Source organism: Neopelma chrysocephalum, unplaced genomic scaffold (genome assembly GCF_003984885.1).
Source record: "Neopelma chrysocephalum unplaced genomic scaffold, ASM398488v2 Primary Assembly neopelma1_96860, whole genome shotgun sequence".
Taxonomy (NCBI): domain Eukaryota; kingdom Metazoa; phylum Chordata; class Aves; order Passeriformes; family Pipridae; genus Neopelma; species Neopelma chrysocephalum.
In genome coordinates, this window is record NW_020925503.1 from 600,004 (window position 1) to 671,372 (window position 71,369).

Sequence of the window (71,369 nt, forward strand, 5' to 3'; positions counted from 1 at the left end):
CAGTTGTCTGAGAACAAATATCATGTCTGTGGTGCTCCTGTTGGCTCTGAAGCCACACTGACTTTCAGGTAGAATTTCTTCTGCTATAGCGGGTATTAGTCTGTTCAGGAGTATTCTTGCTAAGATTTTGCCAGCAATGGAGAGCAGAGTAATACCACGGTAATTTGAGCAGTCTGATTTAGTACCTTTCTTCTTATACAAGGTGATGATGACTGCATCTCGAAGGTCTGAAGGTAGTTCGCCTAGTTCCCAACAGCGCACCACAAGCTCATGAAATTTAGCATGGAGTGCAAGGCCCCCATGTTTCCAGATTTCAGGTGGAATTCCATCAACCCCAGCTGCCTTGCCAATTTTCACCTGCTGTATGGCCTTGAGGGTTTCTCCGAAAGTGGGGGCAGTATCCAATTCGTGTTTCACCGGTCGTTGTGTGATGGACTGAATTGCTGAGTCTTGGACTACACGGTTGGTACTGAAAAGAGTCTGAAAGTGTTCAGACCATCTATTCAGAATGGAGGTTTTATCTGTCAGAAGCGTTTGACCATCTGCACTAAGTAGTGGGCTATGGATTTGGTATGTAGGCCCGTATGCTGTTTTCAGGGCCTCATAGAATCCTTTGTGATCCCCTGTATCTGCACAAAGTTGAGTTTTTGCAGCTAAATCGGTCCACCACTTGTTCTGGATGTCACGGAGTTTCTGTTGGAGTTTGCTGCATGCAAGACGAAAGGCTGCTTTTCTTGCGGGACAGGATGGCAGTGCAAGATGTGCTTGGTGGGCAGTTCTCTTCTTCCTCAACAATTCCTGGATTTCTTGATTGTTTTCATCAAACCAATCTTTGTTCTTCTTGAGGGAGAACCCTAAGGATTCTTCAGAGGATTGCAGGATGCAGCTTTTAATATGATGCCAAATTGCTTCAGGAGAGGAATCTGCAGAATCTGTGTAATGGTTATCAAGCCTAGTTTGAAGGTTTGCCTGGAATCTTTCTCTTACTGTGGTTGATTGGAGATCGTTAACTTGGAGTCTTCTCCTTGGGATATTGCCCTTTTTGGGTTTGAATTTGAGATTGAAGTTGAGTTTACAGCGCACAAGCCGATGGTCTGTTTGGCATTCTGCGCTGGGCATCACGTGGGTATGGAGGACATCGTGGACATCTCTCCGACGCACCAAGACATAATCAATGAGATGCCAATGCTTAGATCTGGGGTGCATCCAGGTTGTCTTCAGACTATCTTTCTGCTGAAAGATAGTGTTGGTGATGGTAAACTTGTTGGTGATGGTAAACTAACCTGAAAACTAATAAAAGAGGAATTGGAAACCTACATTAATCAGCGGGATCCTAGAGCCACCCTGTTATTGTGGCTGGCATGTGTAAATCCATAACAGGAACAGAGAGGATTTCCTGAAATGTTTCCTGGGTTGCTTTGCTGTCTTCAACAGAAAGGTCTCATGCTTTGGACCACACTTATTTGAATGCCAAGAGCTACATTAGGGCTACTAGCAATGTTACATACTTGAGATGCTCCTCTGGGGCCTGGTCAACTCACTGCCCTGGAGAAGCAGATCAAAGCTATTGTCAGAGGAATATTATCAGAACCCTGCCCATAACCTGTGCCCTGAGACAGCTTGGAGGTTTCTCTTCTTCCTGCCCAGACTCAAGCCTGGTATAGCCAACTTCCTCCCAGAGAGGGTGTGCTTTCCTAGAACAGAAGTGCTGGAGAGATGGAGTTTTGCTTCATCCCAGGAAGCAGTGTGTCCGTACCTAGCAGTCCAGAGGCCAAATACACAAGCCTGTCAGGGGAGAGGGGAGTGGAGCCGGGAGCTGTATGTTTTCTGAGCATAGCCCAGGCATGGCTAGTGCTGCTCCCAGGGATAACCCCATGGCACTTGGGCCAGCCTCTCCTGTTCAGTGCTCCAGCCATACTGACACACTGTAGGGGTGTGAGCTTTGACAGGATCTGCCAAACCTGATGGTCCCAGTCCTGACCAAGGCTCCCTCCCTCTGAGGGTGCAGACCTGTCTGCAAGGAAAACTCTAATCTATGTCCAGAGGCGTGGCTGGCTGTACCACAGGGTTGATGCCATCTGCCTTGGCTGCCAGCCCTGGGGTTAATTAGAGCCTGTGACCCAGCTGGGATGGTCTCCTCCCCATTATGCCACCTTTCCTCATGCTCACCTCTCTCATCTGGCTTCTATGCTTCTTTTGCAACACTACACAATCTACAGCAGTACTGGGGACTGTGGGAACAAGTTGAGCCAGCAGCACCTGCATTCAGTTAATTAGGATCAAAAAAGAGTGTTTTGGCCTTGACTGGTGTTTTTGATAAAGAGAGTGCTGTGTTCTCAAAGTGAGCACCGCTTAACGGTCTGCATGATAGCATGTATTTTTCTCTCATGGCTGAACACAGCCACCACATGATGCGAGGTGAACGTGTGGGATCAGGGCACTGGTTTAGGACGATCCTGGGAATTCCGGTTAACTAAAGACAAACACCAGGTGCTGTTTACAAAGGAACCCTAATAAAAGGGGAAGACCGGAAAGATCAGTGGACAAATCCAGAAATCAAACTCTGTGTGGTGGCAGCCTCATTTCTTTTGGCGCCCATATTTGCCATAGGTACCTGCTCCTCCCCAGACGAAGGGGGTTGAATTCCCCTTTGTGTCTTGCAGGTGACCCAGCTGCTGTCTCCTACCTGGTACAAGCCCTGTGGAAACTGAACTGAAAGCAGGAGATGGCTGTTCACTGTCAGAAGTTCTCCCAGAGCCCTGCAGGGAAGGATGGGGCAGGGAAGCTGTGTAGAGGGATGGGTGGAATTTCAGCTGCCACACAGGAGAGCTCCAGCAGCATAGCCCATTGTTGTGGTTTAAGCCCAGTTGGCAACTTAGCACCACACAGCCGCTTGCTCATTCCCCCACACACACCTTACCCCTGTGGAATGGGGAGGAGAATCAAAACGAAAACTTGTATGTTGAGATAAGAACAGTTTAATAACTGAAACAAAGTAAAATATAATAATAGTAACTTTAAAAAGAAATATAAAACCCAAGAAAAACAAGTGATGCACAATACAATTGCTCACCACCCACTGACCTATGCCAAACCCTGTCCCCAAACCATGATCAGTGACTCCTCTGGAAGCCTGGCTCGAAGTGAGGTCTGTGATGGAAGCTGTTCTGCGTACACCGCCATGGGGCTCAGCATATAAGTCTGCTCATGTGCTGGCAGGCAAAGTGGGTTGGTTTCTGCTGACTGGACTTAAAGCCCTTGACCAGGAGAGTGTGGCTTTGCGGGACCAAGTGGCAGCTCTGGAAGAGTAGATCAGCAATCTGAAATGTGCATGGAGCTTGGAGCAGGCTGTGTTGGCTGCTCACGAACAGCGTGGTCAGGAGCTGCAACGAGTCCTGGAGCGCTTGGTGTCCTGCCTCTCTGGCGTGTGGCCGATGGAACAGGGTGCAGGTACTCTTTCTGCTTCTTCGGGTTTTGCCCCTGTCCTGAATTTCTTTGGGAGTCCTGGGAAGCGGGATGGATATGGTTTGACAGAGTCTTTGGTCTCCGAAGTTGAATGTGAACCCAGGCCAGCAGACACTGGCTTGATGTGGGCCCTGCCCTGGCTGCGGTGTGTTTTGCCCGGTGGGGAGGTGCAGTTTGTTGGGTCGTATTCCCCAGGGACATTGAAACAGTTCTTAGACTCTTGGTGGCAGGGGCCTGGGGACTGCGTGCTGGCCGAGTTTTGGCGGGCGGGGGATGGGGCCATTGCGTTTAAAAAGTTTTGACGCTGGCGGTGGCCTGTGGGGAGGCATAGCCCCCCCCTTGCCTCCCTCCCTCCTTCCCCCGCAGCTGCTTGGAGCTGTGTCTCCTGGCGGAGGCCGAGACAGAGGAACTGTCTCCGCCGAGCTGCGGCTGAGGCCCTGTGCCACGGGGAGTGGCCCCGCCCCCGCTCGCCAGGTTTGTGTTGTTCTGGCATTAAGAGGTGCCCTTTTTGTGGGTTTCTGGTGCGTATCGCCCCCCCTCCAGGACTTTGTTTCGAGTGCCGCTATTGTGCGGATCATTATCTGCGCATCGTGCATTCCAGAGGGAAGGGGGGCCGACAGCAGCCTCCGGTGGCTCCAGGGACTGCAAGGAGATAAAGACATCCTGGCTGTTTCGACTGGCTCTATTTGGACTGTTCAAAAATTGTATTGTTCTGGGGGGAGGTTCGTTTCGTTCCTGGAAGCATTGTTGAGTCCCCTGCAGGGACTGACCGGGATGAGAGCTGTTTGGCAGTGGGCCAAAAACGTCAAGGAGCTTTGTATGTTTGCAGACCTGTTCATTTCGTCTGCACGATTGTACTTGATTGTATTTGAAGGGATTACATAACCCTTGGAGGATATTAAGAGGGGGTCAGTAGGTTTGCTGCTTGGCAGATGCCTGCATTGACACCCCCCCCCGCCCCTGTCAAGGGGGTGGTGGCCCATGTACCTCGAGCTGTGGATATGGAGTTGGGAATACTTCTGCTGCATTCTCTGCTAACGTCAGCTTCTCGAGTTGCTGTGTTTCATGTGTTTTCTACACCCCCCAATGCCTTCTCCCGAAGGGGAGTCCATGGACCTGTGTTTTTTGATTTCGTGCTCATGCTTTGATGGGCATCCTGCTCGGCTGGAGTGGTTTGTGCCTCATTGGTCTGGGTGGGCGGTCACCCCATCCCCGGGCTATCAAATTCAGATATATCCTTGTAGAATTACCATGTGTGTACTTGAGCGTAATATTTCCTCTATGTTCTTTCTTTTTCCACATAGTAGGTACAGAGCACACGCAGTATGTTCGCACCTGAGAACTTGCCCAGTCCAGTTGCTGCTATGCTGCACTCTGTCTCCAGGCTGCGCAGGCTGTTTGAGCCTGATGGCCTGTGCTGCTTATACATAACTGCGGACCCAGCTGCATCGAGGGGGCCTTGACAACGGCGGGACTCCATATGATAACTATGGCACCTTGTCGGTGATGCCCTGTTGGCTGAATGGTTTAATATCACAACAGACAGACTGGGACATTTACCTCTGGCGTTATGTGTTTGTCCCTTTCGTGTATGCTGTGCATGTGCCTTTACACACTGTCACCTTATGTATTCTTGGTTCTGGTGGGGAAAGCCTTCCTTAGCAAAGGGGGTGGAATGTAGGAGTAAATACCCTTTTCTGGAAAATTTTGCTACTAAGGAGTCTGGTATTTCGCTTAGGAAAGGCTTTGCTGCCACTTTCTCAAAACAGTGCTATTCTCTCCTCCCTCGCATTTCAGAAGCTTGCTCTCTGATATGTGAGGAGAGAGCAGAAGCCACAGGCCTTTGAATCCAGCAAGGAGAGAGGGGGGAGCAGAGATAATAAAACTTGAAGAAGAAACAGGAGGTGTGTCTTTCTCAGGCCCAGTGCTGCTTTGCAGCCTGGTGCAGGGTCTCCTTTGAAAGTTTTTAGTGTTCTCATATTCAGAATAAACCTTTTTGGATTCTTTCCACTGCCTTGGCATTTTTGGGGGTACCTGCATGTATCTTACCACACATTTATGTTTCAGCCATCGTCCTCCATATCACAGAGGCTTTACCCACTTGGCCTGCTTAATTTCAGCACATTTTACATTCATGGATAACCTGTGCAATAGTGTCCATGGTTAAGTCCAACCCTCGATCACGAGCCCATTTGTATGTTCCATCTCTTCCTTGATGTCCTGAGGTGTCATGGGCCCACCGAGCTAGAAATAATTCACCCTTATGCTTCCTGTCCAGATCCACCTGAGCCACTTCAGTCCTAGCAGCCTGATCCATCTGCTGGTTGTTCTGATGTTCTTCAGTGGCCTGACTCTTGGGAACATGAGTATCTACATGATGTACCTTCACAACCAGGTTTTCCACCTGGGCAGCAATATCTTGCCACAATGCAACAGCCCAGATGGGTTTCCCTCTGCACTGCCAGTTAATTCTGCTTCCATTGCTGCAACCACCCCCACAGGGCATTTCCCACCATCCATGAGTCAGTGTAGAGATAAAGTACTGGCCATTTCTCTCATTCAGCAATGTCTAAGGCCAACTGGATGGCTTTCACCTCTGCAAACTGACTCAATTCACCTTCTCCTTCAGCAGTTTCTGTGACTTGTCATAGGAGTGTCCATACACCTTCCATCTCTGATGCTTTCCCACAAGACGCCAGGATCCATCAGTAAACAAGGCATATTGCTTCTCACTTTCTGGTAATTTATTATGCAGTGGGGCCTCTTCAGCAAGTATTACCTCCTCCTCTGGTGACATTCCAAAATTTTTCCCTTCTAGCCAGTCCATGATCACTTCCAAGATTCCTGGATGACTGGGATTCCCTATTCAAGTTTGTTGTGTGATCAGTGTGACCCACTTACTCCATGTAGCATCTGATGCATGATGTGTGGAGGAGACCCTCCCTTTGAACATCCAACCCAACACGAGTAACCAGGGTGCCAGGAGGAGCTGTGCTTCAGTACCACTCACCTCCAAAGCAGCTAGAGCACCTTCATAAGCTGCCAGTATCTCCTTTTCAGTTGGAGTATAGCAGGCTTCAGATCCTCTGTATCCCTGACTCCAAAACCATAGGGGTTGACCTCGAGTCTACCCTGGTGCTTTCTGCCAGAGGCTCCAGCCAGGGCCATTCTCTCTGGCTGAGGTGTAGAGCACATTTTTTACATCTTGCCCTGTCCAGACCAGCCCGAGGGCTACTGCATGAACTATCTCCTGTTTGATTTGTTCAAAGGCTTGCCATTGCTCAGGGCCCTATTGGAAATCATTCTTCTTCTGGGTCACTTGATGGAGAAGGCTGACAATCAGGCTGTAATTTGGAATGTGCATTCTCCAAAATCCCACAACACCTAAAAAAAGCTTGTGTCTCTTTCTTGTCAGTTGGTGGAGACATTGCTGTTATCTTGTTAATCACATCCACTGGGATCTGCCATTTTACTCCTAAAAACTGGATCTCCTGTGCAAGTCCCTTTGCTTTGTTTTATGGAAAAACCAGCTTTCAGAAGGATTTGGATTATTTTCTTCCCTTTCTCAAAAACTTCTTCTGCTCTCTTGCCCCACACAATGATATCATCAATATATTGCAGGTGTTCTCGAGCTCCCCCCTGTTCCAGTGCAGTCTGGATCAGTCCATGGCAGATGGTAGGGCTGTGTTTCCACCCCTGGGGCAGTCGATTCCAGGTGTACTGGACAGCCCTCCAGGTGAAAGCAAACTGTGGCCTGCACTCTGCTGCCAAAGGGATCAAGAAAAATGCATTAGTGATATCCATTGTGGCACCACTCTACTGCCTTTGACTCCAGCTCATATTGAAGTTCCAGCATGTCCGGCACAGCAGCACTCAGAAGCAGCATGACTTTATTCAGGCCACAATAGTCTAACTGTCAAGTCTCCATTAGTGGTTAGACTTTTGCACGGCCCATATGGGGCTGTTAAAGGGTGAGTGGGTCCTGATGATCACTCCTTGGCTCTCCAGTCAACAAATCAGCTTATGGATAGAAATTACGGAGTCTCGGTTGGTGTGATATTGCCTCCGGTGCACCATTGTGGTAGCAATTGGCACCTGCTGTTCTTCAACCTTCAGCAGCCCCACAACAGAAGGATCATCTGAGAGACCAGGCAAGGTAGACAACTGTTAAATTTCCTCCATCTCCAAGGCAGCTGTACTTAAAGCCCAACGATACCCTTTTGGGGTCCTTGAAATACCCTCTCCTGAGACAGTTTATGCCAAGGATGCACGGAGCCTCTGGGCCAATTCCAATGGGGTGCTTTTGCCACTCATTCCCAATCAGGCTGATTTCAGCCTCCAATACAGTCAGCTGTTGGGATCCCCCTGTCACTACAGAAATACAGATGGGTTCTGTCCCTGCATAGCTTGATGGCATTCGGGTACACTGTGCACCAGTGTCTACTAAAGCCTTGTACTCCTATGGGGCTGAGGTGCCAGGCCATCGGATCCACACAGTCCAGTAAACCGTTATCTCTCTCTACCTGGCTGGGGGCAGGGCCCCTCTAATACTGATCACAAGATTCCCACTAACTTCCTGTAGAAATGGACTAGAACTTCTCTCCATAGAGTCAGTAGTATGATCAGCCCTTCTATTCTGCCTGGAAAACTGTCCACTGGAGACTGGAGCGGGAACTTTCCTGGAAGAACTCCCATTTATGGTTGTTTTTCCCTGCAATTCCTGCACCCATGCCTCTAGGGTCAAGGTAGGTTTTCCATCCCACTTCCTCATGTCCTCTCTGTGGTAAAACCACAGGGTACCCTGTACTGTGTACCTTCTGTATCCTCTCTCTTGAGCAAGAGGACTCCTGCTGTCAATTGCTGAGATACTGGCCTATACAGGTGGGGAGTAGGACAGATCCTCTCTGGATTGCTGGAACTCCCGGGACAGTTTATCTGATAGTTTCTCCACAGCTGAGACAAGAAAAGAAGAAATACTGTCTTCATATTCCTGGAGTGGACAAACTGCTTCATCCATTGTTGATAGTGCATCATCTTTACAAATTAATGTTGCCAAGGGATTGGCATGTGCTGTTGGTGTGCTCTGTATAAATTTCCACCACATGGGTCATAGACATTGGACTTCATCTGGATCCGTGGGGAACTGCTCATTTTCTGGGTCATAATATCTCATTTCTCACATGGCTAATTCCCTCAGGCATTGGATACCTTTCTCTACTGCAGTCCATTCACCTGGCTGACATGGAATATCGTCTTTATAGGGATACCTTTCCCTCACACTTGCCAGGAGCCACCTCCAGAGGCTCAGGGCTTGTGCCTTTTTCCCCCATCACTTTGTCAATGCTGAGTTCCTTAGCAAGTGATCCCAGCTGCCTGGCTTCCTTACCCTCTAATTCCAAACTGCTAGCCCCATTGTCCCAGCATCAGAGCAGCCAGGCAGTAATACGCTCACCTGGATGACAGCTAAAATCTAGTTTTTCTGGATTCTGCACTTGCTCAGTGGTAAGTGCTGCAGGATGTTCTATCCCTATAAGACCTAAAATCCAGTCAGAGAAATGCAAACAACGCAAGCTATCATACAAGTTATCTGTGGTGAGTTACTGGCGGTGCCAGGGTACTGGTTTTGGTGTTGAATTATGCTAAAACCAACCTGGTTCACCAAACTTCAAACACACATCCTGCTTTTTGAAGTAGGATTTGACAGAGAAGCTGCTTGCTGGCCGGTAAATTTTTGACTAGCAGTCAATCACTTTATAAAAGCCCAGTCCAAATTTCATATATCAGATTCTTCCACATACTTCCTTGAAGTGTGTGGAGCTTCTCCTGTGAAGCAGGGACGCCTGTTCATGGTTACTCCCCAGAGGTTAAGTGAAAGAGAGAGATCTGCCCATGTTCATCGTGTGGTGAGTTATATCAATCTCTACTTAATGATTGTTTCTTTTTGCTAGCTTTGATACAATTGCTTTAATGTAATTGCTTTGATACAGTGCACTATACTATTTTATGCTATCATATACTCTACTAGTAGGTTTTAGCTTTTACACTGTGTAGCAAATAACTCTGATTAAGATCTTTCATCTGTTCACTTGTCTGTTCATTTGTCTGCTCATTTGTCATAATAAATAATGAATTTTATATAAATATATCTGATTTGCTATCATTAAAACTTGCCGGACAAAGTAATTCAATCACACCTCTATAATTCCCTAAATTTAAACCACTGACAAAATCTGAGGCTAAGATTGGATCCAGCTGCACCCAGGTTCCTTTGTGAGAAGGAGTTTAGAAAGCAAGGGAGTCCTTTCCTTTCTGCACCTCGTGACTCAACGGCAGGGCTTCTTTAATAAACTTTGTCTTAAGCCATGACAGTAAGGTGCAAACACGTTGGAGGTGCCCACTGCCCTAGGTACTTGCCCATACTATCCCACACACCCCGCCACTCCGAACTATCCAGCCTTGGGGCAGATCTCTGAGTGATGTTCTTAATTAACTGTCTGACCTTAAACAAGACTTGAACCATATGCAGCAACATGCTGGCTCCTAGCAAAAGGACCAGGTTGGTTTCAAGGGTATTCAAAGCATATTCAAAATCTAAAATTCTCAAATGCTACTGTAATCAGCCTGGAAGAGAAGGAAGGAAAGAAGGAGGGAAGAAAGATGTAGGAAGGTATCTTCCCCATAGGTTGGCTCTCTGAGGAGAAAAGGCCAAAGGTGTGATTATTAATCGTTCCCAGTAGATGACTCCCAAAGCACAGAGGTGCCTGCAATGCTGAATACATACACCAGATTGGTGTCCCAACCATCAACTCTACCATATCATAAGCCAATACTACAAAGTACTCCACAATGTTAGTCTTAGCCCAGGCCCCAAGGACAATAAAAATCACCCCAGGGAACACATACTGCAAGTAAGGCATTACCAGTGTTACAGAACACAAGCCTGAGACAAAACGCAATTGTGAGAGCAAATAAATCCACATTGTAACCAGCAACTATTAAACCAGTACAATGAATGTTTATAACAATCTTGTTTTAACATGCTCTGGTCAGATCTGTTGTTATCTCAACCCTTCAAGCCTCACATTGGGCACCAAAAAGGACTGTCATGGTTTAAGCCCAGATGGCAACTAGACACCACACAGCCTGTGAAGTAAGAAAATCCACAGGTACCCCCAAAATGCCAGGCAGTGGAAGGACTGTAGGAAAATTTATTTCCAAAGTTGAGAATGCTAGACTTAAAGAACATTAACCTTAAAGGCATTTCAAACACTGGGCCTGGGGAAAGATATGCCCCCTGTTCTTCTCAGGGCTTTTATCATCCCCGGCCCCTGCTCTGTGGGGGCCTTCACACATGTCTTCACACTCTGTAGGGGTGGCTGGATCAGTGGAAAAAGATCAATTGGCAGCACAGAGGGAAACCCATCTGGGATGCTGAATTGTGGCAAGACATCGCTGCCCGAGTAGAGAAGTTGGCTGCAAAAGTCAATCATGTAGATGCACACATACCCAAGAGTCGGGCTACTGAAGAACATCCCAACAACAGACAAGTGTATCGAGCTGTCAAGATTAAAGTGTCAGGTGGATCTGGACTGGCAACACAAGGGAGAGTTATTTCTGGCTTGATGGGCCCATGACGCCTCAGGTCATCAGGGAAGAGATACAACATACAGATGGGCTTGTTATTGAGGGGTGGACTTAACCATGGACACTGTCTTCCAGGTTAACTGTAACTGTGAAACACGTGCTGCAATCAAGCAGGCCAAGCGGGTAAAGACCCTGCGGTATGGGGGGCGATGGTCAAAATATAAATATGAGGAGGCCCAGAAGATTGATTACATCACACTCCTGCAAACCCGCCAAGGTAATCGCTATGTGCTTACAATGGTAGAAACAACCACTGGATTGCTGGAGATGTACCCTGTGCCTCACGCCACTGCCCAGAACACCATATTGGGCCTTGAAAACAAGTTCTGTGGCAGCATGGCACCCCAGAAAGAATTGAGTCAGACAACAGGACTCATTTCAAAAATAGCCTCACAGACACCTGGGCCAGAGTGTATACCAGTGGGTATATCATATTTCCTATCATGCACCAGCCTCTGGGAGAAACAAATACAATGGACTGTTAAAAACCAGATTGAAAGCAATGGGTTGTGGGACCTTCAAACATTGGAATTTACATTTAGTGAGGGTCACCTGGGTAGTTAACACTAGAGATTCTACCAATCCAGCTGGCCCTGCCCAATCAAAACTTCCACGTACTGTAGAAGGGGATAAAGTCCCTGTGGTGCATATGAGGAATGTGTTAGGGAAGACAGTTTGGATTAGTCCTGCCTCAAGCAAAGGCAAACTTATCCCTGGGATTGTTTTTGCTCGGGGGCCTGGGTGCACTTGGCGGGTAATGCAGAGGGACAAGGAACCACGATGTGTACTTCCAGGGGATTTGATTTTTAGGTGAGAACAGTCTGTCATGTTGAATTGTATGATATTGGTTGCTGAATGACACTGCCACTGTATGTCATAACTACCATGGACAATGAGTATGGACTGCTCCAGATACACCAGTCGTGAGCTCCTGATGCAGTTTGCAACCAGCCAACAGCACACCAGCCCTCCTGCCCTGGGAGACATCTAGGACAGATAGAATCCATAGTCATGGATTAAATGAACTCAACAGACATCTTTGACAGATGGCCATTGACTATGGAAATGATACCTGTGCTTGTGTATATATATATATATATGTATATAGTTAGAAGGTGTAGGACCTGGGCATGATGTAAATGGTATAGAATAAGGGGTGGATAGCATCCTAGTTCTGGCCAGGACAGGGTTAATTTTTGCAGTATCTATACCACCTCACATCATTGCCAGGGGCAGGGGAAAGGGGCTCTCTTGCTTCCAAGGAACAGGGGTCCCTCCCGGTTGAGAAAATGTGGAGGATGGAATTGTTTCTTTTCTTATACCATTTTTTAAAAATATTGTTGCTGTTACCGTTCATTTTCTTATCTCACTGCTGTTTCCAGTAAATTGTTCTTATCTCAACCCTTAATCTTCACCTTTTGTTCCTCCAATTCTCAACTCCATCCCACTGCAGTGGGAAGGGGGAGGGGAAGGGGGAGCGAGAGAGACCAGCCTGTGGTTTGGGAGAGTCTCGGTGGGGACACTGAACTGGGGAGTATCATTCCTAAACCACAACAAATGCCTTGCTTAGAGAGATTAAATTCAGTAGAGACAGACTCCTCTGGGCTGGGAGAGCCCCATAGCTGCTCTTCTTCAGTCCCACCTTACTGCCTGGGCTTTAAGAAAAGGAGGGCGGAACAGAGGAGGCAGGGATTAAGTATTAGCTGTCTCCTTGGAAGAGAGCACCAGGTCATTAAATTATTCATAAGCATCTAGGAGAAAACAAGGGAGTGCCTGCCAGCAGTAGATGGTTGAGAACAACCATCAGACACATTTGATTCCTCCTGATATGAGCAGGGCTTGGGCTGTGGGTACAGTACCACTTGGCTCCAGCAATGTTTCTGGCCCCAAGTAAATGCCACCTAGGTGGGGATGTGAGTGCCCTAACAGACTGAGAAGTGGTCGTGGAGGGGTGGCTGGTGGTGGAAGAGCTGCGAGATGGTTGTTTCAGGTGGTTCAAGGGGAACTAGAGCTTCAAACCCCTGATGGGGCAGGGTCTGTGCTGGAATGAGTGGCTCGGAACATGGGTCCTGCAGTGGGGCCTGGTGGGGCAGTCCAGTCCTGCCTAAAAAATCAATCAGGGAAAAGAAAAACCTGCCAAAAAAGAAACAAATCCAGAAAAGGAGTCCTGCAGATACCTTTGGGTGGAGAGGAAAGGCTGGGTCTCTCCCCCACACCCTTTTACTCGGGGGGAAATTAAGCCTCTGGAGCATGTCCCCCCAAAGCCTCGCCGAGGCCGCCAAGAGACCGCCTCCGACGGGGCCAAACCCGCCTCGCTGCCCGCTCCCACTCGCGCGGTTCCGTCAGCTGAGCCCAGGCCTGCTCAGCGCACTCCAGCTGCTCTCCAAGCACCCGCCTCCCGCCCCTCCTGCTTGGCTGCAACCCTACTCGCGCATTTCCCTTTGCTCGGGCACTAGCCAATCGCGAGGCGAGGATATCTCAGATGGCTTTCGTGGTGGGACTTTCCTCCTGGATTTTCGCGTTGGTGGATTTTTGCCATTGGCTGCTCGACCCGTCTTGCCCTGTAGAACAGCCACGGCAAGGAAAAAGCTGCGATTGGCTGACGGGTGTTGCGCTTGGCTCGTGATGATTAAGAAGGGAAAAGAGAGGGGCGGGACAGAGGAGGGAGAGCGTGCGTTCTTTTTTTTCCTCGTCCCCTAGCTTCCGCCTCTCCGATTGGCTGAGATGCTGGCCGGACGAAATTTCCGATTGGTCAGCGCACGCTGTTGTTAGGCAGGTGAGGCAGCGCGAGGTGGAGTCTCCTTTTTCGATGAGTCGGTTCTGAGGTTCAGTCAGTGTGAAGTGCCTTGACGTACCACCGCCGCGAGTCTGTCTGAGACCTGTTGTCGACCACCCTGAGGAGCTGTCGCCGGCCGCCTCGCCTCTTTTCCTCTAAGCGCTATGGCCTCAGGATCCGAGTAAGTGTGGGCCGTCCGCCGGCAGGCCGCGGCATAGGCCTGGCTGGCGTTGGGCCCGGCTCGGCCTAGGTCTCCTTACCTCGCCTCCGCGCGGCGCTGCCCAGGCTGGACCCGACGTCGGGCCCGATCCTTCCCCGATCCTGCTGTGTCATTCAGGTTCTGAGGAGGCAGGGGTGGGGCCGGGAGGGGGATGGGCCGCTCTTCGCGTTCGCCCAGCCAGGCTCTTGTCCGCAGTGGGGCCCTGGGCGCCGTCGTCGTCCCCCCCGCTTGCCGGGCCTCCGCGGGAAGTATCGAGTAATGGGGGGCGAGGCCTGGCCCGGGCCGTCTCGCCTGGGCTAGGCCTCAGCCAGGGAGGGCTTTGTCTTCCAGGCCCTAGAGCGCCGGGGCAAGCGGCGGAGCGGCTGGTGAGGGGAGGAGAGGCATGTCCCGGTCTCCTCCCCGCAGGTCCGCAGCGGCCGGGTCGGGGCTGGAAGAGAGTTGGTATTAGAAGAGGAAGATATGTTGTACTGGGCTGGCCCCTGTGGCAGCTGAGGCAATCAGCTATATTTTTGTCTCCAGTGTCTTGCCTCACTCTGTTTTCAGTTCCAGGCTGAGGGTCATATTTTGTGCTCCTCAAAAATCAGTCGAGTAATACTGGCCTCTCAGCTCCCAGGCCACGTGTGCAAGTCACTTCATAGTCCCTTGAGAGGAGTAAAAATAATTTCCAAATCCAGGAATACTTCAAGTGACTTGTTAGCTTTGCCAGAGGCTCTTTCAGTCCCTTTAGTGTCTGTGGTTTATCTTCTCCTTTTCTTTTGCAACTTCTGCAATTTAGACTCACTTGGTCTTACTGAGTTCCAGCAAGGTGTGCCAAGAATTTAGTGTCTGCAGTAGAGCTTGTGGTGGAAGTGATGGTCTCAAAGACGTATTTTGAGTCTGAGTGAGGTGAACAGTGGTTTTTAAAAAGAAATTTATACTTTTGCAAAGTTGTTCTCACTACATAGGAATTCACAAAAGTTACTCTGCAACTGGAAAACAGTTACTTCTTAGTTACAGTTTTTGGGTCAATGCTGTTGGCAGCCATCTTGTTGAATTGAGCTTTAGCCGAGTATAGCATTGCAAGATCTAATAGAGTGTTTCTGAAGAGATTCTTGGTTTTGTGTGTATACCTGTCTAAAATAGTATTTGAGAACTTGGCATCTTGAGCATGGGTATGAACTCACTGCTTGGTTGTCATGTGTTGTTCCAGTAAGTGGCTGCAATCATCAGATATTTCACTCATTTACTTTGAGGGATTTTTTTTTTAATACTTACCCAGAGAAAGTAGTTCAGACTGTAATAGGGATGTTCAGGGTGGTAAAAAAACACTGACAGGTTTTATCTAGGAAGTGAGTTCATGAGGGTATTGATAAAAAGGTACACCAGCATACAGAAGGCATGACTGTTTTCACTTCTGTTACTAAAGCTGGAATAATTTTGAGTTGGTGACTTTTCATTGTATATTTAACATAGACTTGCAGGAATAAGTCAGTTCCCTACTTTATGTGGAGCTTTGAAGGTTGATAGTAATTTTCAGGAGAATCAGTAATCAGTAATTACTTTCTGATCTCGCTCTTCATACTGTCTACCACAATGCATAGCCTCTGGGCATTATCACATGCTGAACAAGGAGGGCTCTGACACAGAAAAGTGATGAAGTGATGTAATTGTAGAATCACAGAATGGTTTGGGTTGGAAGGGACCTTAATGATCATCTCGTTCCAACCTCCCTGCCATGGGCAGGGACACCTTCCACTAGACCAGGTTGCTCCAAGACCCATCCAGCCTGGTCTTTAACACTTCCAGGGCAGGAGGTTGGAATGAGATGATCTTTGAGGTCCCTTCCAACCCAAACCATTCTATGAACCCCCAGGAGAGATGCAATGATAGCAAATGGTGATAATAATATTCTAAATTGCTATTGGAAGATGGGTAGTGCTTGTCTGTTCAAGTCCTTACTCTTGTCTGTAGGAGAAATACCATCACTCTCCTGTGTAGCTGTCGTCATTTCTTAACACCTTTGTTTCTTTGTCTGCAGAACTGTTAGGTTAGATAATGAATTATCTATCACATATCTTATGGTATAGTAGGCTAGAGCTGTAGTGACTCCTATGAAGGTATCATGGAAAGGCGCTTATATCCTAAAAAAAAAGGAAACTCCATTTTTCATGAGCAGTTGAATATTTCTACTGGCTTGGTAGGTTTCACTAATAGGCTGTGACAGGCTAAACTCTTTCAACTCTTCCTGTCAGGGGAGCTGCAGCATTGTCCTTTAATTCCCCTATTTATCTGGAATTTGACACTAAATGGACTTGAACTTTTGTTTCCATCATAGTGGTTACATGTGATTTCAGACAAGTCTGACAAATTCTTTTAGGCAAAACATCTTAGAGTCAGCAGCATCTCACTGACCACTTCTTTTATAGATTGCTTCATAGCTATTTCCATTTGATTAGTAAAGTTATATTTAGTGACAGAAAGCATTCTGCTTTGAACTCCTGAAACTGGTGCCTAGGAATAATATTATCTTTTCTCTTACTGTTGTGGTTTAAGCCCAGCTGGAGATGAAGTACCACGCAGCCACTTGCTCAACCCCACCCCTCTCTCCCCACCACCCCCTCCAACCCGGTGGAACGGGGAGGAGAATCAAAGTAAAACCTGTATGTTTAAATAAGAACAGTTTAATAATTGAAAATAAAGTAAAATACAGTAATTATGGTAAATGCTAATAATAATGGTAATAAAAAGGGAAAAACAAGTGATGCACAATGCAATTGCTCACCACCCGCTGACTAATGCCAGATCCCCCTTCCCGAACCTAGATTGCCCCCCCTTCTTGGTAACTCCCCCCAGTTTATATACTGGGCATGACTTCATATGGTGTGGAATATCCCTTTGGTCAGTTCGGGTCACCTGTCCTGCCTATGCTCCCTCCCAGTTTCTTTTGCGTACCTCTTCACTGGCAGAGCATGAGACAAGAAAAAAAGTCCTTAACTTAGGATAAACATGACTTAGCAAAAAACCAAAATATCAGTGTGTTATCAACACCATTCTCATACTGAATCCAAAACACAGCACTGTAACAGCTACTGAGAAGAAATTAACGTTATCCTACCTGAAACCAGGACATTTACAAACAAGTATAGTTTCTAAATGACAAGACAACAAAGAAACCTGTAGAAAATGGAGAATAAAATGGGTGGTGGGGGTGAAAGGGGGGAGTAATATCACTCGGACTCATTAACTTCTGTTTTCTTTGCTAGTTCTAAAGCAGATGATTTATCGACTGCTATTCTGAAGCAGAAGAACAGGCCCAATCGGTTAATTGTTGACGAAGCCATCAATGAAGACAACAGTGTTGTGTCACTGTCCCAGGTGCGTCACCTATAAAAGCAAAGCATTTAATCTGGTAATTTGCAATCTGTTGCTGTCTCTTAACTTGAAATGTAACTTTGCAACATGAATCTAAGTATTTGTGTCAGAAGCTGCAGCAGTTACAAGTGAGAGGGGTGGGCTAAATAAATAATCATATATAATAATTATTAATGAATGATAAAGTACATTTTGACTCTAACTTTTAGGATTCAGTTGAGCTCATGCCCTTAGTCTGGCTTTAGGATTAGCTCTTGACTACTGTAGTGGAAACCCCTGTCTTTGTAGATCTAGTATATTGCTTCCAAGATGAAATTCTCCAAAGTCAAGTAACTTTCCTTCAAATATTTGAATTCATAGAATCATTAAGGTTGAAAAAGACCTCCAAGATCATCAAGTCCAACCTTTGACCAAACCACCACCATGTCAACTAAACCATAGCACTAAGTGCCAGGTCCAGGGATGGTGACTCTACCACTTCCCTGGGCAGTCTGTTCCAATGCTTAACAAACCTTTCTGTGAAGAAATTCTTCCTGATGTCCAACCTGAGCCTCCCCTGGTGCATCTTGAGGCCATTTCCTCTTGTCCTGTCACTAGTTGCCTGGGAGAAGAGACCAACTCCCACCCCACTACAACCTCCTTTCAGGTAGTTGTAGAGAGCAATAAAGTCTCCCCTGAGCCTTCTCTTCTCCAGGCTAAACAACCTCAGCTCCCTCAGCCACTCCAAATATGACTTGCTCTCTAGACCTTTCACTTGCTTCGTTGCCTTTCTCTGGACACACTTCAGCACCTCAATGTCCTTCTTGTGAGGGGCCCAAAACTGGACGTAATACTTGAGGTGTGGCCTAACCAGTGCTGAGTACGGGGGAAGAATCACTTCCCTGGTCCTGCTGGCAACACTATTCCTGATACAGGCCAGGATGCCATTGGCCTTCTTGACCACCTGGGCACACTGCTGGCTCATGTTTAGCTGCTGTTGACAGCACCCCCAGGTCCTTTTCCACTGGGCAGCTTTCCAGCCACTCTTCCCCAAACCTGTGGCGATGCATGGGGTTGTTGTGAACCAAGGGCAGAACCTGGCACTTGGCCTTATTGAACCTCATATAATTGGCCTCGGCCCATCAATTCAGCCTGTCCAGATCCCTCTGCAGAGCCTTCCTACCCTGGACCTGATCCCCTGGTTGTCCTGCATGTGCTGTGTGACCACACTCAAGATGATCTGTTCCATAACCTTCCCTGGCATCGAAGTCAGGCTGACAGGCCTGTAGTTCCCCAGATTCTGCTTCTGACACTTCTTGCAGATGAGCATCCCATTGGCTAACCTCCAGTTCTTTGGGACCTCCTCGGTTAACCAGGATTTCTGATAAATGATGGAGCATGGCTTGGTGAGCTCTTCAGCTGGCTGCATTAGTACCCTTGGGTGGAGCCCATCTGGCCCCATAGACCTGTGAGGGTCTAAGTGGCTCAGCAGGTCACTAACTACTTCCTCCAATTGTTTTGTCAAAAGTTTGTTCTAATGCTGTTATTGTTTACAGGCAAAAATGGATGAATTGCAGCTGTTCAGAGGAGACACTGTCCTGCTAAAAGGGAAGAAGAGGAGAGAAGCAGTCTGCATTGTTCTGTCAGATGATACCTGCTCGGATGAGAAGATTCGCATGAATAGGGTTGTTCGCAATAACTTGAGAGTGCGCCTGGGTGATGTGATCAGGTGAGGACTAGTTTGCTAACTGTTGTGTATCCCTGGGTTGCCTAAATAATTTGTGCACTGGCTTTGAATTGATTTGGTCTGTAGCAGACAGGGTCTGCAGGAAGTATTCTTGCATCTTCCAGAGGAGATCGCAGAAATGTTTTCAAATGTGTGTCTTACATCAGGGATCTCAGTTTATTTTTGCATGTGTTTCTGGCTGTATGCATATTCAGATTAATACTAAAAAATTATGCTAAATATTCTCAAAGTCTCTTCAGGACCTTCATAAGCCTGAATCCTGTCATTAAATTAAATAGCTCAATTTACCCCACTGTTGTCATAGTATTCTTCCCAAATTTACATTGTCAGATGAATTCACAATTTTTTTCCCATCTAAATTTTTAGTGTCCGCAAAGTTAACTGTGAAAAGTAGTAAGCAACATTGTAATTGATCTTATAGTATGGTTAGCTCAAGCACTGAGCTGCCCTATAACAAACAGAAGTTAAAACTTGAAGCAGTCAAATAGCAAGATTAAAAATCCCTGAAGGTTGTTTATATTCCAATTTTTGTTATAAAATAATTTTAAAATTAGGAATGCTTTAAGTGTTGCAGGAATTTTGTACAGCACTTGCAGAAGGTAGTGGGAAAGCATTGAAGTATACATTTTGGCTTACAGAAGGCAGGTTCCATTCTATGATGGGAGTGGAGAGAAAAAATGTGTCAGCATTTCTTAAACATAAAAATGCTAATTTGCAGGCTTAAATATGTGTGAGCTGACAGCTCTTTCTCCTGAGCATTTTTCTAATCTGGAATATTGTGCATGTTCTGGGAAAATTGGAACCTGGTTTCTGATAGTAGACTTCCTGGGGTGATATCTGGAATAGTCTTTAAATACAAAATTTGTTTCATATGAACTGTAGAGGAGAGGAACAAGTCTGTTCCACCCATCTCTCTACCACTAGAAAATGCAAGTTTTAAACATGACTGTAGTTGGAACAGAACAGTGCTTTGAGCTACTCTGTGGATTTAAAATAAAGGTGAATCCTTACTTTAACCCTATATAAGGTTACTGTTGGAGTAATTTCTAGTGTGATGGTTCAGCCTGTGCTATCCCCTTCTCTGCTGGGACTGGGTGGTAGTGGTTCTCAGCCTTCCAGATGTGTTACTGATTGTCTTGGCTTCATTGCAAGGGTCAGAGAATTTTCACAACTCTTGCCTTCAAAGTTTTTCTTGCTGATCTTTAAGTACTTATTGTGTTAATTTCTGTGGCCTGGTTTCTGCCAAAATCCAGATTCGTGCACTAATTGCTTCCTGCTTGTAGTCTGTCAGCTGTTTTCCTTCTGTGGGGCAGTCTGTCTTTACCTTTCTGCTATATCCTCACTGTAAAGCCTGTGGTTAAAGAATCTCTTAATAGTCTCTAACAAACTAGCACATGAAAAGTTGCATGCTCAGCTGCAGTTCCATGTAGGCTTTTTTTAGCTGGCAAAGCCAAGTTTGAGCTTTTTGCCTCTCTGCCACAGCTTGATACTCTGAGGTGTCACTACAGTAGGCTGTTGGCCTACACTATAAAATAATAGCTGAGATATTTATTTAAAAGGGGGAAGGGGCCTTCAGACTTTAACCTAAATGTCAGTCTCCACAAAGGGGGATTGACAGACACCTGGCTATCCCTGGTTGGTACTGAGAACCTTTGCTCAGAATCAGGTTTATCAGCAACAGGAGCTCTATTCTCTGTACTAAATTATGAGGAAGAGAGAAAGGAACAAAGATTTATCTCCAGCTCCCTTTCCCTTACAGTTAGTTCAGCAGTAGCTCATAGAATCATAGAATGGTTTGGATTGGAAGGGACCTCAAAGATCATCTAATTTTAACCTCCCTGCCATAGGCAGGGACACCTTCCACTAGATCAGGCTGCTCAGAGTCCCATCAATTTCTCTGGGCAACCTGTGCCAGTGTCTCACCACCCTCATAGTAAAGAATTTCTTCCTATTATCCAATCTAAATCAGTATTCTTTCAGTTTGAAGCCATTCCTCTTTGTCCTGTCACTGCATGCCCTTGTAAAAAGTCCTTCCAGCCTTTCCTGTAGGTTCCCTTCAGGTACTGGAAGGTGCTATAAGGTCTACCTGGAGCCCTCTCTTCTCCAGGCTGAACAACCCCAACTCTCTCGGCCTGTTTTCATAGGAGAGGTGTTTCAGCCCTCTGAGCATCTTTGTGGCCTCCTCTGGGCTTGCTCCAACAGGTCCATGACCTCCTTATGTTGGGGCCCCCAGAGCTGACTGCAGCACTCCAGGTGGGGTCTCACAAGAGCAGAGTAGAGGGGCAGAATCCCCTTCCTTGACCCACTGGCCACATTGCTTTGGATGCAGCCCAGGACATGGTTGGCTTTCTGGACTGCAAGAGCACATTGCCGGCTCATGTCAAGCTTCTCGTCCACCAACGCCCCCAAGTCCTTCTCAGGGCTGCTCTCAATCCATTCTCTGCCCAGCCTGTACTTGTGCTTGGGATTGCCCTGACCCAGGTGCAGGAGCATGTGTTGAAACAAGTTAGCTCATGACTCTCACAGGTCTTTAGGCTGCATTAGTAACTTATGAATGTATCTTGGGAATGGCAAAGGGGGGCTACAGAAGAGCAGGGGGTAGTATGAAACCCCCTCAGCAGTTTTGGATAGGGCTGAGAGGATTGAATGAAAGCATGTGTTGTGAAGACTAGCTCTCTGATGGACATGATTTTTGCCTTGTCATCATTCTTTCGCATGTGGGAAGTCCCACTAGGGCTTTGGATGGTCCATTTTTGCATTTGTACTGGCCTGGGAAGGGACATCACTGCCTTTTTCAGACTTGAGTATAAGTCCAGTATGATGTGGTTAACTGGAGTTTTCTTCTGTTGCAGCATCCAGCCTTGCCCAGATGTGAAATACGGCAAACGTATCCATGTGCTGCCAATTGATGACACAGTAGAAGGGATCACAGGGAATCTCTTTGAGGTCTATCTCAAGCCGTACTTCCTTGAAGCTTACAGACCCATCAGGAAAGGTAATAGCACCTGTTATTGAAGTCCTGATGGCAGCGAGTGTGAGCTGGTCCTGATACTGAATAAAAAGAATTTCTGGAAGCTTGCACAGATCTCCATGGAGCATTAGACTGACAACTGTAGAGTGTGATTTTGTTGTTGCTGATTTAATTTTTTTCTAAACTTCAGAAGAAAGAGTGATATTTGTTGCTGGCTGGCAGAGCAGCTTGGTAGTTCTCTGTCATGGTTTAATCCCAGCCAGCAACTAAGTACCATGCAGCTGCTTGCTCACACATCCTCCCCCCTTCCCAGTGGGGAGGAGGATCGGAAAAAAAGTAAAACTCATGGGCTGAGATAAGAACAGTTTAATAATTGAAACAAAATATAATATTAATTATAATAATAATTGGAGAGAGAGAGTGGGAGGAATAAAACTCAAGAGAAACAAGTGATGTACGATAAAATTGCTCACTGCCCACTGACCAATGCCCAGCCTGTCCCCAAGCAGCAATATGTGGCTCCTGGCCAACTCCCCTCAGTTTATATACTGGGCATGATGTTCTGTGGTGTGGAATATCCCTTTGGCCAGTTCGGGTCAGCTGTCCCAGCTGTGCTCCCTCCCAGCTTCTTGTGCAGCTCCTCACTGGCAGAACATGAGACAATGAAAAGCCCTTGACTCAGGGTAAGCACTGCTCAGCAACAACCAAAACATCAGTGTGTTATCAGCATTATTCTCATACTGAATCCAAAACACAGCACTGTACCAGCTACTGAAAAGAAATTAATTCTATCCCAGATGAAACCAGGATATTCTCTTGTGTTTTTTACTATGTGGGATGGGAGAACATCAGAAAAGGCTCAGGTAGAATTCAGTTTAATGAGATTTTTCTCCTGAGTTGCTACTATTTGATGGGATTGGGGAGTTGCCCACATATCAATCAATTGGTTGGATATACTAGCCAGCACCCTGACTAAATGCACTTTTTCAAAGTAATTTAATTAATTACTGAGAAAGTGCATACAAAACATATATACTTTTAGAGTTGTGCTAGTAGCACTTCTGCTGGAACAAATAGGTCCTAATACAATATATACACAAGTTGAATTTATCCATCTTCTGTAGCCCAGTTTAGCCAGGAGTCATAGTGCAGTATCATATATTCTGCTTCTGGAGACAATCAGTTATAACTAGTAACAACTAGTTATAATAACTTCAAAATGAATTTTGATTAAGTCAAGGCTTTTTGCCTTTTTTAGAAATGTTAAATTGAAACTGAAAGGAAAAGAAACATGATTCCTTGCCTTTGTGTTTTGTATTGAAGCAGAGTATTATTTTTCTATTGTTTACTGGTTTTGTTTGCTGTTTGTTTCTGGAATTTGATGGTGCTCGGGTGGTCACAGTACATGCAGCTCTTGAATTTAAAATGCAGGGCAGTGTTAAAAATGCCAGCAGCGTATACCCGCATAACCCACTTCCTTGTCCTCTGGGGCTGCTGGTAGTACAAGGGTTGACATTTTGCAGCAGGCTCCTGAAATGTGGGATTTTACAGGTGACATCTTCTTGGTGCGTGGAGGGATGCGTGCAGTGGAGTTCAAAGTGGTGGAGACAGATCCAAGCCCATACTGCATAGTGGCTCCAGACACAGTGATCCATTGTGAAGGAGAACCCATCAAACGAGAGGTGAGCAGAACCCTGCTGTGCAGTTCTACTGAATGCCCTCTGTCCAAAATCTGTTTCGGTGACAGTCCTTAAGAGCAGCAGTGTTATCAGTTCCTGTTTTGGCATTTCGTGTATTGAATGTAATAATTAAAACCTCTGGTTTCAGGAGGTGAGCTGCTGCTGAAGATAGTCAGAGAAATGTGCTTCCAGTGTCCTTCCTCAGATGCTGAGATAGCACCAGTGTGTAGGTTTGCTGATGAGATGCCATACTTTGGCAGCAGCTGGTTTTGCATATATGCTTCCATATATCTCATGCTGGACTTTAGATTCATCTTTTAATTCCAAAGTTCCCTTGATCCATAGCAGGGAGGGCTACAATGTTGCTAAATTTCATGCCATGTGAAAAGAAAGCAATTGGTTCTTTTTCAGTGAGAAATTTGAAATCTCTAAATGGTTGATTTTAATTTTTTTTTTCTTTTCTCCTCCCAGTCACTTAAGGTGTCTAAGCCTTGAGTGTCCCAAGCTTGAGGCAACCTGAGTGGATTGTCTGTCAGGTCTTGGCCACCTTACTGTTACAGAGTAGGAAATCTCAGAGAAATGGGCTAAGGTGGTTGTATGCTTCATAAAGTAAGTGCCTTTTTACTGGCTGCAGATCAGGATGAGTCCTAGTTTGTAGTTAGCTCTGCCTTTTGAAAAATTCACCTCTATTTGACACTTGAGGCCATGTCTGAGCACTAGATGAGTCCAGTTTGGGCTCTTCAGGACACAACAGAGACAGATAGGAGCAAGTTCAGCCAAGGCCACCAAAAATTATGTGGAGCTAGAGGTCAGAATGAATGAGGAACAGCTGGGAGGGGGTTGATGCAGCATGGAAAAGGGAAGGCAAAGGGTCAGGCTTACTGGCAACTGCCTGATGGGAAGGGGTGGATAATCAGGCTCTCCCAAGAGCTGCACCCAGGGACAGGACTAGAGGCAATGACACAAGGTAGATCAAGGAAAATTCCCAATAGAAAAAGGCTTCTCCAAGCCCCGGAGGAAGGCATGGAGAGGGCAGGAATCTCCCAACCTGGAGACCTTAAGCACTTGATAGGGCCAGACCCTGAGCAACCTGCTTGAAATAGTAGTTCCAGCTTGTGGGGCTTGGACTGAGCCCCTCTGAGATTCCAGACTGTGTTATTTTATTATTTTAGCATGGCCTAATGTTACAGATAACTAAGACTAGTAGAAATTTGGACAGCCAAATGAATGGATGCTATAGAGTTATACTGAAAGATTTGGTTATGGGTGGACTTATCTGCACATCTGGATCTCAACATTTTCTGTTAATTTGAGTCAATCCCAAAAGAAAACACTATGTTGGAGAACTGTATGGTAGCTAGGGTATGTCAGGTAGTTAGAAATGCCATGTACAGTTTAAGGAATAAGTATATTTTATACTGGACTTCATTGTCTTATTATCTTTGTTAGCCACATCAGAGGGTCACACAACTTGTTTTGCACTAGAGTCTGTAGGGGCCCTGGCAGCAGAGGCTGTAATTCAAGAGGGTGGGCTTCAGTGACGCATTTCCCTTTGCATGTCTGGGAAGAGAGAGCTAAGAAACAATTGTAGAAGACACCAGGAAGACTTGAAAGTGAGAATCTCAAGACATCAAAGAAATGGCAATGAGCAAAAACCTGGGTTCTGTAGACCAGGAGGGATTGTTGAGCTGTTATTTTCACTCAGATGTTTAATGTATTTCCTTCTGGGTAGGATGAAGAGGAGTCACTGAATGAAGTGGGCTATGATGACATTGGTGGCTGCCGGAAGCAGCTGGCTCAAATCAAAGAGATGGTGGAACTTCCTCTCCGACACCCTGCTCTCTTCAAGGCCATAGGGGTGAAGGTATGTCCCCATCTGCACCAAGTGGATTAGTGGGCTTGCCCTTGAGGATGACTTGATGTCAGAGGTTCATGAGGTATTAGGAGGGGAATAAGTAATTTGTTTTTTGGGGGGAGAGTTTTTTTGTTTGCTTGTATGGGTTTTTTTGGGGTTTTTTTTGGTTTTTTTAAATGCTGATATTAGGAAAGTATTTCCTTACATGCTTTGAAAACAGATTAAAGTACTGACAACTTGCAAAGCAGAGGGATGCTTTGAATCAGTGCTGTCAGTTACTGGCAAGGTTTTTGTTTGTCACGCAAAGTAGTAAGCATATTGATAGCAATGCTGGGATGGCAGCTGTCGCAGAAGTTTGTATCACAATTTTGGACTGGCTTTATCAAATGCTTGCAGATTCACTGTGGAGCTATTTAGGCATTCTGATACTAGCTCACCACCTAAGTCCCTTGCCTTTGTCCTCAGCCTCCACGTGGGATCCTGCTGTATGGTCCTCCTGGCACTGGTAAAACACTTATTGCCCGAGCAGTGGCCAACGAAACAGGGGCTTTCTTCTTCCTGATCAATGGTAAGTTTTGTGGCTACTTTGGCCCCCAATCTGCTGTGTACTTATTCATCCATCTTATGGTAAGGAATGGTATTAATAGGGCTTGTAAAGCCATGTTGTCTCCCTGACATCCTTCCTTTCCTCTTTGAAGTGTGCCTCTGGGGACACTTGGAGGCCATTTGTGTGGAAGTGTCTGTAGTGTCACTTCCCATAAGCTTGATTGTTTTGTAGCAGGCTCATTGGAAAGACAGCTTTGCAATACAGGGACCTGGAGTCTGTGTAGTTGAGTGTTCATTTATGTTGGCGAGGGCAGAGCTGGGAGTGGCAAGATTATTCTATGTATATGGGTGCAGGACGCTTGTTTCTGTTGCTGCTAGCATGTTCCATTCAGAAAAGAAGCTGATCTGCTGTGGATTTGGTTTTCCCTCAAGTAAAGCACGAGACCTATTCTGTTTCACATAACAGTTCCACCCAATTAATGTCCTGAAAGCTATGAGTACCTTGGGACTTAGCTACAAGTAACAGAACCTCCTATTGATCACTCTTCACCTGTAGTAGTTGAGGTGGATACTGATTTATGTCCTGTAAGGATCAGACTTTGAATTTTCCTCACTGCTTTTCTGTCCCATTTTACAGTCAGTGCTGGAATAACTGAACATTTGTACTTGAGTGCTGCTTTTCTTCTCTGATTTCAATCACTTAGACCCATGAAGGTGAAAGCAAAGAAGTATATAGCACAGTATAGCAGTGAGCAGCAGTAGGGAAGTGACTTGCTTTGCATCTCAAGATATCAGATGTAAATGGACCATTTTTAACCATATGTTGTCCTTGTCATATACTGTCTAAGTGTGTGGAAGGTGTTACTGCATGATAATGAGCTGGACATTTCTTTAGACACTTGCAGTTCTATAATAATAATGGCCAGTCTTCGCGAACGAAGATTTTGGGAAAGGTCTTTTACCTTTCCAGCCTGCGCAATGGTTTTTTTTTTTTTAGGTGAGACACAGCCTGCGCTGAACTGAGCCCACCCTTTAATCCTAAGGTTCATCTGCCAGGGCCAAGCAAGCTTGGACAATGGCAGTGAGGTCCTCAGGACGTAGGTTTGTTTAGAGTGACCTTCTCATAGATGGATGGCCTCACAGGGCTAACGGGCTCCATCTGCCCGGGGGGACTGGGAATCGAACCTGGGTCGCAGCGGTGAGAGTCCGGCATGCTAACCACTAGGCCACCAGGGGTCCCAAGAGGAATCTCCTAAAGCTACCACATCCCACAGCCTTGCGCATCTGTCAGGACTCTCCCAGTTTCTCTGTTGCACAGGAGGAGGATGTTCTCCTGGGCAGGCCTTCCCTGCAGCACCGTCAGAGGGACAGCGCGGGTGGGCTCCTTCTCCCAGGGATGGCTGCAGGGTGGGAAGGTGGGGGTGCAGCCAGGGGTGCCCGGGGCTGTCCTGCAGAGCAGGGTCCCTGTGCTCCGGGGTTCTTCGTGCCAGGGCAGGGACTTTTCTGCCTGCCGGGGTCAGGTCCCATCCTGCCTGGGTAGTTGCCCACACCTCTGCAGGGAGAAGCTGTCGGTGGGTGGCGAGAACCCCAGCAGGGGCCAGGCAGGGTCTTCCTGCCGTTGGATGAGTGCTGTGTGAGGTCAGGGCTGCTCACAGATCCAGATCACACCAGCACATTTCCAAGAGCACTGTAAAATAGGAAGGACAAAGCACAATTATTAGGAAGGAAAGGAGCTTTTCTGAGTCAGTGTTTTCAGTTTCCTACTCCTGAGGAATCTGGGGGTTGAGAAATGGAAAAGGAGCTCTCATGTTGGACAAGTCACTGAGACTCCTGAGCTGTAACTTGGAATGCACAGTGCTTCTGCGAGCAACTTCCTAAAGTGCTTTCGGCCTCTGCTCTGCCTTTGACAGAAGCAGCATCACTTCTGCTGGACCCATGTTTTTTCTTTATCTGCCCTTTTGCACCTTGGGATTCCAGTTGGTTCTCATCAACAGCTAATAGCATAATAAAAATAACATTGTCAGAGTTAGTGATGCATTCTCTGTCTGCTAGTCCCAAGCATGGAGCTGCAGGCAGTGTTGTAGATGGAGCTGGTATGAATTGGTGAGTTACCTTTAATGAAACACTCTTAGTACTCACCCGCACCAGCGGCTCTGCAACTGACCTGCTTCAGTCGTCTGGCAGCCTTGCACTTCTAAGGATCAGGTTTCTTTTTCTTGGATCTCTTAGAAGCATACTTTCTCTTCATTACCACTCCCTTCGGCATGATGGAAAATCTGTAAAAACAGAATAAATCTGTGAGCCTGCAGTAGTGTTCAGCAATTGTTGGAGATCTCAGAGGAATGCTGTCCTTCCTTCTGGGATTAATGTGTTTACACATTTTTATTATTTATCCTTTGAGAGGAGATGGGGTTTGGGGGTTTTTTTGGTAGTGGCTTGTTGTTGTTTTTGGTTAGTTGGTGTGCAAGTCAACACAGGCAGGCAGTCAGGACAACCAGAAACCCATGGCTAAAACATAAAGAGTAAATTTATTTCCATTACCTTGCTAACCGGGGGATCCCCGAAGCAACACCTGGGCAGAGGTGCACAAGCAGAGACGCAGGCACTGTTAAACTTGGTCTATGACAGAGGATCACTGGCTGCTGTTCACACAGGCTTATCAAGGGTTATTCCCAGCTGCAAGGTCACTTGAGCGCTCACCAGTGTTTTGCTTTTTAACCCATTCTTCCCAACAGTTGGTTTTTTTTGGAACTCATTTATAGGATCTTATAGAGGTAATTGTATACCTGTGTAATGCACGCTAAAGACAGCTGCAGTAGTTTACAGCTTTTCCTTTCCCTACCCTGATCGTTCATCACCATATAATTTGATTGCTTCCCTTGCAAGCTAGGACTGGCATTAACTCTGTGTGGTGGCACATTACAGAGAAGCTCATCAAGTGTGAAATAGGGTAAGGAAAGAGGCAGCTAAATGTAGCTCATTGACTAGTGTTGCATTCTGTTAGAGTAAACTGAAAACACCAAAATGATGATAGAAAGTAATTCTGCATGCTGGTCTTGCCTGTTCAGATGCAAATTTAATGAACTTAGTTGATAGTATTTGCTTTGGCTTGAAATATACATACTCACATGTGAACCTTGTACTAAAAAAAAATTGAGCTGCATGCTTTGGGGCTAGTTGCCTCTCTTCTGGGTGCCACAGTGCCATTATTTTTTCAGGTCCTGAGATCATGAGCAAGCTGGCTGGTGAGTCTGAGAGCAACCTGAGGAAAGCCTTCGAAGAAGCAGAGAAGAATGCTCCTGCCATCATCTTCATTGATGAACTGGATGCCATTGCTCCTAAGAGAGAGAAGGTAAAGAAAGCCTTTAGAAGGTAAAGGAGTACATCCTTTTTGGTAGCAGCTGGCATGAATCTCTGCATTTGACTACAGGGTAAAGCAGTATTTAACTTAATGCTTGAAAGCAGTTGGATATCAGAAGAATCTGATATAGTTCACAATGTTTCTTAACAGCTGACATCTGTTGTATCTGTCTGCTCTGGTGCAGTACTAGCTCCTGTGCTGTGTTTTAGAGCTTTTGGTCTAATCATTACTTTCTCTCTTCACAGACACATGGAGAGGTGGAACGTCGCATTGTGTCTCAGCTGTTGACTCTTATGGATGGACTGAAACAGAGAGCACATGTGATAGTTATGGCAGCCACGAACAGACCCAACAGCATTGACCCAGCACTCAGGCGATTTGGTAACCACAATTGCCATCTCTTTTTCTGTGTATCAGATACTTTGTTATGGACTGTGCTTCAGAGACCTTGGAAAGATTGAGTAGAAATTAATATTAAACATCTTGTGTTATATAAACCATTGACTTCTCTCCAACTACTTGCTTGAAATTAATTTCTAGATTTCAGCCTTTGATATAATCTTTTGTGCTTTATTAGATGAGAACTTGTAGAAATAATGAAATACTTAAAGAGTAGCACACTTTTTCACCTCATCAATTAGGTGAGGTTATTTCAGGACTAAATGCTTAAGGGGTTGTTCGTGCCTCAGGTTGCAGAAGGCTCTGAATTGTCCCATTTCTCTTTTATTGATGAGAAGTCTGGGAGTTTCTGAGATTCAGGTTTTCGAAACTTTGCAATGTGAATGAATGTCTGTCATATGACCAGTTGGTAAAGTCAAATTTGCAGGAAAAATTACCTCTTAAATATGTAATGAGGTGTTTGAATGCACAGTTATAGCTAGAGGAAAGCGATAGGTATACGTGCCCTAGTTAATATTACAGTAATACATGGGTTTCCTGCCTCCCCAGATATTGGGGCAATTCATGCTTTTCACCACTTGGGTACTGCTGTGAAAGTTCTGAAAAATTAAATCTCTCAGTATTTGTGGGCTCCTGTGCTGAGGACACAAAGGTAGGAATAAACAAAAATGTCTCATGGTCTGTTGGTTAGGGGAAGCATATTTTCCTATAAATGAGACTCAGGAAAAAAAACCAGAAATCCTCTGTGTTTATGTAATCCTGAACTCTAGTTAATACAGTAGTCTCACTTTCACTAAATGGCTATAAGCCTTTCTGCCTTCTCTGATCTGACTCTGCTACTGTGCTGATAGATGCTGCAGAGAAACCTGAAGCTCTGGCATTTTCTGAAATTGTGTGTATTTGTGGCTCATCATCATGTTCCTGTATCAGAGGAAGGCAGCAACTGCAGCTCCTTTAGATCGCAGAATCAGCAGCTCAACATGTGTTTGTACTCCCCAGGTCGTTTTGACAGAGAGGTAGATATTGGTATCCCAGATGCCACCGGGCGCCTGGAGATCCTGCAGATCCACACAAAAAATATGAAACTGGCTGATGATGTGGATCTGGAACAGGTGAGTAGCATGCTATTAGGAGAGCTTGTCTCTGCTTGTTTAGGACAGTGTGAAACTGAGCAAATATGTGATCTCTGGGCTTCCTTCTAACTAGCCTACCAGTGACCAAAAGTCCTCACTCGCTATTAAAGTGCCACTGTCGTCCTGTGTCTGTTTGCTGTGGCTTTCTCTTTAAAAATAAAGCAAGCCTGAAACAGCGCTCAGAGAGCTGGGTGAACATTGTGGTGATACTGGATGAATGTAATCTCTGTCCTGAATGAAGAACTGCAGACCTCAGGCTTATCTTTTTGTATGCTATCTGTTGCAACTTGGATCTCGAGTAGGAGATGGAACAGCAGTGTCTTTACCTGCAAAATAAGTGACAGCACTTATCTTGAATTTGCAGCAAAGCATTAATGTTTCTGTCCTTCAGAGTTTTGTTACACCTCTGAGTGATTGACCAGAGCATGCATTGCCCTTGCAGAGTGCTTGCTCATGTTCCTGAGTCATAATCAATGCTCTGCTTTCAGGTGGCAAACGAGACCCATGGCCATGTTGGTGCTGACTTGGCTGCTCTTTGTTCAGAAGCTGCTCTTCAGGCTATCAGAAAGAAGATGGATCTCATAGACCTAGAAGATGAAACTATTGATGCTGAAGTGATGAACTCACTGGCTGTGACTATGGATGACTTCAGGGTAATGCAGGAGTGCCTTTCTTTCTTTTGTGTGCAATGTCTAATTGCTTATCTGAAGCAAGTGAACATAACGTGTTAGAATTGATATAATGCTGTTTCTTCTAACAATAGTGGGCTTTGAGTCAGAGCAACCCTTCTGCTCTTCGTGAGACTGTGGTGGAGGTGCCACAGGTTACCTGGGAAGATATTGGTGGTCTAGAAGATGTAAAGAGAGAACTCCAGGAACTTGTACAGGTAAGGGTTTCCAAGAGATTTTTGCCTAGTCAGCTTGAAAAATAATTATAATAATTGTTGTGGTTTAGGAATGGTATTCCCCAATTTAACGTTCCCACTGAAACACTCCAAACCATGTGCTGCTCGCTCACTCCCCCCCTTCCCCTGCCGTGGGCTGGAGAGGAGAATTGGAGGCACAAAAGGTAAAGATCATGGGTTGAGATAAGAAAAATTTACTGGAAACAGTAAATGAAATGAACAGTAACAGCAACAATACTAATAACAGATTGTACAAGAGAGGCGAACGATTCACATGCAAGTGCTTACCATGCAGAACATGACATTACCCCCAACTGCTTGTTTCATGCTACCCTGACCAGAAGGGACCCCTTCCCCCTTGCCCCCTGTACATGATGTGAGGTGGTATACAATAACCTCAGGGTCCTGGCCATGCCCCTCCTGGCTACTGCAAACATTAACCCTGTCCTGGCTGGAACCAGGACACAAAATAAAATTCAGAACCTCTACACATTCCTGTTTGGGCTGTGAACAGGATAAATAGAGAGTGGGTATGGTATTTTTGTGTAATGGACTGAAAATATCATGCTGTTCTGTCTTAGGGAACTTGGGGAGAGGGAGGTGCTGGGAAGCAGCATCAGGCTTTCCTGTCCCAGGGACATCTTGGGTGGGTGTTGTGATACATGCAGGAACAGCAGCAGTTCTGCTTCTCTTAAGTGGAGACTAGCAGTGGCACCACTGCCAAGAATCCTGTTATGTGGTGGCTTTAATATGCTAGATAGTAGTTAAAGATTTTCATACAGAGAGCCTCTGAAGTTTGACTTTCCATCAGTGTTAGCATAGATAGAGGTGAGAAGTAATTGTGAAGCCTTCTGTGAAAGGAGAAGCTGGAACAAAGTTGTGAACGGTCTGTGGAAACTTCTGGTACCTGCCTGCATTGGGGTGGTTTGGGTTTGATACATCCCTGCTTTCGGTTGGCACTGTAGAAACAGCCTGTCTGTGAATAAAAGAATCTACTTTTCAGTCTAACTTCTGGCATTAAAATCATCACCTATCTCTGTTGCTGTGAAGGATAAATGCTCACATCAGACATCTTGCCTGTCTTTGGAGGGCAGAGCAAATAGGTTGCAGGGCAGACTGAAGTTGGGCTTAAGTGTGCTGGAAAACTACCTGAACTTGTACTTAGTTCACAGGTGGAAATAAACTGTTTAAGGCAGATTTACAATTTAGCTGTGATGCTTTTCAAACCAGTGCCCATTTAAAAACACCAGTGCCACTGAGCAGGCAGAATCTTGTGTTTAACCCACCAGAAATCATAAAATGATTTGGGTTGGAAGGGACCTTAACGATCATCTCATTCCAACCCCCTGCCATGGGCAGGGACATCTTCCACTAGACCAGGTTGCTCAGAGCCCCATCCAGCCTGCCCTTGGATGTTTCTAGGGATGGGGCATCCACAACTTCTCTGGGTAACCTGTGCCCAGAGTGCCTCACCACCCTCACAGTAAAGATTTTTTTTTCCTAATATCCAATCTAAATCTACCCTCCTTCAGTTTGAAGCCATTCCTCGTCTTATCACTACATGTCCTTGTCCTTGTAAAGAGTCCCTCTCCGGCTTCCTTGTAGGCCCCCTTTAGGTACTGAAAGGCTGATCTAAGGCCTCCCCAGAGCCTTTTCCAGGCTGAACAACCCCAACTCTCTCAGCCTGTCTTCATAGGGAGAGGTGCTCCAGTCCTCTGCACTTGCTTCAGTTGGTCCATGTCCTTCTTATGCTGAGGGCCTAAAAAATGTTACACTCCAGATTTTAAGCGATAAGCTGCCCAGAGTGGTTACATTTTATTTAAGACTTTTTAAAAGCCTTTTGGTTCGTTATAACCTTGAATTAGTGTCTGGAGAAGGAGTCACACACTCTTCTCTAAGAGAAATTATTTTAATTTAGTGAGGAAAATAAGATATTTTGGCAAAAGCTTTTACAGGAGTAAAATACAACCAAAAAAAAAATATTTCACTAAAACACTCAGCACAAAGACCCATTCTACAGAATCAGTGTACCAGCTTTAGTAAAACACAATTCATTGATTTTAAGTTACCCACAAGAAAAGGGAAAGAATAAAATAAGAAAACAGATTAAAAGAGTAAAGAAAGAAAGAAGAGAGAGAGAAGGAGAGAGAGGAAAGGAAAAATGGTTGCTGACAAGATTCGATGATTAACATGGTGCAGGCAGCAGGAGAAAAGAGAGAGAGAGAGCTCACATGGAGTCTCATGTATTTATATAGTTCAGTTTTCCCTCCCAGGCAGGATATCTGGTCAGTGCCTTCCAGGCCAGAATGAGGAGTGCTGTAGCCAGTCACAGGCTCCAGGGGCGTGGTGTGGGTGGGCTACCAGGCAGGTCTGCCTTGACTGACAGTCCAGCTACATGACTTTCAGCTCTGCCATGTGCTTTGCATGGGCTCAGCCATGTGCTCTCAGCAGGCCTTACTATGTACCTGCAGGTCTAGGCCCAGTCCTTCCACACACACACACATACACAGTGAGTTGGTTCTGACCCATATCAATAATTCAGTGAGATTTGTATCCAGTATCTCACAGGGCCCCAGAGCTGGATGCAGTACTCCATGTGGGGTCTTACACGAGCAGAGCAGGGGAGCAGAATCAAAGAACAGTTAAGGTTGGAAGGGACCAGAGTGGGTCCAACCTCCCTGCTCAAGCAGGGTCATCCGAGAGGACATTGCATGGCATTGCGTCCCAATGGTTCTTGAATATCTCCAGTGAGGGAGACTCCACACCCTCTCTGGGCAATCTGTTCCAGTGCTCGGTCACCCGCACAGTAAAGAAGTTCTTCCTCATGTTCAGGTGGAACTTCCTGTGCATCAGTTTCTGCCCATTGCCTCTTGTCCTATTGCTTGGCACCACTGAGAAGAGTCTGGCTCCATCTTGTTGGCACCCTCCCTTCAGATACTTATAGACATTGATGAGGTCCCCTCTCAGTCATCTCTTCTTGAGGCTGAACAGCTCCAATTCCCTCAGCCTTTCCTCATAAGAGAGATGCTACAGTCTTCTAATCATCTTTGTTACTCTCTGCTGGACCCACTCCAGGAGCTCCATATCTGTCTTGTACTGAGGAGCCCAGACCTGGACACACCACACCAGATGTGGCCTCACCATGGATGAGTAGAGGGGCAGGATCACCTCCTGCAACCTGCTGGCAATTCTCTTCCTAATGCAGCCCAGGATACCATTGGCCTTCTTGGCCACAAGGGCACACTGATGGCTCATGGATGGCTTGTTGTCCACCAGGACCCCCAGGTCCTTCTCCATAGAGCTACCTTCCAGCAGATCATCCCCAGCCTGTACTGGTGCCTGGGGTTATTCCTCCCCAGGTGCAGGACCCTGCATTTGCCTTTGTTGAACTTCAGACAGTTCCTCTCTGCCCATCTCTCCAACCTGTCGAGGTCCTTCTGAAGGGCTGCACAGCACTCTGGGGTATTGGCCACTCCTCACAGCTTTGTGTCATTATCGAATTTGCTGAGGAGGCACTCTGCCCCTTCATCCAAGTCATCAATGAATAAGTTAAACAATACTGGGCCCAGTATGGAACCTTGGGGGGCACCACTAGTGACAGTCCTCCAACTAGACCCTGTGCCACTGATCACAACTCACTGGGATCTGCCATTCAGCCAGTTCTCAATCCACCTCACTGTCTGCTCTTCCAGTCCACACTTCCTGAGTTTGCCTATGAGGATGCTGTAATAATAATAATGGCCCATCTTCGCGAACGAAGATTTGGGGAAAGGTCTTTTACCTTTCCAGCCTGCGCAATGGATTTTTTAGGTGAGACACAGCCTGCGCTGAACTGAGCCCACCCTTTAATCCTAAGGTTCATCTGCCGGGGCCAAGCAAGCTTGGACAATGGCAGTGAGGTCCTCAGGACGTAGGTTTGTTTAGAGTGTCCTTCTCATAGATGGATGGCCACACAGGGCTAACGACCTCCATCAGGCCAGGAGACCGGGATTTGAACCCGTGGTCGCAGCAGTGAAAGTCCTGCACGCTAACCACTAGGCCACCAGGGGTCTCGAGGATGCTGTAAGAGACAGTGTCAAAAGCCTTGCTGAAGTCAAGGTAGACAATATCCACTGCTCTCCCCTCATCCATCCAGGTAGTTGTTTCATTGTAAAAGGCAAGGTCAGGTTGGTCAAGCATGATGTCCCTTTAGAGAATCCATGCTGACTACTGATCACCTTCTTGTCCTCCATGTGGGTAGAGATTGTCTCCAGAATGAGGCACTCCATCACCTTTCCAGGGATTGAGGTGAGGCTGACTGGCCAGTGGTTCCCTGGGTCCTCCTTCTTGCCCTTTTTGAAGAATGGGGTGACATTTGCTTTCTCCCAGTCCTTAGGCACCTCTTCTGATCACCATGGCCTTTCAAACATGACTGTGAGCAGCCTCGCTATGGTGTCCATCAGCTCCCTCAGCACTTGTGGATGCATCCCGTCAGGGCCCATGGACTTGTGGGTGTCAAGATTTTAGGTGTTCTCTGGCCCAATCCTCCTTGACCAAGGGAAGGTCTTCCTGCCACCATTCCTTTGCCCTGGTCTTCTGGGTCAGAGATCCCTGAGGGCTGGTCTTGTCAGTGAAGACTGATGCAAAGAAAGCATTCAGTACCTCTGCCTTCTCTGGGTCCTCTGTTACCAGGGCCCCCTCTTCATTTACTAATGGGCCCACATTATCTTTTGTTTTCATTTTGTTATTGATGTATTGGAAGAAGCCCTTGTTGTCCTTGACATCCTTGGCCATATTTAATTCTAGATGGGCCTTGGCCTTCCTTGTCTCATTTCTACCTACTCTGACAACCTCTCTATATTCACTCAAAGTGACCTGACCCTGCTTCCATCTCCTGTGCATTTCCTGCTTGTGCTTGAATAATGACAGGAGTTCCTTGTTTATCCACGCAGGTCTCTTGCCCCCTTTGCCCAATTTCTTGCTCATCAAGATGCATCGTTCTTGAGCCTAGAGGAAGTGATCCTTTAATATTGACCACCTCTCTTGGACCCCTCTTCCCTGCAGGGCCCGTTCCCATGGGATTCTTCCAAGAAGATCCCTAAGGAGGCTAAAGTTAGCTCTCCTGAAGTCCATGGTTACAATCTTACTTGCTGCCCTGCTTCCTCCTTGCCCCATACTGAACTCCACAATCTCACGGTCACTGCATCAAGGCTGCTCCCAACCTTCACATCTCCAACAAGGCCTTCCCTGTTTGTTAGTATGAGGTCGAGCAGCACACCATTCCTTGTGGGATCCTCCACTACCTGTGACTGGAGGTTATCATCAATGCTTTCCAGGAACCTCCTGGATTCTTTGTGCTTTGCTGTGTTGCTTCTCCAGCAGATGTCAGGGTAGTTAAAGTCCCCCATAAGAACCAGGGCCTGTGACTGTGAGGCTGCTTCAAGCTGTCTGTAGGTCTCATCCACTTCCTTCTCCTGCTCAGGCAGCCTGTAGCAAATATCCACAATGGTGTCACCTTTACTAGTCTGCCCTTTTATCCTAACCCAGAAGGTCTCGACTCACTCATCATCCACCTCAAGACAGAGCTTGATACATTCGAAGTGTAACCTCACATAGAGGGCAATTCTGCCACTGCGTCTTCCTGGTCCGTCTCTCCTAAACAGTGTGTAGCCCTTCATGACAACATTCCAGTCATGTGAGCTATCCTACCATGTCTCCGTAATTGCAATGAGTTCAAAGCCCTGTGACTGCACACAGATCTCTAGTTCCTCCTGCTTGTTCCCCATACTGTGGGTGTTGCTGTATAGGCACTTTATAGAGGTATTTGAGTGTGTCAATATCCCATTGGGGGTGCAAGGAGATGCCCAGTAGTCCTGTCTAGTGGTTACGTCTTTGGCTGCTTGTGCTTGCTCGAGGTATCCCCACTTAAGCCTCCTTTTGCTACCTGGGTGGTCGCTATAACTCTCTCCTTCCCCTACCTTTCCTAGTTTAACGCTCGCCTTACCAGGTTGGCCATTCTATTGGCAAAAACATGTGTGCCTCACTTTGTTAGGTGGATCCTGTCTCTCCCAATCAGCTGTTGATCAGCAAACAGGGTGTCGTGGTTATAGAAACCAAACCCATTTGCAACACCAGTGACAGAGCCAGTCATTTACTTGGTAAATGCATCTAGTTCTCCTCTAGCCATTTTCCCTAACTGGCAGGATCAAGAAGACTACCTGGGCCCCCAGACCCTTGACCAACATCCCCAAAGTTCTGAAATCACATCTGATGGTTCCTAAGTTACCCTTGGTATCATTAGTGCCCATGTGAAAGACCAGCAGGGGGTAATAGTTGGATGTGTTGACAAGCCTTGGCAGTCTTTCCACGACATCTCTGATTTGAGCCCCTGGCAGAAAGCAAACCTCTCTGGACAACTGGTCAGGTCAGCAGATGGGTACCTCTGTCCCCTACAGTAGGGACTCACTCACAACAATTGCTTACTGCTTTCTCTGGGTGATCTTGTCCTGGCACAGGGTCTAGCAACTCAGTTGCTTTGCTTGAAGCCTTACCCAGCTCCTCCTCAGCTTGGAGGGCACTAAACCTGTTAATGGCAAGTCCTCAGGAGGAACAGGAGCATTCCTTGTACAGAGAGTGGCCAGTTTCCAGCCTTCTTCTTTTGACTTTGGATTTCTTGAGACATGGTGCAAAGCCCACCTGCATCTCCGATGTAGAGGGGAGCTGAGACTCCTGAGTCTGTAGGGTCTCTGAGAATATCCTGTCTATCTCTTTCTCATCTTCATGAATGCTGTGCAGTCTACTTACTTCCTCATGTAACTCCTTGACCTGGCAACATAGCTTCTCAACAAGGGCACACCTTCTGCAGAGGAGATGACTCAGCTCCGGCTTCCCAGACAGGCACCAGGCACTCCTTACAACCAGAGGCCTGCAGAGCTACATCTACTGTCAGGTCTGTCTCAGTGGAAGCCTCTGACATCACTGATGTAGGAACTCCAACAGCCACTGGGGAACAAGCTCTATAGCATGTCATCACTGTAACAGTGGGACCTTACACTACTAAGACTGGGGAAGAAGGGGCCTCCTTTGCCCCTCGGCGTTAACTGCTGCTCCTATTTGCTGCTCTCTGGTACTGCTACTGTGTTGGCCTTCCCAGGGAGAGGAGCCCTTCCTTGTCAGCTGCAGTGCAAGCTGCTGCACCTCGTCCTGGCTGACAGGCTGACACCCTGTTTGCCTGCTCTGTTTGCCAAGTTCCTGGTTATTCATGCTCCCTGGGGGCTTCTGCACCTGAGCTATTCACCTCTGTGAGTGACAGTTAGATCGAGCTTGAATCAGCTGCCCTCCTGGCCCCGCCCATGCTGAGTCAGCTGCTCTTGTGCAAGCTCAATGTTGGTCTTGGCACTCTCCTGGGGTTACCCTGGCTCTAGAAACTCACCCTCTTTGCTGCAATCTCCTGCTTTGCTGCAGGATGTGCCTGCACTAGAACTGTTTGCTCCCTCGACCTGCTAGCCATGCTTTGAATGCAGCCCAGGACACGGTTGGTTTCTGGGCTGTGAACGCATGTTGCTGGGTCTTGTTGAGCTTCTTGTCTACCCACACTCCCAAGCCCTTCTCGACAGGGCTGCTGTTGATCCATTCTCCACACAGCCCGTATTTGTGCTTGGGATTGCCGTGACCCATGTGCAGGACCTTGTACTTGGCCTTGTTGAATTTCACAATGTTTGCACAGGCCCACCTCTCAAGCCTGTCCAGGTCCCTCTGGATGGCATCCCTTCCCTTCAGCGTGTTGACTGCATTGCACAGCTTGGTGTCACTGGCAAACATTCTTAGGGTGCACTCAATCCTGTTGTCCATGTCACTGACACAGATGTTAAACAGTGCTGGTCCCAATACCAACCCCTGAGGGACACCACTCATCACTAGTCTCCACTTGGACATCAAGCTGTTGACCTCAACTCTTTGAGTGTGACCATCCAGCCAATTCCTTATCCACTGAGTGGTCCATCCATCAAATCCATGTCTTTACAGTTTAGAGACCAGGATGCCGCATCAGACAGCGTCAAATGCTTTGCACAAGTCTGGGTAGATGATGTCAGTCATTTCAGGTAGTGCTTCTGGTAGGAACAGAAACAAAACTGGTCTAGTGGAAGGTGTCCCTGCCTATGGCAGAGAAGTTGGACTAAATGATTTTTGAAGGACCCTTCCAACCCAAACCATTATGTGATTCTAAAATACAGTCTTATTCTGGCTCATCATGAGAGGTTTTTGTTTGTTTTGTTCTCTTTCAGTATCCTGTGGAACACCCAGACAAGTTCCTAAAATTTGGCATGACCCCATCAAAAGGGGTTCTGTTCTATGGGCCACCTGGTTGTGGTAAGACACTCCTGGCCAAAGCCATTGCTAATGAATGCCAGGCAAACTTCATTTCCATCAAGGGGCCAGAATTGCTCACCATGTGGTTTGGCGAGTCTGAAGCCAATGTGCGTGAGATCTTTGACAAGGTAAGTGTATCTTCTGCTCCTTGTGCTATGTTTGTGCTGAGGTACCCCCAAAACCTCTGCTGCACCTGTCTTACTGGCCTGGTTCTTGTTTGTGTGTTTTGTTTTCCCTGCTTGCATTGAGAGCAGAGTCTGCTTTCCTGATGTTAGGGGATTAGTTTTCTTTGGCAATATAGCTATTTAGATGGTTTTCTCCTGCTGCAATTTGTATCTGTTGTTACAGGATTAAAAATGCTCCAGTGTCTTAGCAGTGAGGCTAGCATTAGGATGTCATAGATATTCTCTGCATCCCTGAAAACTTATTTCAACACCTCATTAGCCATCACCTTCTGTAGATTTTTAAAACATGCTATGGGTTCTTCTTTTTCTGCAGTTGGACTAAATTATCATTGTAGGTCCCTTCCAACTGAAATTATTCTATTCTTGTCCTGCAATATATGTGGCTTGCAAAGGAGCTCACTTCCACTGCCCAGTTCCCCCATAGATAGTGTGATCTCCTGTCCCAGGAGGTATCTGCATGGATTATCTTGGGAATCTTCACTCCTGTGGTCAGGGAAGGTGCTGAAAGAGCAAAGTTGGAAGGAGAGTGAGAGAAAAAAATTTAGGTTAAGAGGGAACCTCAGAGGCCATCTGGTCCAGCTGTTTGTCCAGAGCAGGGAGGTAACTTGGAAAGTCAATCAGGTTGCTCAGGGCCTTATGTTCTGATCATGTGCTAAGGATGGAGAATCCCTGACCTCTCTGGGCCTTGTGCTAGTGTTTGAGCTCTCTCATTATGAAGAATTTTTTTTTCCCATATTTCTAACTGGAATTTTCTTTGCAGCCATTTGTCCCTGGTCTTTCATCCTTTTGCTGTGCATTTTTAAGAAAGATATGGCTTCCTTTTCCCTGTAACTCTACCTATTAGGGAGCTGAAGACAGAGATTGGATTTCCCCCTTCCATTTGATATTTTTCACCTACTGATACTCAAATGCCTAAATAACCAATTGATGTCCCCAGATCCTGCAGGGAGAGTTCTGGTCCAGGCAAATTTGCTCCAGCTTGTCCTCTAGGCATTGGAGTTACCACCCTTCTGCCTGGTTCACAGTGCTCCTAGCTTTGAGGAAGTGCAGCTTGTTGTTCAGGAGAATTTAATTGTTTGTGTGGCAGATGACTGTTCCATAGCAACTCCTCTAAGCTGTCCTTGTGGCAGCAGGGCTCTGGTGTACTCCTCTGAGCTGCTTTAATTGTAGGGTAGGCTTAGTGTGAAGTCAGCATGCTCCTCACCTAGTGGTATTAACATGGAGTAATTGTTCCCATTTGCTTTTTGCAGGCCCGCCAAGCAGCCCCGTGTGTGCTCTTTTTTGATGAGCTGGACTCCATCGCCAAGGCTCGAGGTGGGAATATCGGTGATGGTGGTGGTGCTGCAGACCGTGTCATCAATCAGATCCTGACAGAGATGGATGGCATGTCCACCAAGAAAAATGTCTTCATCATTGGTGCCACCAACAGGCCAGACATCATTGACCCAGCCATCTTGCGTCCTGGTCGCCTGGATCAGCTCATCTACATCCCTCTGCCTGATGAGAAGTCCCGGGTTGCAATTCTTAAGGCCAACCTGAGGAAATCACCAGTTGCCAAGGTAGGATCTGTGCTTTGACTGCATCTGACTTGGGTTTGCTATAGGCTGCATGTGCTCCTCACAAGCTGGGGATAGAGCACAGGGCTGGTGACTGCTCCATGCAATCCAGAGCTGGGAAACCTTCAGTCCCTGAAGGATGGAAGTGAAGAGGTAGGGGGAGGCTTGAGCTCTGAGACTAGGTATTAACAAAGCTAGGTGTTGGTATGTAAGCGCAGCAGGTCTTTGTTACATGGTGGAGTTTTGTCCACAGTGTGGGAACAAGGAAGCCCATTATGGCAAGATGGAAAAGATCCTTGTACTTTAAAAGAAAAGTAAATGTAGAAAACGGATGGGAAATGGAAATTGAAGAGGAACTGCTGCAGTGAATTGTTGCTGAACTCTTATCATAGGCAAGAGCTATGTTCCTTGCCTAGGGAGCAGGCAGTAATGCAACTGGTAGTTAATCAGAGAAAAGCAGATGTCAAGTGAGAGCTCAAGCTATTTTATGCCAAGCTTACCTTTTTAGGTGCTGCTGGGAAGGAAAGTTTCAAAGGAGGTTGCAGTACTACTCCCTCAGTTGAAGGGAAGGAGCAGGAGGTTGGTTGTCTTGATCTGCCTGTGCTCCATTTCCAGTCTGACAGTGTTTCATTTGACTCCTAATGCTGAGACCTGAATAAATCATCTCCTAAATCCACAAGTCAACCTGCCTCTTCTTGAGGGTGAACAGTGCAGAGGCATTCTCCTCTACTCCACTCTTCTGAGACCCCACTCAGAGGGCTGGAGCCCCTCTCCTATGAAGACAGGCTGAGAGAGCTGGGACTGTTCAGCCTGGAGAAGGCTCCAGGGAGACATTATAGCAGCCTTCCAGTACCTAAAGGGGGCCTACAGGAAAGATGGGGAGGGACTCTTTGTCAGTGCATGTAGTGACAGGACAAGGGGGAATGGCTTCACACTGACAGAGGGCAGGTTTAGATTGGATATTGGGAAGAAATTCTTTACTGTGAGGGTGGTGAGACACTGGCACAGGTTGCCCAGAGAAATTGTGGATGCCCTATCTCTGGAAATGTTCAAGGCCAGGTTGGATGGGGCTTGGAGCAACTTGGTCTAGTGGAAGGTGTCCCTGCCCATGGCAGGGAGGTTGGAACTAGATCATCATTGAGATCCCTTCCAACCCAAACCATTCTGTGATTTACAGCTGCTTCACAGGATCTTGCTGGGTGTGGGGGGAATATGACCTGCCTTTCTATGTGGTTAAATTTTTCCAAAACCAAGAACCTTAACAGCTCATCTTTTCAAAATTGACCAAAGTTAAGGCAGCACCTTTATACCATGGGATCTAAAGACACTTTTTTGTCACCTGAGGGTGTAAGGTGTAAAGGACAGGCCTCTCTTGTTTTTTTTGTTTGGTTGGTTTTTTTGTTGTTTTTGTTGTTTTGGGTTTTTTTTTCCACTAGGATGTTGACCTGGATTTCCTAGCTAAGATGACCAATGGCTTTTCGGGGGCTGACCTGACAGAAATTTGCCAGCGTGCCTGCAAACTGGCCATCCGTGAATCGATCGAGAGTGAGATCAGGCGAGAGCGCGAGAGGCAGACCAACCCTTCTGCCATGGTGAGTGGGACACTCTGAGCTTTCCCTGCTCATGAGACAGCCAGCCCACTTCTGCCTGTGGGTGAGGCAGGATGCATTCCTCTTCATACCCTCAGGTGGGGATGAGTGGGGTCTCAGCACAGAGCATGGAATGGGAGCATGAGGCCCTCCTGGGGTACCTCACTGTCAGCATTTCTCAGAAGGCCCCTGCTGCAGCCCTGACTTAGTCTGCCACAGTGTCTCTCTCCAGCCCCAACTTTGGTGGGTGTTGGAGCTTCCTGATCTAGCGGGAGGCTGTGGGTGGCTGTCGGGCCATAGAGCTTGGGCATGCAGCTCACCTGGGCCCTCTGTCCTGCTGCAGGAGGTGGAGGAGGATGACCCTGTTCCTGAGATACGCAGGGATCACTTTGAGGAGGCCATGCGCTTTGCTCGCCGCTCTGTCAGTGACAACGACATCAGGAAATATGAGATGTTTGCACAGACCCTACAGCAGAGCCGTGGCTTTGGCAGCTTCAGGTAACCATGGTGGAGTGGGGAGAAGGGCAGCATGGCTCAGTTAGCCCCAGAATAGAGCATTGAGGCAGCTTTCTGCTGGATTCTGGGTAACAAATTCCCTCTTCCACTGCATTTTCCCATTATCCCCAGCATGTACAGCAGCCAGCTGAGCATGTGGCAGGTGTAGGCTGTGCTGCATGTTGATTGTAGCTGCTCTGTTAGTGCTCCTGAAGTCCAACAACCCCTTTTCCTTTTAACACGAGCGACAGCCAGAAGTCATATAAGCCTTTTGCGTGATCTGCTGTAAGGTTTCATCCCATTTCTCCTGCCTCTCCTACTTGTCACTGGGGATTAGCACAGAGGGAGGGGATGGTGCTGAGCTGCGAGTAGGCTTTTGAACAGCATCTCTTCTCTCCCCTTCTGCACCATTACATGCAGGTTCCCATCAGGTAACCAGGGTGGTGCTGGTCCAAACCAAGGCACAGGAGGTGGCAGCGGGGGCAACGTGTATAGCGAAGACAATGATGACGATCTCTACGGTTAACTCCCTCCTTGGTGGACCAGCTCCACATCAGGCCTTGTTGTACAGCAAAAAAATCCAATGTTCAGTGGACTCTTGGCTTCTTCATTCTTCAGTCAGAACAGTGTAGCTGCATATCAGACTTTGTACAGGGAATGTTTTCTGCAAACACAAATCCAAAGCAGTGTTCAGTTGGGAGGCAGACAGTGAATTAACAAGGAGGGAAATCGACTTAGTTTCTGAGAAATTTCTGTTCTAGTTTATGTGGCAGAATCAGCAGCTTTAGCAAAGAATACAATGCTAACCTGTATAAAAAAAATCCCACAAAAATGATAAAAAATAATAAAAATCCCACAACACTCCTTTGTGTGTGACTGGTGCAGTGTAGCTTGTGCTGTCTCTGTAAACCTCATGTCTTGTGCTATCTGAGCACTCCTCAACCTGGTGGAGCCCATCTGTATGCATGCTTCCCTGGTGTGTTCAAGGTTGCTCTTTATTGTTATATCTCTTAACCCAAGTTAACAAAAGAAATTGGTTTGGTAGTCTGTCTCTCCCCTGCCCCAATTTGCCAGGAAGCACCAAGTGAGAGAGCCTGGTAGCAGATATCACTTGCTTCTCTGATGCTGGCCCTGAGCTGTCGGGTCTCTTGCTGCTTTAGCTCCTCTGCAGCAAAGGACTTTAGTAATCCTTGTTCCATCTGCCCTGCCTGAAGGCAGGCACAAGGGGGCTCTTGGGCTGTCTCTGAAGTTTGTGGTGCAGCATTACCCCACTATGATTAGGAAAGAGGGGATGCTGCAGCACTGTTCTTCAGGCTCTGTGGAGAGATTTTCCCCCTTCCCCTGCAATGTTTCATGCATCCCTTTGGGTTTCTGATGACAGGCATGGCTCTCTGCTGCCAGGCTGCCCCTTGTTTTGCCTCACTCAGTAGTTGAGTTCTGATCATAGTTCTTATCCTTCCTTTATGCTTACAGGTTGGTGCCTTGCTCCTTGATTTATTTTCCCTCCTCTGAACTGAACAATGTGTGACTGCTGTACTTCAGTGTTTTATATGAGAGAAACCTTGGGTCTGGTCCCATCATGCACACAGGAGCAGTGTGACAGGCTGGGTATGACCCAGCTGTGAACTGAAGGGGAGAGCCTGTTTGAGGCATTGGCCATAAGATGCACAGAGTGGTCATGTGCTATTGACTTTCGAGGACGGTGCAGGAACTGGCATCCCCCAAGGATCAGTGTTGGGCCCAGTCCTGTTTAATATCTTTACTGATGATCTGAATGAGGGGATTGAGTCTACCACTAGCAAATTTGCAGATGACACCAAGTTGGGGAGGGAGCGTCGATCTGCTGGAGGGTAGGAGGGCTCTGCAGAGGGACCTGAACAGGCTGGATAGATGGACTGAATCCAACAGTTCAACAAGGCTGAGTGTTGGGTCCTGCACTTGGGCCACAACAACCCCATGCAACACTACAGGCTGGGGGTAGAGTGGCTGGAGAGCGGCCAGGCAGAAAGGGACCAGGGGTACTGATTGACAGTAGGCTGAACATGAACCAGCAGTGTGCCCAGGTGGTCAAGAAGGCCAATGGCATCCTGGCCTGTATCAGGAATAGTGTTGCCAGCAGGACCGGGGAAGTGATTCTTCCCCTGTACTTGGCACTGGTTAGGCTGCACCTTGAGTACTGTGTCCAGTTCAGGGCCCCTCAGTTCAGGAAGGATATTGAGTTGCTAGAGTGTGTCCAGAGAAGGGCAACGAGACTGGTGACGGATCTGGAGCACAAGTCCTATGAGGAGAGGATAAGGGAGTTGGGGTTGTTTAGCTTGGAGAGGAGGAGGCTCAGGGGAGACCTCATCACTCTCTACAACTACCTGAAAGGAGGTTGTAGCCAGGTGGGTATCTGTCTCTTCTCCCAGGCAACTAGCAACAGGTCAAGAGGACACAGTCTTAAGCTCTGCCAGGGGAGGTTTAGGTTGGACATTAGGAAGAAGTTCTTCACAGAAAGAGTGACTGGGCATTGGAATGGGCTGCCCAGGGAAGTGGTGGATTCACTGTCCCTGGAGGTGTTTAAGAAAAGACTGGATGTGGCACTTAGTGCCTTGGTCTAGTTGACAAGGTAGTGTTGGGTCATGGGTTGGACTCGATGATCACAGAGGTCTTTTCCAACCAAGTTGTTTCTGTGACTGTGAACTGAGGATATCTGCAAAGAAGCTTAAATGTAGACTGTGTGGCAGAAGGGTGCCCTAGGCTTTTGGGACTGAGCCATGCTGAAGAGGGCAACCTCCCCTGTGGCAGGAGTTATGTGGAGTCTGAGCAATGTGAGTTTCAGCCCCAAAGCCTGGCAGACCTAGGAGGGCTTCATCAACCTGTCTAGATTTAAGGGAAGAGGGGAGACAGGGAAGAGTCTTGTCTCAAAATGGGAGAAGGATGGGACTATCCCTGAGAGGGAGGCTAGTGCATAGCAATGGGGAGAAAAACCTACTATGGTAGGAGGACATCTAAGCCCCTGGGAAGGGCAGGTAGCCCCTGTTCAGGTCCTCTGTTCTACTTAAGAGCTGTCTGCCTGCCAGGATCACTCTTGCCCTGTCCTTATGCCACCTCTGTTCTGCCTTGCAGAGAAAATGCTGGCCATTGTCTCCTATGGCACCAGGGTTAAGGATGGCCTGTTCCTCTCATGGGAGCCAGGAGAGCCAAGCAGGGAGGGCTGGCACTCCCCTTTCTGGGGGTAACTGGCACCTGGAAGCCTTTACTCCAGGGCTGCTTCCTTGCCTATACTTCTCAGTTGCTCTGTGTTCCTCCAAGCAGGGTGGATGCAGATACTGGCTTTGCTTTTATGTTCTACCCATTTATCAGTGCAAGCCCAAGAGAGGCAGCTCCAGCCAGGGAGGGAACCAGCCACCTGGAAAGGTTCTCCACCCCTGCTGGGAGCTCTCTAGGACTCTTCCACAAGCCTTCCCCAGCTCTGGTATTGGGTGAATTTCTTCCTGCCTGTTTGGGGATATGACCATTCAGCAAGTCCCCAGCAAATTTACCCTGGTGTCTCTGTGCTGTGGGGGCTGGGGCAAGCAGTGTATAGGATAGTAGGGTATATGTGTCCCAGCTCCCCAAAGCCTTCCCTGCCACCTCTCATAATTGCAAATGCTAATTAAATCCATCACAAGGACTGGAAACCCTCATCTTTTATCCCCTGCCACCTGTGGGATGTGGCTCCTGGTGGGGACAGCACCCACAGGGGTACTGAGAGCATCTGCCCTGCACTGGATCTGTGTAAAACTGCTGGGGGGCTGAAGGTGTCCCCCAAATCAACACCTGCATCGGTCAGGGAGCTTGGCTAGGGCTTCCCTCACCCCCCATGCACCTCCACCCCCACCAACCCCAGGAAAGCAGGCAGCACCAGGGACTGTCTTTGGCCCCAGTCCATGCTCTTTTCCAGGGGCCACCCCTGCAGCAGAGATCCCTGGGAGCTGCATGAGCAAGAGCCTTCCCACAACACACTCCTCCCCTGCCCAGCATCTTGCTGGGGAGACTGGGCAGCCCCGAAGGTGCTGGCAGCTGGGGCTTGTCCTGAATGGAGCAGGAATGGCCAGGTGGGCAGCTGAGGGAAGCCCTTTCTTCACTGCAGTGGTCAGCATTTCCTTGTGCCCCCCTGGGGTTCCCCATGTGGCCCCAAAGCTACATCCCTGTGTCCTTGTGTGTCCCACGTCCATCCCCCACCCCCAGCCTTACAGCCAGGCCCCACAGAGGGCCAGATGTAGCAGGATGGAGGACTGCCCCCCCCTCCAAGGTGTTGGCATTAGAGACTGGTCCCTGACCCAAGAGATTGGGGCCCTGCAGCACCCCAAAAGTCTCTGGGCTTAGCAGGGTGCTCCTGCCAGCAGAGGGCAGGCAGGGGCCACGCTTAGCATGTCCCCTATCCCAGTCTAGGCCATCTCTATGGGTATCCCTGGCCCCAGGAGCCTCCCCTTAGGCATCCTTGTCCCATGAGCATCCCCTCCCTATGGCTATCCCTGCCCCAAGAGCATCCCCACACCATGGGCATCCCTCCACTACAGGTATCCCCTGCCCCAAGAGCATCCCCACACTATGGGCATCCCTCCACTATAGGTATCCCCTGCCCCATGGATGTGCCCTCCCAAGTGGCATCCTCTGCCCTATGGGCATCCCTGGCAACATTGTCAGTCCCCATGGCTGGTGGGAGAGGGCTGTGCTGGCTCTGCCCCCAGCCTCCCCAGCCCATTAGCTGCTCCCGGCCCTGTCTGCTGCGTGGGCTTCAGGATGAGCTTGTCGTAGGGTGATTTTTATGGCCCTGAGCTCTTGCCTGGGAGAGGGCAGTGAGCCATGTTCCCCACTTGGGGTTTGGCAGCCTCTGCCCAGGCCCCTCCCAAAGCCCAATGCCTATGGGATTTTGTTCAAACCATCTGCCCTTACGGCTCCTCTTGCTTGGTGCCCTATGGGCAAACATTTTTCCTGGTGCCTCTGTCAGCCACATCCTGGGAGCCCCAAGGGGACGCAAAGCCCCCATGGGGTTGCTGTGGTGCCAGTGGGAGATAAGCCCCTTCCCTGGCCCTGCTGTCTGCGCCCAGGCCAGGGCAAGCAGAGCCCCAGCATCTCCCATCACAACACGCCCCAAGGAGGTATGTTTTTTAAAATACTTTATTTTTTCTTTCAATACTGACATAAAAAAAATAAAAAAAAAACCCAAACAAAATAACCCAATCCTACTATAAAATATTCAGGTCTCATTGAAACTGAGAAAAACAAAGCAGCTTGCATCTGTGCACTGACTTGACTTTTCCCTCCAGCAGTGTCCACCATGTTTGTGTATGTCTAACTCCACAGGGACCAGTGGAGTGAACCAGCGGCATACCCTTGCCATTCAAACCAGGTGATAAATTAAACAGTGCCTAATGAGGTCTCCTCACCCTGTGCCAGAGCTGTGGCACCAGCCAGCCTCCCCGCCCTGTATGACACAATGTACAGCTGTACACCTAGCCTCCAATGGACACCCCATACTCACCCCTCCTCCCCTGTCCAAAAGGACCTCCTGTTTCAAGTCAGTGATTCCTCCTTAAAAAAAAAAAGAATTCCTGGAAGAATATTCCACAGGTTTTCTCTGTGGTGCTGTAGTGGAAGAATACAGAGCCTGGTCAAATGTGCCTCCCACTCTAGGAGCCCTTCCCAGGAAAAAAAATGGCACAAGGCAGAGTGGGTCAAGAAAGGTAAGAACTATAAAAATTCTCCTGATAGAAATGCAAAGGTGTCCTGTGCCAGGAGGCAGGACCTCAGATGGAATAGAAACCCCTCCCTCCAAATTACAAAAATTTGAAATTATGAGACATTTGAGAAAAGTGTAGAAATGAATAACAATTTTACTAAAAATGGAGAACAAAACAGAACTAAACAACAACCAAACAATAACAGAGAAAATGTCACCCAAAAATCACTGGTTCACCTCCACACCGCTGAGGTAGCAATGCAGTCTCAACATGGTCACATGGTCCCGCTGTAGCGCAGGCAGAGATGTGGCTGCGCAAGTGACAACAGTGGCGGTGGGGCAGCTGCCACGTAGAAGTGACAACTATGGCGGTGGCAGGAAGCCGGTGGCTGTGCTGGTGGTCAGAGGGCTGTGACAGCAGCGGCAGTGGCTGTGCCGGTGGTCAGAGGGCAGCGGCAGCAGTGGCTGTGCATGGCGGGGGAAGCACTGGTATGTGGAGCAGTGCTGGCACTGGGAGTGTGGGACAGGTGCCTCAGCTTGGGCAACCGGCAGCAAAAGTGCTGGGACTTCGGGGAGAGATGGCATGGATTCAGTTGGCGCCATGCAGCAGCAAGGCAGCAGCAGTTGAAAGGCAGTGGCGGTGGTCAGGGACCTCCCGGGTTCTGTGGCAGGGGCAAGAGGGAGAGAGCAGAACTGCTGACCCCTTTTATTCCCCCCAGTTCTTGTAGGACCTTCATTCCAGGGATCCCGCCTCAGTTCCTGCAGTATTTTTCTCTTTCCCATCTCCTCTGCCGCCCACCCCATCCTCTGTGGCCGGCACCCCAGCAACGGCTGCCATGCACCGCTGTTGCTCGCGTGCCCCCTTCCTCCCTGCCCTGCTCCTTCCTTCAAAAATACAGGGTGGCACGGAGAAATTCAACAAGAAAATCTAAACCAACACATTATCCACCCTGAAATTTTTCATACCAACATGCTGGGATTTCAACTATACACATATATGCATTATTCCAATTATATACGCATTTACAAATATATGCATATAGGTACAGTGTTATGGACAGTTTACCCAAAAATTAGGTCCTTTTGAGGTATACACTGTGTTTCCCCATCTTTCTGCATTACCCATGAAGTGCACACTGGTCCTTGAGCAAAAACAATCCCACAAATGGGTTTACCTTTGCTTTAGGCAGGGCTAATCCAAACCATTTTCCCTAACATACCTCTTAGGTGCACTACAGGGACTTCATCTATGGTGTGAAGGGACTCTGAGTGGGCAGTGCCAGCTCAATTGACAGAACCTCTAGTGTTGACTAACCAAGTAGCCTTTGCTAAATGCTGATCCCAATGCTTGAAATCCCCCCTGTCCAATGCCTTCAAAGTAGTTTTCAACAGTCCATTACACTGTTCAACCTTCCCAGCAGCTGGTGCATGATAGGGGATATGATATATCCACTCAATACCATGCTCTTTAGCCCAGGTGGTAACTAGGCTATTCTTGAAGTCGGTCCCACTGTCTGACTCAATTTGTTCTGAGGTGCCATGTCACCACAGGACTTGCTTTTCAAGGCCCAGGATGGTGTTCCAGGCAGTGGCGTGAGGCACAGAGTACATTTCCAGCCATCCAGTGGTTGCTTCCACCATGGTGAGCACATAGCGCTTACCTTGACAAGTTTGCGGCTGTGTGATGTAATCAATCTGCCAGGCCTCTCCACATCTATACTTAGTCCATCGGTGACCATACCACAGGGACTTCAGTATCTTAGCCTGCTTGATTGCAGCACGTCTCACAGTCATGGATAACCTGGGAGATAGTGTCCATGATTAAATCCACCCCTTGGTCTCGAGCCCACCTGTAGGTGGCAGCTCTGCCCTGATGACCTGAGATATCATGGGCCTATCAAGTTAGGAAAAACTCTCCCTTGTGCTGCCAGTCTGGATCTACCTGCGACACTTTGAATTGTGCAGCTCGCCCTGCCTGTTCGTTGTTACGATGTTCCTCATTATCTTGACTTTTAGGCACGTGTGCGTCTACATGGCAGACTCTCACAATCAGCTTCTGTCTCCAGGCAGCGATGTCTTGCCACATTTTGGAAGCCCAGATGGGTTTCCCTTTACACTGCAAATTGGCCTTCTTCCATTTGTCCAGCCACCCCCACAGAGCATTTGCCACCATCCATGAGTCAATGTAGAGGTAAAGCCTTGACCACTTCTCTCCTTTGGCAATGTCCAAGGCCAGTTGGAGGGCTCTGAGCTCTGTGACTTGATCCACCTTGTCCTTCAGTGCTATCTGCGACTTGTCATGTAGGGCTCCATACAGTTGCTTTCCATTTTCAGTTTGTCCCTACAATGTGACAGGAACCATCAGTGAAAAGAGCATAATACTTTTTGTCTTCTGGCAGTTGATTGTACGGTGGAAGCTTCCTCTGCATGTGCCACTTTTCTGCTTCCTCTTCACCTGCCAGACCAAAGTTCTCACCCTCAGGCCAATTTGTGATTATCCCAGGGCAATTAGGGTTTCCTATTTGGGCACGCTGCATGATCAAGGCAATCCACTTACTGCATGAAGTGTCAGTGGCATGGTGTGTGGAGGGAACCTTTCCTTTGAACATCCACCCCAGCACCGGTAGTCAGAGTGCCAGGAGAAGCTGTGCTTCTGTGCCCGTCACTTCTGAGGCAGCTTGAACTCCTTCATAGGCTGCTAGAATCTCCTTCTCCATGGGGGTGTAGTTGGCCTCAGACCCTCTATAGCCTCGGCTCCAGAATCCAAGGGGTTGACCTCGAGTCTCCCCAGGCACCTTCTGCCAGAGCCTCCAGGAAGAACCATTCTCCTCAACTGCAGAGTAGAGCACATTCTTCACCTCTGATCCTGTCCTGACCAACCCAAGGGCTACTGCGTGAGCAATCTCCTGTTTGATCTGTTCAAAGGCTTGTTGCTGTTTGGGGCCCCAGTGGAAATCGTTCTTCTTGCAGGTTACCAGGTAGAGAGGGCTCACAATCTGGCTGTATTCTGGGATGTGCATCCTCCAGAAACCTAGGATGATCTTCTCTCCTTTCTCAAAGACTTCTTCTGCCATGTTCCCCCATATGATGATGTCATCGATGTACTGCAGATGTTCTAGAGCCTCACCCTTCTCTAGTGCGTCCTGTATCAGTCCATGACAGATGGTGGGACTGTGTTTCCATCCCTGGGGCAGTTGGTTCCAGGAGTACTGCACACCCCTCCAGGTGAAAGCAAACTGTGACCTACACTCTGCCACTAAGGGAATGGAGAAAAACACATTTGCAACACCAATGGTGGCACCACCTTGCTACCTTGGACTCCAGTTCATACTGAAGCTCCAGCATGTCTGGCACAGCGGCACTCAGCGGTGGGATAACTTCATTCAGGCCACGATAGTCCACAGTCAATCTCCATTCTCCATCAGACTTACACACAGGCCAAATGGGGCTGTTGAAGGGTGACTGAGTCTTGCTGACCACTCCTTGGCTCTCCAGTTCATAAATCATCTTGTGAATGGAAATCACGGAGTCTCGTTTTGTTCGGTACTGCTGGCAATGCACTGTTGTGGTGGCAATGGGTACTTGCTGTTCTTCTACCTTCAAGAGCCCTACAACAGAAGGGTTTTCTGACAGACCAGGCAAAATGTTCAATTGTTTAATCCTTTCCGTCTTCACAGCAGCAATTCCAAAGGCCCATGGATGTCCTTTTGGGTCTTTGAAGCACCCATTCCTGAGATAGTGCATGCCCAGGATACAAGGGGCACCTGGACCAGTCACAATGGGGTGTTTCTACCAGTCTTTCCCAGTCAAGCTCACTTCAACTTCCAACACCATCAGCTCTTGAGACCGCCCTGTCACCCCAGAAATGGAAACAGATTCGGGCCCCACATGTCCTGATGGCATTAAAGTACATTGAGCACCAGTGTCAACCAAAGCTTTGATTTCTTGTGGTTCTGACATGCCAGGCCATCAGATCCACACAGTCCAGTAGATCCTATTGTCCTCCTAGCTGGAGGCAGGGCCTCTTTAGCCTTGGTCATCATAGCTGCTCCTATCTTCCCGTGAATACATCTGGGAGATACCTTCTAGTGGGTCAGATGTGTCATAGTCCTGTCTATTTTGCCTTGACCCTTGCTCACAGGAAACTGGCACTGCATTCACCCTTGCTGACTTCCCTTTTGCATTTGCTTTCTCCTTCAGTTCCTGTACTCAGGCTTCTAGGACACAGGTAGGTTTCCTGTCCCACTGACTCATGTCTTCCCCATGCTCAAGTAGGAAGTACCACAAGTTTGTTCGTGGGAAGTATTCCCTCCCCTCAGCTGGGGAACGTCTGTTTCTGACCTTGAGAGCTCTGGTTCACACTGGTGCAACATGGAAGCTGTTCTCCTTAGTCTTCTCGTTAAGTTTTTAGTGGCTGTCTTTAATTTTCTTGGTAAGCTCCTCTTTGAAATTCTGAAGGTCCTCAGCCAGCTTTTCCACAGAAGCAAATTGGTTTTGGGATGGAGCATGGATGGGTCTTCATATGCCTGCAGCTTCCTTGCCATAGCACCCACTGTTTCTTGTGCTTCAACCCATTGTAGCCTGGCTAGGAAGTAGGCATACATCTGTGATCTGAGTCGTGCAAGTTTCAGCCACATTTGGGACATACACCTGACACTGTCTGGACTTTTTGAGCCTGACCCATTGTTGGAGAAGATTATCTCAAGCACAGCTAGCTCTCTGAGTCGTTGGATCCCTTGTTCCATGGTCTTCCAGGAGCCTTGCTGCAACTGCAGATCTTCTTCACAGAGGTATCTTTCCCTCACACTCACTAGGAGACATTCCCAGAGGCTGAAAGGTTCCCGCATCTTTATGAACCCCTGACCGATACCTGAATCTCAGGACAGGGATCCCAACATGAGGCATTGAGAGAAAAAGCAGAAAAAGAATAACAATTTTAAATAATCCATTTGTATATTGGATACAGAACCCCTCAGGCATTATGTTGTTCGACTTATTCCTGTTTATTTGGCATGTATTCCTGCATACGTATTTCCCATTCATAGGTGCTTATCTCAAAATGGGTTCTAAAACCAAGGTAGCTGTGGCTATTTTTCAGTTAATAACTTGGATCTGTGGGGTGGTAAATTTAATGCCTGTAAGTCTCCTTTGGAATGTGTTTTCAGGGCTGTTTTCCTATCATAACCTAAGTTGTTGTCCTTGGGGGTTTTGTGATAATGGCACCCATTTTGGGGGAGAAACGCAGGGGGAGTGTTTCTTCCCAATCCTTCACCCTTCAGATCTGCCACAACAGTTTTTAAATTCCCTCTAGATGTTAAAGATACCTTACTCTTTGAGGTATGTCTGCAAGGTTTCATAGTTATGATCTATATCATGTATGAAGCTAGGACCAAGAACTATTGGGAAAGTGCCCAGAAGCCCACCCCAGGAGTGGATAGTTTCAAGTGGCATGGGTCATGGGAGGGCATGGGTAAGTTCTTGGAGAATTTTTCTGCTCTAATGACCTGGAAGTTTGCCCTTGAACAACTTCAGGACCCTGTCAAGGGGATGAAAAACTCTAGACTCGTTTTGAGTATAGAAAGCCAAAAAGCACGCACGTTTATTTCAATGTGTCTCAGTTTAATGAGACTGAAGTGTTTTGCTAAGGAGGATGAGTTATGAGGAAGACCAAGCTCCTCCCTCTAAGCAACTGTAAATCTGAAATTAAGAGGCTCCAATTGAGGAAGTATGGAGAAAGAAAAACTAACAGCCCTTTATTCAAGGATATATGTGTATTGGCAGAACAACGAAAGAACACAAAAACAACTAAACAATAATCCTGTACCCAAAAGTCCCCTTCAAAAAGAAAAAAACAGTTCAGTACTTTCTGCCTTTTGGTGCAGTTCTGACCATGGTCAGGAGGGGGCATTGTTGGATCACTGGAGGAGCAGAGCCTGCAGTTGCTTGGTGGTGGTCAGCAGGGGGCACTTTTGGGCTCTGGTGGTCACCACTTGGGGGCCCCAGTGCGCGGGAGAAGCCGAAAATGGACGTCTCCCCCCCCACACACACCGAGAAGGGGAAGGGGAAAAGGGGAACAAAAGGACTCTTCCCACAGACTCACACTATTGGGCAGCTGGCTCCAGCCGGGACTCCCCCAAAGATTCCTTTGCAGAAGGGTCAAGCGTCTCTGATGAAATCTGAACAAGTCTGGGCTGGGGGCAGAACAGGGCGCAGGAGAAAGGAGGCGAACCGGGGCCAGAAGCAGCCAGATGACCCAGCTGAAAGCAAAATGAACCATGGAAATCCCTCCTCACACACACCCTCCCTGAGTCAGGGCAAAAGTGGAGTGACCGCCATTTCCCAAGGAGAGGAAAAAAACTCACCTCCCCCCCACAGTCTTCTGACAACCATCAGTCTGGAATGTAGGCCTGCTAGTTAGTTCTTTTGTGTGTGTCAATCACCCCAGCCAAAAGAACCACCCTCCCCCTCCCTTGTTCAACATCCCTCTTTCATAATGATGCAGGGTAAAAATGAATATGTAAAATCCGGTATAATGAACTGCCCAGAGACTTTTGATCTTTGAGCAGCAAAGGTATTTATTGGCAGTGCTGGGAGCAAGCCAGTTATTGCTGGAAAAACTTGCTCAAAGGCTTCTGTGGTGGTTTAAAAACCTTTTCTCTGGGGTAGTAATGGTTTGCCCCACTGATAATACTGGACCAATCAAAAGTTCACATGCGCCCTACGGAAATTACATACCCACAGAAATGGAAGAGAAGGTGGTAAAGATAGTTTAGAAGGTAGGTAGCCATGATCTGAGCCAGGAGGAAGCAGGGGGCCAGTGAGCCCCTCTGGGGGCCAAGGGCCCCCAGCCCCGAGCTGAGGCTACAGGAGACCCGGTATAGTGTCAAAGCTGGACCGGGACCCATAATCAAGAGCTGGAAGAGTTTCCTTACTGTCAGTAGCAGCAGAAGACATTGAAAGCGGCAGCGGAGCAGCCCTGAACAGAGACAATGGTGGCTGAAAGCCAGGAGCAGTGAGATAACGTGAAGCCAGCTGAGAGACGCAGAGATGTTCCTGCAGGAGGGAGAACTGGCAACAAAACAGAGAAAAACTCAACAGAGCTGTTTTGGGGTAAGACTGTATCACTTTCCCAAAACCCAGAGACCTCCTGAAGAGGAGGGGTGGACTTCCAAACCCTTAGGGAGTCCCGAAATGCAGCAGCAGCTAGAGAGAGAGAAAGGAGCTGAAAAACTCTGAGTCATCCTGAGAGCTGAACCAGGACAGAATGCAGAGGAGGTGGCCTTGCCCCCGCTGCTGCTGCTGCTACCATGCTGGCAAGCTGAGACAGAGCAGAGGAGCTTTGGTAAGACTGAACTGAAAGCTGCCTTAAATGTTCTAACCCAAGAAGAGTGAAGGTCTCCAAAGAAATCCCCCGAAGGCTCGGGCTTGGGGTTGGAATTTCCACAAAGTAAGAACCAAAATCCTGACTGCCATACTTAAATCTGCTGCCTTGGAAAAAAATGAAAGGCACTAACCAGTGCCACAAAAAACTGAAATGAAGGAACTGTGGTCTGAGAAGTGACAGAAAGACTTTTCTCTTTTCTTCTTGGACTTTTATTGAAGAAAAGGGAAATTTAATTTAATGTAAATATATATATATATGTATGTAAATAAACCTTTGTAAATATTTTCCCCTTCCCCCAATACTGAATAGTTGTGTTTTGTCTGAAAACTCTCACACAACCGGAGTCTGTGTCAACACCGATGGTGCTAAATCTCTCCCAACTCTCCACGAGGTGAGGAAGATATCAAGTCCATACCATCACTAAACCCTCTCACAGGGGCAAATTGTGGGAGGCGGGCTTGAACTTAGAAATTAGATTCTTGGGAGTTTCAAACCACCACAGCTTCACGCAAAATCAGCAGTTTTTATTCAATTTTCATATATGATTAAATGCATATTCAAGTGATTACAACATCTATCTATACATATTAATAACAGACGGAGTATAGGTGGAGCTCAGGCAGGGCTTGGGGTGGTGCTTCTCTTGGCCCTCAGTCTTGGGGGTAGTTCCATTCTTCCTCCATGAGTCTGGGGGCTTAATCTCATCTTCCTCAGCTTGACCTCTCTTCTTTTCCATTGTTCTTGACCCGCTCACTGAAGCTTAGAAAAAGGGTTGGCTCTCGACCTGTTTCTTCTATTCAAATGTCTACCTTATCCTACTGCATCTTAATTTATTACCTCTAGGCCTCTTACATGTTCTTTTACCATTCTCTTAAGTTTTGGTCCAGTAGGTAGAACAGAACAAGCACAGATCGTTTTGAATCTTAGTAGCTTGTTAGCAGGCCCAAATTTCTTAGTTAACTCTTTTGGGCCTGGCCTCCTGTTTCAAAGAAAAAGAAATTCCCACTTGGTTTTTTAGAACAAGTAAACCTATGACACAGTGCCGGGTGCATCAGAAAAAATCCCAAAGGATACACCCTGAATCACATAGGTTTCATAAATTTATACAACTTTCTAATTACAAATTCAAGGATTACCTCATCTGTCCCACCCAATTTTCCCCCACAGTACGCCCCCCTGGAATTGCTTGTTTTTCTCTTGACTCCTTGGTTCTGGCGTGGTTTCCTGCCTTCTGGACCTGGTTCAAGGCCTAAATCCAGTCTTGTCTTGTCTGTTTCATCTTCTTTCTCACTTTCATCAGTTTCTTCACAGGTGCAAGCAACCATCTCTGTTTTATCAAAATTCCTGCCTGTAAAGAATCTCCACAAGAAATTATAAACTACACACTTTCCCTTGAGAACTTCCAAACTTATTAAAATACATGAGTCCTATGGCTAACACTCTCCTTTTAAAATGCTTAGTCTAAAATACATAAATTCTATGGCTAACATTTTCTAATAAAGTACTTAATTTTATGGCTACATGTCCCCCCTCTAGAGACTGAACAGGGTTTTATCCCAACAAGTCTCTACTTATATTTAATTTTGAACCATAAAGATGAAGAACAACTACAACATTGAACCATAAACCAAGCTAATATACAAGTACAAATGATAAATACAATTATTACAAACAGCTGTTCCAACCAGGTAGCCATGAAGTGAGATGGTGCCAGATGTTTTCAAAACCCAACGAGGTGTCATCAAGGGTTATCCGATGTAAGGTTTGAGTTTGTTTCCAAATTTCATTAAGATCTGTAGAGATTCTTCTGCTTTGATCTATATAAGTACAACAACTGGTGTTAATAACAGTACACATGCCCCCTTGTGAGGCTAATAAAAGATCAAGAGCCATTCTAATTTGCAGGACTACACCAGACAAACCATGGACCTCCTCCTGTAAGGCAGCAATTGCTGAGTTCGATTCTTGATAATTTCTAGTATGGTCGAAATATTGATAATTACTCTCTCTAATGCAAATACTCTTAAAGCAGGAATGAACGCCCTAACTAAACTTTTGAAGGTTGTGGAACATTCAACAATGGAATTAGGGACTCTTTATTCTTTTGACGTAAGTTCTCACCCGCCCACCTTGCTCATCAAATTGATGGAATATAGTTATATTTGGCACCAAGGCCCCAAGAACACAGACCCTATTTTTGTCCAAGGGCAAAATTTCCATGCTTCATTCTTACATATCCAATACCAACCTGAACCCTGTGGGAGAACCATTCTCACAGGTAGTTGCACCATTCCTATTATGAATTTTGGTGACAGTCTTACTTTGGATTTAGTCTTATTACAGTATAGAGGAAGAATGGCTTTTCCCGTGGCATTAACAACTACGCAGGGAACTGTGTAGCTTTCATGATTAGGAACTAAATTGCTTGCAGAGAGAGCAAAATTGAGTGAGCAATTTCTCCTGCATTTTTGAGGGCATTGCCTTGGCATGGCTAGGCACAGGCAGTAAAAAGAACTGCGCAATTAATATGGCTTCAGGCTCTGAAGCCAAGACAAAGGAGGATCTGTGACAAGGTTAAGGTGAAACCCCAAAAGGTAAACAAGTTTCCTCTTCTCATATGGACACCTGCAATATTCCAATTAGAACTGGACAATGGGGTATGTTTTCATTGTGAACACTTTTACGTAACCAATACTATAGAAGAAGAAGTCATGCATCGGGGTGTAGTAACGGTATATAAAGAGCATCTTTGTAAATAAAGACGGACATTTTGCCGATCATATTGGTCTGGTGAGCAATCTGTTCGAGCCCCTCTGCCGATAACTGGTGCCGATACAGGGACTTTGGATTCGTTGTTCTACGGGACGAAAGGCGAACGGAAAAGAAGCAGAGGGAAGCAGTTGGAAAAGCGGCACTGCCTCGGCGCTAAGAATTCAAAAGCTGCGCGCGGTGAAGCTTTAATCTTGCCTTGGCCAGGTGAGCGACTGGGGAGGAGCACGGGGTCCGCACTTTCAAAAGAGGAGGAAGCGGTAGAAAAGCTCCTGCAGGTAATGCTCTCTGAGAGAGGACATAATTATGACGTAAACGCTCTAAAAGGGCTACTTGAGTGGGCTAGAGCAAAGGGACTGATCCCCACAGCTCAAGCTGCTTTTGATGTGTCCACATGGGACTCTATAAAGGAACAGCTTTGGGAAGAGATCTCTAAGGGGTCAAAAGACGCTAAGAAATACCCTATGGTCTGGCATCTTGTAGTTGAATTGCTGCGGGACTATAGTGCTCAGCGGCGTGTATTGTCAGTTGCACAGGCGGCTCTGTCGGGAGACAGAGGGACTGTGGTGCAAACTCACGTTGAACAGTTTGTTTTCGAAGCGTCTGCAGCACCCGCGCCTGCTAAAATGCAAACGGTAAAAACTCTGAAGGCAGCGGGTGTGGCTCGGTTTGGCAGTGCACCCTTGCTAGTAATAATAATAATGGCCCATCTTCGCGAACGAAGATTTGGGGAAAGGTCTTTTTTTACCTTTCCAGCCTGCGCAATGGATTTTTTAGGTGAGACACAGCCTGCGCTGAACTGAGCCCACCCTTTAATCCTAAGGTTCATCTGCCGGGGCCAAGCAAGCTTGGACAATGGCAGTGAGGTCCTCAGGACGTAGGTTTGTTTAGAGTGTCCTTCTCATAGATGGATGGCCACACAGGGCTAACGGGTTCCATCTGCCCGGGAGGGACTGGGAATCGAACCCGTGGTCGCAGCAGTGAAAGTCCTGCACGCTAACCACTAGGCCACCAGGGGACCCTTGCTAGTAGGAAAACTAGAAACCGTGGAAGACAAAGCTGGCATGGAGCCAACAGCACCGTCCTTCACTGTGCCTGCGCTGCCAGCTCTGCTGCCTTCCACTGTGCCTGCGCTGCCACCAGCGCCGCTTTCCACTGCGCCTGCGTTGGGCACAGAACCAGTGGCTGCCACTGCGCAGGCACCCTCCGGAACAGCGCTGCCAGGAGCCTCCGCGTCGGCAGGGGTCGCTGCATTGCTGCCGCCCGGAACCACCATGGCACACAGATCTACGTCATCAGGAGTAGTCGCATCGGAACCCAGAAGAAAGCCAGCTGGGACCGCTGCCGTGGCAACCGGAGCTATTCCGAAAAAGGCTGCCGCTGTGCTGGCAGGAGCCACCGTTCTGGCAGGGACAGGAGCTACCGCAGGAGAGATCGCTGTGCTTGCATCAGTACTACTGCAAAAGAAGGAAGAGAAACCGAATCATGGCAATGTGAAAGAGCTATTTCCACCACTTCCCTCGTCTCCAAACTTGTCTTCTGATGATGAGAGCTCGGAGGATGGAAGCGAGAAAGCTGCTATGGTTGCAATGAAAGCTCAAGTGAACAATCTGCTACATCGCTTCCAGGAGCTTGAAAGCAAAGTAGTGGAGAGACAGTTCGCTCTGCTAAATCCAGCCTCCTCCAATGTTCTGGCTTTGCCTGAAGTGCCAGCGCCGCCTCCTCAGAACCCCTTTCCAGGGATACCCGGGGCGGGAACTTCTGTTATAGGGTTTCCAGCTTTGTCGGGGGGAGGAAAGGGGGGAGAGGGAACGGGTGGCAATCCAGCACATAAATGGAAAACCATCATACAAAATGCAGCTTCTGAGGGAGACTTTGAGCTCTTAGAAGCTAGTGCTTACCCTGTATTTGTAGACGGTGGAGGGAATAAATCCTGGGAAGCTTTGGATTGGAAGATCATAAAAGAGACTAAAGCAGCTGTTTCCCAGTATGGTTTAAAGAGCGGTTATACACAGTCAGTAACGCAACATCTCTTTACTGCTCATTTATTAACGTCATTTGACACACATATGATCATAACTACGTTGCTTTCTCCTTCTCAGCAGTTACAATTTTTCAACAAATGGAATTCCAGTTGCGCAGCAACCACTGCACAACCTAGGCAGCAGGGACACCCTCTCCATGGTGTTACCTGTGAAATACTCATGGGTACTGGTCAGTACGACAAAGCAGAATTGCAAGCACAGTTTCCAGATGAGGTGCTACAAACTAGTCAAGACTTAGCTTATAAGTCATTGCTTGCGGTGAGGGATGCAAAGACAGGGCCCCCATGTACCACGATTAGGCAGGGACCCAATGAGCCATACAATCAGTTTGTAGATCATTTGCATCAGTCAATAAATTCAGATCCAGACATGGATAATGACATGAAAGCAAAATTCCTGGATATGTTGACCTATGATAATGACAATGACAAAACAAAGCAAGTTTTAAGCACACTACCTAGGGGTGCTGGCACAGCTCAGCTCCTAGAGGCTGCCGCAAGGATGATCGAATGAGAGAAAGCAGCCTATTTAGCTACTGCAGTAGATGCAGCAGTAAGACCTTTTATGTCTGGAAGAGGAAGGAATGCTAAGGGAAAGAAAGAAATGTCACGCCTGTGGTCAGAGGGGACATCTCAGAACTCAGTGTCGGGCATTGCTTTTTCCAGGGACTGCCTGTCCTGCAATAACAGCAGGACCTCCAGTAACAGCAGGAGGGTCAAAATGGTGTGATAACTGTCAAAAGAATAACCATGAGTGCAGAAGGCAGGGAAACTCCAGACGGAGCGCGATGCACTCTCACGCCATGACAGCAAATCAGGGTGCTTGGAACACTGCCGTGCAGCCACCGCAGGAAGCGCCAGTGTGGACCTGGCAACAGCAGTAGACACTATGCTTGAGACTCAAGATGTGCACTTGATTGATTCTACATTGCAAGGACCTTTAGGTAGAGGTTTGAGTGCTCTTTTGTTAGGACGTTCATCTGTGTCTCGCCAGGGAATTTTTGTGGTACCAGGAGTCATAGACGCAGGTGCTATAGGTGTAATTAAAATCATGGTATATACTCTAACACCACCAGTTTTTATTCCTGCTAACAGCAAAATAGCTCAGTTGGTGCCTTTTAAAGCAGAAGTGCCCAACGCAGAACCACTGACATGGGGAGATGAAGGCTTTGGTTCAACAGGTCCCCCTGAGGTGATGTTAGCAGTAGACATAAAGCAGGGAAAGCCCAAGGAGAATGTAATTGTACAGCATCCTAATGGACAATCCAGCACTATGACTATGCTTCTTGATACCGGGGCGGATATTTCAATTATTCCCAGGCATAAATGGCCTCAGGCATGGCCTGTGGAAATGGCACCCACAGGAGTTAAGGGAGTAGGTGGTGTACAGCAGACATGGATCAGTAAAGATGTGATAACTTTTCAGTTTTCTGATGGTGCCATAGTGGGAAGACGTCCTTATGTGTTGTCTTTACCCGTAGGCCTGATAGGTCGAGATCTGTCGGGGCAAATGGGAGCATGTCTGGTTACTTCTCCTTTTCAGGAGGTCATTGATAGGTAGCCAACCTTAAAACTGCAATGGAAAACAGAAAAACCAGTATGGGTAGATCAGTGGCCACTGAAGGAGGAGAGGCTGCAAATAGTACAACAATTAGTTCAGGAGCAATTGGATGCAGGACATATTGTTCCATCTACAAGTCCATGGAACACTCCCATATTTGCTATTCCAAAAAAATCAGGAAAGTGGAGATTACATGATCTGCGAGCTATCAATGCAGTCGTGGAGGATATGGGAGCTCTACAGCCTGGACTACCTTATCCTATGATGATCCCCCATGATTGGGTCATACTGGTAATAGATCTAAAGGACTGTTTTTTCACAATCCTTTTGCATCCAGATGATGCCGTCAGGTTTGCCTTCACAGTGCCTTCAGTCAACAAAGTGGAACCAGCACAGCATTTCCACTGGGTAACTCTTCCCCAGGGGATGAAAAATTCACCCACCATGTGTCAAATCTATGTTGCATGGGCCTTACAGCCATTTCAGACCCAGCATCCTGACTTATCAGTATATCATTACATGGATGATATTCTGATAGCAGGGCAGAATCTGAATGTGCCAATGCTGTTACGGCAGTTAGAACAGGAATTGGGTCGTCAAGGCCTCAAAATTGCCCCTGAAAAGATTCAGAAGCAGGAACTATGGCAATACCTGGGTTGGACCATTACAAATGCTATAGTGAGACCACAAAAGTTAGTCATTAACACTACCATAAAAACCTTGAATGATGTGCAGAAGCTGATGGGTGATATACAGTGGGTCAGACCTGTGTGTGGAATAACCAATGATGATCTAGCTCCTCTGATGCTTTGCTAGGGTCAGTTGCTCAGGCAGGACTTCCGAGAGAGTGATCGGAAGTCCAAAAGGCAGCTATAGTTAACATCTCAGGAAAGATAGCTGCAGGATACACCTGTAGAATAATAGAAGACCAACCAGTACAGTACCTACTTGTCAATTCTGGAGAGAGCAGAAAGCATCCATTGGGCATCATCTGTCAGATCACAACCAGCATAAGAATTTTGGAATGGGTATTCCTATCATATCAACCCAAAAAGACAATCGTGACACAACCGGAATTGTTTGCACAGTTTGTCATAAAAGGGCGACGGAGAATTTGTGATTTAATTGGCAGAGATCCATTTGTAATATTTGTACCAGTCGCCCAGAACTATTTGGAGTGGTTGCTTGAGAAATGAGAACCATTCCAGATAGCCATTGCAGACTTTGAAGGTCTGGTCACAAATCATTATCCATCAGACAAATTGTTGCCTTTGCTGCAACATCAGACAATTGAACAACTTGTGTTGTGTTCAGATGATCCAGTTGATGGAATTACTGTTTTTACAGATGCTGGAAGAAAATCTCGGGGAACAGCAGTTACCTGGCAGGAAGGAGCAGAATGGAAACATAAATTGCTTCCAGGTGTTTCAGGTGACACACTGCAAACCCTTGAACTGAGAGGTGTGGTGTGGACCTTGAACTTCTGGAAGGAAGAACCTGTTAATGTGGTTTCAGACTCACTCTATGTAGTAGGTACAGTGCAAAGAATAGAGTGGGTAATGGTTAAAACCCTGAAAAATAAGATCTTATCAGCACTTATGACACAGTTGCTACATTTGCTAGATCAGTGAACACAACCCTATTTTGTCACTCACATTAGAAACCATCAGAAGCTAAACGGTGGTTTGGCAATTGGGAATGACAGGGCGGACAAATTAGTGGCACCTGCATGGACTGGCCCTGCAGTAAATAAATTTCAGCAGGCAGTTCTGTCTCATGAGTTTTTTCATCAGTCTGCAGATGTGTTAGCCAGGCAGTTTGGGCTCACTTCAACAGATGCATGAGGTATTGTACGGGCCTGTTCAGCCTGTCACAAGAACGGACTGGGCATTGGCTTGGGAGTCAATCCCCATGGGCTACAAGCATTGCAACTTTGGCAAATGGATGTTACTCATGTTACTGAGTTCAGGAGGCTGAAATATGTGCATGTATGCATCGATACCTTTTCTCATGCTATGTGGGCCTCTGCCCAGGCTGGGGAAGGTGCCAGATACGTCATTAGTCGGATGTATGCATGCATAGCAGCCCTAGGGGTCCCCACAGAAATTAAAACTGACAATGGATCCAGTTATACCTCACAGCGTTTTTGAAAATTCTGTATGAATTGGGGTATTTCTCATGTTACTGGTATAGCTCATTCTCCTACAGGACAAGCTATTATCAAGTGAGCTCACGGAGTTCTGAAAACACTTTTGCAAAAACAGAAAGGGGGAGAAGAGCTAACCAATCCACATGACCAGCTTGCAAAAGTATTATATGTGTTGAATTTTTTGCAGTTGACGGGTAATAGAACAGACCCTCCCATTGTCATTCATAACACTTCTCTGCAGTCGCGTCTGGTAAGTCAACAGGCAACAGTCAAAGTGCAATATAAGGATCCACAGACGGGAATGGAAAGGGCCTGCAGAAGTAAAGATGACTGGAAGAGGGTATGCTTGTATCTTAACAGAGACAGGTGTTCGATGGCTACCTGCACGATGGATAAGACCTTGGAAAGAAGCTGGTACTTCAGATCAAGGCTGACGTTGCTGTAGGTAACAGCAGCACTATCAGAAGCTGTTCTAAATAACAGTTTTTTCAGTATTATTATAAGCACATTTCAGTATTATCAAAGCACAATTTTTTAGTATTATTAAAAGCACATAATTATAGAGGTTAAGAATTTGAAAGAGTGTGTTGTGTGAATTTTGGATTATTCACTGGGTGTTGGTGAAGGAAGATGTATTAGCGAGGGGTTCGAACATACCGAATCTTGAAACCATGACACCATTAAAAGCTTAACAAAAACCAAGATTTATTCCCAAGAGGTGGCCAACAAAATGAACAAACCCAAAAGGGAGGAAGGAGGAGAGAAATAAGCCCCCAGCATGACCTCCCCAGTTACCCAGCTGTTGCCCATAAAGTTATCTTACCGACCTAGCATGCCTATAATTACCCATAGCAGAAGCTGCATCCTTGGAGAGTCAGTAAGTTCACAAACTGGCTGGCGTCCCTGCCAAAGGCAATGTTGTCCTTCGTGTGAAGCTCGCTCCCCCCCAAGAAAGAACTATCTACTTTTTATACAATTAACTGAGTGACCTCAACCTGGGCAGGAGTGGTCGTCACCGCCCAGCCAGAGGCCCTCCATCCCACCCCCTTTGTTATGTAAGTGCATCTTTTCTGCGCACACGTGGCTTTCCCTGCGCCTACATACTGCACTCAGGGTTTTTTTTCCAAATGAGTCTGGGGGCGCTACTTCATCCTCCTCCTCCTCAATCTCTCCCTCAAGCGACCTTGGAGGACGATTAGCCAATCACAGAACACCAATTAAAACAGTTTATACGAGAAGCTCTCTTCAAGGACAACTTTCCCGTTTATCAGTGCTTGTTTGCCGCTGTCCGAAGAGGGTATGGGACACGAGGAAGGGTGCAAGTAGAATACCCTATTCACGTGTGCACCCTGTCTTTTGTCAGCTCAGGCGGGGAAAGGGCCAGAACATAGGGTGGAGCATGAGACAGACAAGCAGGGGAACAAACCAAGATAGGGACATGGACAAAAGGGGGAGGAGTGGAGGGAGCAGGCAGCAGGCAAACTCATGGCAAGCCTGGGCACGACCAGGTTGTGCACTGTGTAGTGTGAATACAATGAAACCACATAATAACAGTAAAGTCCATATGATAACTGTAAGGTCCATATAATAAAGTCCTGCCAATTGCTGTATGCTTTTCTCCATGCCTGGAACTGTTCCCATCCTGAATCTTGCTCCTTCACATCTCACCCTTTCTTACTTGATTGAAAATGTCTGTTGTGATAGTCCTTCTTGCAGCATGCTGTGACACAAGAAATAGTTAATAACAATACAAACAGAAAAAGCAAAATTTCAAAGCAAGTTAAAAAGGGTTTGTTTAAATGGACTTGGAGGAGGACAGATCTGCATCTTTCAAATCAGTTTGGACAGCTGCATCTGCTGAGTGACTCCCCCCTTAAAAAAACTGTTTCCAGCCCGAGATGCCACTGCTCCATGGTGTCTAAAAGCTTGGTGATAGTGGTCTTCTGTGGACTATGAGATCCTGCGGAAGGGATGGGTTATGCAGGATGGAACACAGTTGAGGGGGTGTTTGTGTTAACACAGCACCCCTGGAGCTTGCTGCCTTGTTTCCTGACAGTTCACAGGTGCACTGTTTAAGATCTGGCATTGAATTAAAAGTCACTTTTCTCCTTAAGTCGGGTGATTTTTTCGGGGGCAGTAGTTCTCCGTAGATGTTAGTGAGGGAGCGGCAATCCTTAGTCCAGTGTCTGCCTTTGCCACATCGCTTGCACGGTGTCTTTGGAAGCTGAAATTTTGTGGTTAATTGTGGGCAGTTCTTTTTTATATGTCCTGTCTCACCACAGTGAAAACAGGTTTGTGGTCCAGCTAAAGCTTCAGCTATTAGTCTTGCTTTATGAGAATTAGACCCCACATTCCGACATGCCTTAACCATGGACCATAGCAGTGGGATCTTTAAGAGTTCTTAGTATTTGTTGGCAATCGTCATTAGATTGTTCTACAGTCAACCTTAAAAATAGTGCATCTTGAGCTTCTGGGTGTTTGACTTGTTTTGCAATGGCTTTCTTTAGCCTTTCTGCAAAGTCTATGAATGGTTCTGTTGGTTTTTGTTGTACTTGTGTGTATGAAGGTGTAGGTTCATCCGCCTCAGCAATGGTTTGAATAGCTTGGAAAGCTAGATTTTTTGAAATGTCCAATTCATTCACAGGAATCTTGGTTTGGGCCTCATTGGAAATATAAGGTCCCGCTCCATAGAGCCTATTAAAGGACTCCAGAACTGGGGTCCCTGTGGTTATTGAGGCTCGCTGGGCATGCTGGCGAATGCGAGTTTGCCATTCGTCCAGGAAAAGTGTTGCTTGCATGTTAGTGAAGAAAGCGCTTACTAATTCCTTTATGTCATTTGGAGTGAATGTGTATGCAGCAAAGAGTGAACTCAGTACCCTTATTACATAAGGTGAGTTTAACCTGTAGTCAGTAATAGCTTGTTTTGTATCCTTCAGAACTGGGAGGGGGATGGGTTCCCAGAGAGAGTGATTGTCGGGATGATAAAATACAGGAAATGCTTTCACCAAATTCAAAACATCAGCTGTCGACGCTTGTTCCTTTATGTAAGACCATCTGCTCCTCTGGGCACTGGCACCGGAGAAGCCAGGACCATGATTACAAACATGTTGGCATGCATGCGGGGACAGGGAGGTGGAAATAGGTGGGGCATGGGAGAGCAGTGGGCCCTGTGGGGGACAAGTACATCCACAGGGTGGGGGCACTGAAGGGGTTAAAGCGCCAGCTACTGGTGCGGCGGCATAAGCGGTGCTGTCGTGGGGAGTGGGGTTTTGGAAAGCAGTACATTGATGCGTTGGAGGTGGGGGGGTTGGAGGGGAGGGGGGGAGAGAGGGTTTTTTTGGTCGGGGGGGCGGAGGAGGGGGACGGTGGGGGTGCGGTGCCGGCCGGGCTGGCGCGGGCGGGCTGGGGGGTGGGGCCGGCGGGACGCGCGCGAAATCTTCGCATGCTGTTTCTCCACGCGGCGCCTGGTGCTGCGCACGCTCCCCGCGCCCCTCGACCCCGTGCGCGCACATACCACCGCCCAGCTCGCCGACGCCATGATGCAAAAGCCGCTGGCATTCCGCGCCCCGTTCCTCCCTCCCGCCGTCCGCGCTCCCCCGCCCCCCCACACCACTCTGGGATTCCCGGGGTTTGTCATTCCCAGGGGATCTGGACCTGGACGTTTTGGATTCTTGCTTAGATTCTTGGAGAGTTTCATCCAAACTGGTTATTTGGTGTTGCAGCAACATCAAAATCAGTCTCCAGGCAATTAGTGCTTCGGCTGCGTTTTTGTCCCCTCTTTCCTTTTGTTTCCATATGTGGTGCCCAATTTTTTCCCAGTCTTGTATTTTTAAATTGTCCGAGACCACTTCACCGCGGCTTTCTAGCCATTTTGCAAGCGATTTCGCCGACTTTTTGTCTAAGGGGTGTCCATGTTCAATAATAAAGTCTTTTAGCTTGCTGTATACAAATTTTTGAGGGGTTGATAGCCAGAGGCCCATTGCGAAATTACTTAGGCTTCTGTTAGTCTGTAGTTGGTTTTAAAGTTGTTTTTGTGAGGGTGGGAGATGGGATTAGAGGTTTTCCCGGTGCTCACCTTTCTCGGTGCGGTGGCCGTCTTGCCGTGATCTGGGGTTCAGCCGGGAAGGACCAGCGGGACGAAAACCCTTCTCTCCACGTCGTCTGAGCCCTTGTGGCGTGGGGGAGGTTTTCTTAAGGTAAAAACCTCTACCTTTGCCGGACGCTGGGTGCCATTTGCCGCTGTCCGAAGAGGGTATGGGACACGAGGAAGGGTGCAAGTAGAATACCCTATTCACGTGTGCACCCTGTCTTTTGTCAGCTCGGACGGGGAAAGGGCCAGAACATAGGGTGGAGCATGAGACAGACAAGCAGGGGAACAAACCAAGATAGGGACATGGACAAAAGGGGGGGGAGTGGAGGGAGCAGGCAGCAGGCAAACTCATGGCAAGCCTGGGCACGACCAGGTTGTGCACTGTGTAGTGTGAATACAATGAAACCACATAATAACAGTAAAGTCCATATGATAACTGTAAGGTCCATATAATAAAGTCCTGCCAATTGCTGTATGCTTTTCTCCATGCCTGGAACTGTTCCCATCCTGAATCTTGCTCCTTCACACTTGTTTTCCCATAACTTGGCAGGGAAAGAGCAAAACTTTCACAGGTGGCAGGGCCAAACACAGACCAAAAGTATCAGCATAATTAACCCCTGATACAGAAGGTTTATCTGTTTGGTTAAAAAGCTTTAACATTGTGGAGTAGTAGAGAATTATAACTGTGTGGAAACCTCTTATTTTAACAGTGGTGGTAATTGTTGTTGTTGTATGTAATTGTGTTTGTTAATATGTTATAGGTACAATAAAGAATGTTATAAATGCAGTATAAATTGCTCAAAACTAAAGCGGGGATTTGTGGAGAGAGCAAAATTGAGTGAGCAATTTCTCCTGCATTTTTGAGGGCATTGCCTTGACATGGCTAGGCACAGGCAGTAAAAAGAACTGCGCAATTAATATGGCTTCAGGCTCTGAAGCCAAGACAAAGGAGGATCTGTGACAAGGTTAAGGTGGAGCCCCAAAAGGTAAACAAGTTTCCTCATCTCATATGGACACCTGCAATACTCCAATTAGAATTGGGCAATGGGGTATGTTTTCATTGTGAACACTATGTAACCAATACTATAGAAGAAGTCACGCGTCGGGGTGTCGTAACAGTATATAGAGCATCTTTGTAAATAAAGACGGACATTTTGCCGATCATATTGGTCTGGTGAGCAATCTGTTCGAGCCCCTCCACCGATAATTGCTCAGGGCTATGGGTAGGTAAGATCTATTAACCTGCCCCCACCATTCAAGTAAGAAATTTTCGGGGGGGGGGGTCCTGAAGTTTATGGATCTCATTGGAATTTGTCTCGTTCATTAAGATGCCAATCACCGGCCAACTTTTACCTTCACCCATCGTTGACATTTGGGTACAAATCCAACAGTCATTCTTATGAAGAATATTGGACACATTGTGAACTAAAGTCAAATGCAAATTTTGGTCCCAAATCTGGT

At 47.3% G+C, this 71,369-nt stretch overlaps 1 protein-coding gene across 1 annotated transcript; it reads left to right on the forward strand.

Moving 5' to 3' along the window:
• Positions 1–13,998: 13,998 nt before the first annotated feature.
• Positions 13,999–45,070, forward strand: LOC113960746 (transitional endoplasmic reticulum ATPase-like). Its single transcript, XM_027670488.1, has 17 exons — positions 13,999–14,066; positions 17,348–17,459; positions 18,992–19,164; positions 22,035–22,177; positions 23,705–23,835; positions 25,565–25,696; positions 26,153–26,255; positions 29,452–29,585; positions 29,840–29,975; positions 30,993–31,105; positions 31,615–31,779; positions 31,890–32,012; positions 40,295–40,507; positions 41,815–42,123; positions 43,557–43,712; positions 44,053–44,207; positions 44,625–45,070. Exons 1-17 carry the CDS (start codon positions 14,050–14,052, stop codon positions 44,728–44,730), a joined length of 2,421 nt encoding a protein of 806 aa, XP_027526289.1. The 5' UTR covers positions 13,999–14,049; the 3' UTR covers positions 44,731–45,070.
• Positions 45,071–71,369: the final 26,299 nt, after the last annotated feature.

What these genes read in the sequence shown, in the direction of transcription:
- LOC113960746 (XM_027670488.1), top strand. An exon ending in TTTCTTCTTCCTGATCAATG is followed by an intron (nt 26,256 to 29,451) that starts GTAAGTTTTGTG and finishes TTATTTTTTCAG; the next exon opens with GTCCTGAGATCATGAGCAAG. An exon ending in TGACTATGGATGACTTCAGG is followed by an intron (nt 31,780 to 31,889) that starts GTAATGCAGGAG and finishes TTCTAACAATAG; the next exon opens with TGGGCTTTGAGTCAGAGCAA.